This window comes from Salvelinus fontinalis, chromosome 13, assembly GCF_029448725.1.
Source record: "Salvelinus fontinalis isolate EN_2023a chromosome 13, ASM2944872v1, whole genome shotgun sequence".
NCBI classification, from domain to species: Eukaryota; Metazoa; Chordata; class Actinopteri; order Salmoniformes; family Salmonidae; genus Salvelinus; species Salvelinus fontinalis.
Genome location: NC_074677.1, coordinates 23099579 through 23170331, shown reverse-complemented (window position 1 = coordinate 23170331; position 70753 = coordinate 23099579). Strand labels below are relative to the sequence as shown.

At 42.7% G+C, this 70753-nt stretch overlaps 6 protein-coding genes across 13 annotated transcripts in view; 1 reads left to right on the top strand and 5 right to left on the bottom strand.

The window, feature by feature from the left end:
• Positions 1 to 10876, bottom strand: part of LOC129868276 (uncharacterized) — an 18732-nt gene extending 7856 nt beyond the window's left edge. The window contains exons 1-7 of one of the 4 annotated variants that reach the window (XM_055942099.1): positions 10549 to 10876; positions 5076 to 5196; positions 4341 to 4451; positions 3242 to 3290; positions 1173 to 2983; positions 932 to 965; positions 1 to 811 (exon numbers count right to left, since the gene is read on the bottom strand). The exon at positions 1 to 811 is cut by the window's left edge and continues 994 nt beyond it. In XM_055942099.1, the coding sequence (XP_055798074.1) occupies positions 1 to 811; positions 932 to 965; positions 1173 to 2983; positions 3242 to 3290; positions 4341 to 4451; positions 5076 to 5196; positions 10549 to 10649 (3038 nt within the window). In that variant the 5' untranslated portion in view covers positions 10650 to 10876. The remainder of the gene's footprint in view (positions 812 to 931; positions 966 to 1172; positions 2984 to 3241; positions 3291 to 4340; positions 4452 to 5075; positions 5197 to 10548) is intronic. The other 3 variants (XM_055942100.1, XM_055942101.1, XM_055942103.1) reach the window with 3 other exon arrangements.
• Positions 10877 to 21567: 10691 nt separating this feature from the next.
• LOC129868275 (52 kDa repressor of the inhibitor of the protein kinase-like) lies at positions 21568 to 26397 on the bottom strand. The gene is made up of 5 exons (XM_055942098.1): positions 26142 to 26397; positions 25338 to 25458; positions 24737 to 24844; positions 24583 to 24619; positions 21568 to 24373 (listed from the first exon to the last, which is right to left on the bottom strand). Exons 1-5 carry the CDS (start codon positions 26228 to 26230, stop codon positions 22482 to 22484), a joined length of 2247 nt encoding a protein of 748 aa, XP_055798073.1. The 5' UTR covers positions 26231 to 26397; the 3' UTR covers positions 21568 to 22481.
• A 9669-nt stretch (positions 26398 to 36066) lies between these two features.
• On the bottom strand, positions 36067 to 40194 carry LOC129868273 (cytoskeleton-associated protein 2-like). 4 transcript variants are annotated; one of them, XM_055942095.1, is made up of 7 exons: positions 40060 to 40194; positions 39686 to 39759; positions 38351 to 39165; positions 37885 to 38239; positions 37754 to 37805; positions 37309 to 37573; positions 36067 to 37128 (listed from the first exon to the last, which is right to left on the bottom strand). In XM_055942095.1, the coding sequence occupies exons 2-7, from the start codon at positions 39722 to 39724 to the stop codon at positions 36852 to 36854; spliced, it is 1803 nt and encodes a 600-aa protein (XP_055798070.1). In that variant the 5' UTR covers positions 39725 to 39759; positions 40060 to 40194; the 3' UTR covers positions 36067 to 36851. The 4 variants fall into 4 exon arrangements, with proteins under 4 accessions (XP_055798070.1, XP_055798069.1, XP_055798072.1 ...); XM_055942094.1 differs by having other exon boundaries at positions 37309 to 37576; positions 40060 to 40193; XM_055942097.1 differs by having other exon boundaries at positions 37900 to 38239; positions 40060 to 40193.
• A 6759-nt stretch (positions 40195 to 46953) lies between these two features.
• On the bottom strand, positions 46954 to 55184 carry LOC129868272 (dolichyl-diphosphooligosaccharide--protein glycosyltransferase subunit STT3A). Of its 2 annotated transcripts, XM_055942093.1 has the most exons (17): positions 55096 to 55183; positions 54030 to 54157; positions 53828 to 53888; positions 53582 to 53703; positions 53086 to 53231; positions 52879 to 52969; positions 52679 to 52785; positions 52272 to 52436; positions 51851 to 52031; positions 49961 to 50116; positions 49699 to 49790; positions 49283 to 49438; positions 48718 to 49023; positions 48482 to 48584; positions 47870 to 48058; positions 47666 to 47781; positions 46954 to 47302 (listed from the first exon to the last, which is right to left on the bottom strand). In XM_055942093.1, the coding sequence occupies exons 2-17, from the start codon at positions 54115 to 54117 to the stop codon at positions 47264 to 47266; spliced, it is 2118 nt and encodes a 705-aa protein (XP_055798068.1). In that variant the 5' UTR covers positions 54118 to 54157; positions 55096 to 55183; the 3' UTR covers positions 46954 to 47263. The 2 variants fall into 2 exon arrangements, with proteins under 2 accessions (XP_055798068.1, XP_055798067.1); XM_055942092.1 differs by lacking the exon at positions 46954 to 47302 and having other exon boundaries at positions 47591 to 47781; positions 55096 to 55184.
• A 496-nt stretch (positions 55185 to 55680) lies between these two features.
• Positions 55681 to 62666, bottom strand: LOC129868271 (etoposide-induced protein 2.4 homolog). The gene is made up of 11 exons (XM_055942091.1): positions 62534 to 62666; positions 61228 to 61375; positions 60400 to 60545; positions 59750 to 59810; positions 59545 to 59611; positions 59306 to 59430; positions 58289 to 58408; positions 57959 to 58070; positions 57738 to 57849; positions 57531 to 57605; positions 55681 to 57403 (listed from the first exon to the last, which is right to left on the bottom strand). Exons 2-11 carry the CDS (start codon positions 61267 to 61269, stop codon positions 57238 to 57240), a joined length of 1026 nt encoding a protein of 341 aa, XP_055798066.1. The 5' UTR covers positions 61270 to 61375; positions 62534 to 62666; the 3' UTR covers positions 55681 to 57237.
• A 7946-nt stretch (positions 62667 to 70612) lies between these two features.
• LOC129868270 (spectrin beta chain, non-erythrocytic 4-like) overlaps positions 70613 to 70753 on the top strand; it is a 34874-nt gene continuing 34733 nt past the window's right edge. The window contains exon 1 of the mRNA XM_055942090.1: positions 70613 to 70753. This exon is cut by the window's right edge and continues 806 nt beyond it. The gene's annotated coding sequence lies outside the window, so the exon portion shown is untranslated.

Below are 70753 nucleotides of genomic sequence, written 5' to 3'. Positions count from 1 at the left end.
TGAACCTTTTCATAACTTTCCCTAAGTCCAAATGCAATGACATGATCCAGCTGTTTCTCAAGCATAGGCATGCTCCCAAAAAACATCAACACCTCTTCAAAAACATCCAGGGCCCGTTTGACTGACGGCACAGGGGTGGATTTTGACCACCATGTGTTAAATGAGTAACAAGAGCTGTGTGTGCATATTGCAAGGGGGTACTTTTCCTGGATTTTGCAGGCAAAGGCTTTCAGCTTGTAGGAGACATCACCGGATCCTAGGTAGGCCTGACCTCTGCAGTAACACAAATCGAGACACCACTCTTTGGTGACAATTTCCAATATGCGCTCTGACATGGCATCGCAGTCAAGATCCACATCCAGAAAACCCATGAGCTCCAATCGCATGACATCAAAACTGTCCACAAACCTGAGGAAGAGGGGAAGATATTTTTTCTCCCCTAACTTCACAACGCGGTCGATGAACAGAGAGAAAAAGGAAGTGCCCACTTCCAAAAGTATTCCCTCCCTGACTGCATCCTCGCATACTCTGAGAACTTCTTTCATCTCAGACTTCGATACATATTTTAATGTGTCTTCAACCTCACCGTCCTGTTCAGCAGAGGCCTCACCAGGCTGTCTGCTCTGGCTGTTATATGCAGCTGTCACAGCAGCCTGCAGAGCAGATTTGAGCGCCTCCTTATTAGTCTCTGAGGCTACGCATTTCGGTTGCTCCACTCTCTCCATCTCCAAGGCCATTTCCTGTGGTTCTTTTTGTGTTTCATCAACATTCTCCTTTAGAGTGTGTTTTCCATCATTCTCAGAGACTGGTTCTGAAATAAAGCAGTCAAGAATGATGAATGAATAAACATGGGTATTAAGGCAAATATTTTTATATACACCATGGTGCAATAAGTACTACATAATATATATTAATAATATTATTTCCTTACCAGCCGCAGAGTGCATCTCCATCACCTCATCATCCTATGAACATAGAAAATAAAAGCATGAGCAAAATAAAGCTTTTGTTCAGTTACAGAGACCTACAAATGCAAATATTAGTAAAATAAGAAATATTCAACATCCACTTAGGGTAACTTCTAATTATTTGAAATCTTCAGTTTGTGTGATTGCTAGACAAATACTTAAATTAAAAACACATGAATAACTTTTATATTAAAATAAACTTACCATATGCAACAACTGCAATATGTCAGGATGCTTCTCCACATAGGACTCCACCATGTCTTCAACATTGAAGTGCACATCTTGATTGACATAGACAAATGCCATGTTGCACAGTCTCTGATCCTCCGGTGTGGCTTTCAGGTAGGACTGGTACCGCTCCAGCACCATGTTGTACTGCCCATACACGTCTGCCTCTGCGTTCACACAGGGGATGGTGCCCAGAACTCTCAGCAGGCTCTGCACATTTGGGTAAAATGCAATATCTGGGATTTTCAATGTTGCAAACACTGTTGTGGGTAGGATCCTCCGCTTGCTAGCATGTCTCCACTTCACCTCCCAGCAACCAAGCTCATCGTAAAACGTGTCGGGCCGAGCGAGGTTGTTCAAGTTCGCATCCGCCACTTTATCCCTGCGGATACTGAAATTGTGGTCAGCCATATAAGACGGCACCAACGAGAGCCATCTCAGAATCCGAACCATCTCAGTGCTAAACACCCTCTTTACCTCCGCAACAAGGTACTGTAAGATCTGCCTGCTCAGAGTCTCTCTGTAGAAATCCTCCAGAGAAGTTTCAGTTGCACCTGCCTCGCCAGTATCAGGTGAGCTCTCCTCCGGCCTAGCGACCTCCACTCCCAGCTTCTTAGCCCTGCCCACTGCGTCAGAAAACCACTTCCTGTGGAATATTGCGATCTCCTGCAGATGTTTGTTGACCAGCTTTAAGGCGTTGGAGATTGTGTACTGCAAGGTGCTGCTGATGCTGATGGCTCCCCTGAGACTCGGGTTGAGGATACTCACGCAACAGAGGGTATTCTTTAGGACAACCAGGGTGATGAGGAAATTGAAGTTCTTCAGGATCGGTTTGAGCTTGGCCATCTGCTCACAAGTAGCAGTGTCTGCGTTCGCAGCAGAGCACACCTCATTGATGCAGGCGAGGAATGGCTCAAGAATGTCCAACATGGTGTGGAAGGCATCAACACCATACTCCCAGGTGTTCTGGGAAGCCTCTATGATCCTGTCCACTTCACCTTTAAGGTGGCCGTAAGATGACTTGATCTTCCCTTCCAGTCTTTCCCAAAGATCTGGGGACCCTCTAAGCATTGTGGCGACCTCCTCCACGGTGTTCACAACCTTCTGGATGGAAGGCATGGGCATGGAGCGGATGAGCCACATGTTAAAAGCGTATGGGTCACTAGGTGCTAGCACTACCTGAGGAAACTCCAGCAGAATCCTGCTGGTGAGATCTTTCATTTTCTGACATAGAATGCCTGTGGTCAGGTAGGTGAGTCCTCGACAATGCTCCATCCGCAGCCCCCACTTATTCCGTATTTTTGAGAGCAGCATGTAAAACAGACCCTCAGCATCTGCATCACAGGGCAGGAACCCCATGAGGTGTTTCTGAGGGAAACCTGCTACAGTGACGGACCTGATGAAAACGGGGATCTGATCTTTTCCCTCTATGTTTGTGACATCTTGCAGCAGAATGGAGAAAAAGCGTGCCAACCTTAAACTGTTCCGGATCTCCTCCCGCATGAGGTTCTCACTGAACTGGAGGACTTCTTTCTGGTCAATTCTTTCAACACAGATGGGGTTGAGAGACTGTTGTCCCCTGTGGCCTCCCATCGGCTCATCGGTGTTGGGGTTTACATCGTTCCCTATGCTGAATCCAGTGAAGGCAAGAGTTTCCTTGAAGTAGACTTTAAGGATTTCCTTTGCTTTGGAGTTGGAGACATCCTCTCTCCTTTGGTCCTCTTGCTGTAGATCATATGTTGCACTATTCTCTCCTGGCTTATCTTTCACCTCAGTTGGAGCATCTTCTGAAGTAAAGGAGAAAACATGGACATGTGATTGAAACAAATTTATTGAATAAATATGTTGAGACATTTCTACAAATATCCTATTAAAAGGGTGTACTTTTCTTAGAGGGCTATCCTAATACAGACCACATGACTATGCACTGCCATGAAGTTGTGAACCAATTACTTAAATGTCATTTTTGGTAGGAAAATAGATTGCTAAATATGGGAATCTTAAATTGTTATGGGAAAACAAACGAGAAAAAGAAATTGATTTACCAAACCAATCACCTTTAGCTTTCTTCAAGGTTGCAAACTCCGCCTCACTCTAAAGGAATAAAATATACACTGATCAGGTTAGGATGACTATATACACACACTTACTGAGATCAGGTTAGGATGACTATATACACACACTTACTGAGATCAGGTTAGGATGACTATATATATACACACACACACTTACTGAGATCAGGTTAGGTTGACTATATACACACACACACACACTTACTGAGATCAGGTTAGGTTGACTATATACACACACACACACACACACACACTTACTGAGATCAGGTTAGGATGACTATATACACACACACACTTACTGAGATCAGGTTAGGATGACTATATACACACACACACACTTACTGAGATCAGGTTAGGATGACTATATACACACACACTTACTGAGATCAGGTTAGGATGACTATATACACACACACTTACTGAGATCAGGTTAGGATGACTATATACACACACACTTACTGAGATCAGGTTAGGATGACTATATACACACACACTTACTGAGATCAGGTTAGGATGACTATATACACACACACTTACTGAGATCAGGTTAGGATGACTATACACACACACACTTACTGAGATCAGGTTAGGATGACTATACACACACACACTTACTGAGATCAGGTTAGGATGACTATATACACACACACACACACTTACTGAGATCAGGTTAGGATGACTATATACACACACACTTACTGAGATCAGGTTAGGATGACTATATACACACACACTTACTGAGATCAGGTTAGGATGACTATATACACACACACTTACTGAGATCAGGTTAGGATGACTATATACACACACACTTACTGAGATCAGGTTAGGATGACTATATACACACACACTTACTGAGATCAGGTTAGGATGACTATATACACACACACTTACTGAGATCAGGTTAGGATGACTATATACACACACTTACTGAGATCAGGTTAGGATGACTATATACACACACTTACTGAGATCAGGTTAGGATGACTATATACACACACTTACTGAGATTAGGTTAGGATGACTATATGGGGTACAACATTGTGTGGTTTAAACATGACAGAATACTTACAGGTTCTCTTATTCTCTTATTCCCGTTGCGGCCTGATGGATTGTTCAAATGGCTTGTAAAATCAAATATGGTTGGCATAGCACCCTCTTTCAAGGATGTTCTTAAAGTGCTCTGAAAAGGAAACAAGCAAATCCTTATTATGGCTACTTTATTGCCACTGTTGCATGCCTGACAGTAATAACCTCCAGGGAGAAGCATGACCTTTTAATACTGATAAAACCTTATTTTCAATGACGACCTACCAGTGGCCTTCAGAAAAACCGAGTGCATTATGATTAAGCTAGTCCCAACAAAGGTATACATGACTTAAACCTCACACAGTACGTGGGAGACATATTCTTCTACAGTTTTTTATTATCCTAAGCACGTCAGAAGACGTTATTTGGGGTGTGCAAGAGTTTTTGTTCTGAAACCCATTAACATAAAACAATATGATATATTGCACAAGCTAGGTTAGCTAGCAAGCTCGGGAGGTGTTTCAATGGAGCAACTTAGCTAGCTTGCTAATGAGCAATAACATAACTTTAAAAGTACAGTTAATAAGGGATTGCACACTATTTAAGCCTACATCCCAAACACGCTCATTGGGTCTATTGGCTAATGCATAGATGAGTCAACTCTTGAATAGATAGTCTAACTCAAGTCCCCTCTATTACTGAACAATATAACAACTGAATGAGAGTATCAAATAAATCATTTTTGGAAATATAAATGGTTTCTTCAGTAGATACTTACATCACAACAGATCAAGGAAGGCTCAAAATGATTTGCACATATTTTGAAGGAATTGTGCAACTCCTCAGGGGTTTTTGGCTCCAAGTCAGTTCGATGACAATTATTCAACCATTGTTTACATCTGAAAGGAAGAATTAACAGGATAACATTTCAGAAGTGCAATATGGATAGGCCTGCCCCTAGCCCATGTTATACACTTCGATGAAGGAGGTCTATCTGCATATCACTAGCAAACCATGTACCTGTTTAGCGAAAATGGAAGGTATATCCGTAATCAGTAGAATATTGTGATTAAAAAAAAGGCATCACCGAGCAGTGCCCAAGAAAGAATTCAATCCAATTGTTAGATGCTACCACCCCTCCCCAAACCAAAATCAAATATTCTAGTTAATATATTTTTGTTGCCATGTAACGGTGGAGCTAACTACTGGAAACACACTACTTTTCCTTTATTTAATCAGCATCAGACCTGCCTAATTCTCTCTAGAAACAGTTTTTGTGTTCAACGAGCTAAATTACACATTCTGTTAACATCTGACACCAGACTGATTTGTTCTTGCAATGTAGTCTGACATTTCAGATTTACATTTTAGTAATTTAGCAGACGCTCTTATCCAGAAGATGTTCTCATTGCAAGTTAAAGCGTACTGTTTGCTAGCTTGATATGTGTAGTAATGTTATTCTAATCAGAAATCTATTTGCATTGGGTTCTGGATAAATTCCAGAGGTTTGATGGCACAAGCGGGGAGCCCAGCCAACAGAATTGCTGTAGTCCAAACGGGATATGACAAATGCCTGGATTAGAACCTGCACAGCTGCTTGTGTATATTTGTAAACAACAGCTGGTTCACGAAATCTAATATTAAGCAAGTCTCGAGGTTCTGCTCGCCTGAGGTAGAGTATCTCATGATAAGCTGTAGACCACACTATTTACCAAGAGAGTTTATCTATATATCTAGTTGGCAAATCTGACCATAACTCTATCCTCCTGATTCGCGCTCACAAGCAAAAACTAAAGTAGGAAGCACCAGTGACTCGGTTAATAAAGTGGTCAGATGACACAGATGCTAAGCTAAGGGACTGTTTTGCTAGCACAAGCTGGAATATGTTCCGGGATTCTTCGGGTGGCATTGAGGAGTAAACCACAGTTACTGGCTTCATCAATAAGTGCATCGATGACGTTGTCCCCAGTGACTGTACGTACATACCCCAACCAAAAGCCATGGATTACAGGCAACATCCACACTAAGCTAAAGGGTAGAGCTGCCGCTTTCAAGGAGCGGGACTCTAACCCAGACGCTTATAAGAGATGCCGCTATGACCTCCGACGAACAATCAAACAGGCAAAGCGTCAATACAGGACTAAGATTGAATCCTACTACACTGGCTCCGACGCTTGTCGGATGTGGCAGGGCTTGCAAACTATTACAGACTACAAAGGGAGGCTAAATTACTTCTATGCTCCCTTCGAGGCAAGCAACACTGAAGCATGCCTAAGAGCATCAGCTGTTCCGGATGACTGTGATCATGCTCTCCGTAGCTGATGTGATTAAGACCTTTAAAACAGGTCAACATTCACAAGGCCGCAGGGCCAGACGGATTACCAGAACTTGTACTCTGAGAATGCACTAACCAACTGGCAAGTGTCCTCACTGACATTTTTCAACATGTTCCTGGCTGAGTCTGTAATACCAACATGTTTCAGGCAGACCACCATGGTGTTCTTGGGCACAGGGACTAAGGTAACCTGCTTAAATGAATGAAAATAAATGAAATTAAAATGAACCGACCCTTATCACTCACGTCTGTAGCCATGAAGTGCTTTGAAAGGCTGGTCGTGGCTCACAACAACACTACTACCCCAGAAACCCTAGACCCACTCCAATTTGCATACCGCCCAAACAGATCCACAGATGATGCAATCTCTATTGCACTCCACACTGCCCTTTCCCACCTGGACAAAAGGAACACCTACGTGAGAATGCTATTCATTAACTACAGCTCAGCGTTCAACAGCATAGTGTCCTCAAAGCTCATCACTAAGCTAAGGACCCTGGGACTAAATACCTCCCTCTGCAACTGGATCCTGGACTTGTGCCACATCTGCCATGCTGATCAACACAGGGCCCCTCAGTGGTGCGTGCCTAGTCCCCTCCTGTACTCCATCTTCACCCATGACTGCATGGCCAGGCATGACTCCAACACCATCATTAAGTTTGGCAATGACACAACTGTGGTAGGTCTGAGACAGCCTATTTGGAGGTCAGAGAACTGGTAGTGTGGTGCCAGGATAACAACTCCCTCAACGTGATCAAGACAAAAGGAGATAATTGTGGACTACAGGAAAAGGAGGACTGAGCACACCCCCATTCTCAGCGACGGGCTGCAGTGGAGCAGGTTGAGAGCTTCAAGTTCCTTGTTGTCCACATCACAAACAACCTATCATGGTCCAAACACACCAAGACAGTCGTACAGAGGGTACGACAAAGTCTATTCCCCCTCAGGAGACTGAAAAGATTTGGCATGGGTCCTCAGATCCTCAAAAAGCTCAACCATTGAGAGCATCCTGACTGGTTTCATCAATGCCTTGTATGTCAACTGCTCGGCCTCCGACCGCAAGGCCCTACAGAGGGTAGTGCGTACGGCCCAGTACATCACTGGGGCCAAGGTTCCTGCCATCCAGGACCTCGATACCAGGCGGTGTCAGAGGAAGGCCCTAAAAATGGTTAAAGACCCCAACCAGACTGTTCTCTCTGCTATCGCACAGCAAATGGTTACGGAGCGCTCACAAGGTCCAAAAGGCTTCTTAACAGCTTCCAACCCCAAGCCTCCTGAGCAGCTAATCAAATGGCTACCCAGACTATTTGCATGGAATTGGGACGTTAAAAAAATCTGTTCCCAACAATCTGGAATTGTATGCTGCATACTTGTCAAACATCTCAACTTTAAGTGAAACTGATACATTTGACTAGTCATTTTAGGCCATGCAAGATTTTCATTGGAGCTTGACAAAACAATGAATTCCTTTCTCTTGAGCAATTGTCTTGTCCATTTTTGTGGCAGAGCTGCAGTGAGTTGATTATACTTTTGTATTGGCAACACACCTCCTTACACCTTGCTCGTGTGACAATTTTACCATCCTTATTTACAATGCCATTCATAAACATGATAACTTCCTTATAGTTTTCCCCCTCTATCAGTACATTGGAGTTCAGCAATATTATTTTATGTAATATTTGTTCTGTCTGGAGGATGAAATTGTAATTGTAACCAACTCTGTATGGCTTCAATTAAAACAGTGATCCATTATAAATCCATCAGAAATTGTTGGCTTTAATCTGTATAACAGAAAATGGATACATTTTGAACATTGATGTGCCTCTCTTAGTAGCCTGCTGGAAAACCAGTTTGGATTTAGATATACAGTGCCTTCATAAAGTATTAACACCCCTTTACTGTTAATTTGTATTGTGTAAGACAGAATTTAAAATGTATTAAAAAGTAGATGTCACTGGCCTACACAATAGCCCATAATGTCAAACATGGATTTTAAAAATGCATTATATAGATTTTTCTTTTTTACTATTAAAAAATGAAAAGCTGAAATGTCTTGGGTCACTAAGTATTCAACCCCTTTTATGGCAAGCCTAAGTAAGTTCAGAAGTAAACATTTACTTAAGTCACATAATACGATGCATGGCCTCATCCAGTGTTCAATACTAGTGGTTAACATGATTTCTGAACGACTACCAGGTTCAACCACAAAAACCAGGGAGGTTTTCCAATGCCCCCATTGGTTGATGGGTAAAACAAAAATGAAAAAGAGATTGAATATACCTTTGAGCATGGTGAAGTTATTAATTACACTTTGGATGGTGTATCAATATACCCAGTCACTAAAGATAAAGGTGTCCTTCCTAAAACCGTTCCCGGGGAGGAAGGAAACCGCTCAGGGATTTCACTATGAAGCCAATGGTGACTTTAATACAGTTACAGAGTTCGTCTGTGATAGAAAACGGAGGTTTTCCCCAACTCCTAAAAAAAACAACAAAAAAAACTATAGTAAGCACCTATTAAGTAACAGGTTTCATCTTAAAATCACCCATAAATCCCTTTTGAGATGGGGAATGGAAGCGTTTTGTGTGCAACAGTGAGTTGCAATTGAAAGCATGCTTCACATTTTTTTTTTTTTTACATTTGTCATCTGACTTTCTATGGGTAAAACTAACAGGGTTAGTTATCCACCACAAAACCTAAAATTGACAAAAAAAAGAGTAGAACTCACCTACTTTTATGCTATGATTTGACAATTAGATGTTCAATGTTTCTTTTGAAAAATATATTTTAAAAGGAATAGTTTCAACATATTAAAACGAGAGTTCCATTCACATAACAGGGTTGACCTTAAATTGAGGGACAGACGTAAATGCATCACTAATCACAGTAGATTAATAATCATCTTGAGAAATGACTGTCAAATCAACAAAATAACTACGGCTTTACAATGATGGATAAATGCTGGGGTTAAGTGGGTTAAAATCGAAGTCAGAGGGTGCACCGAGGGACAAAAAAAAAAAAAAGGTTTTACAGATAATTTCCTGCAATCCTACACATTTTGCCATAGGGTGGAGAGAAACGTTTGCAGTTTTCAATATTATATCTGAGTGAGACTAACAAAATCAAATTTCGACCATGATTACAAAGATTACAAAGCCGGTATTTCGACCATGATTACAAAGTCCCGGTAGCTGGCTGCTAGACTAATTTACCAATCTCAAAAATGTTAGCTGACATGGTCTAATCGAGTGACCATCAGTGAACGTAACAAGAATAAAACAGATGACGTACAACCACATTTCAAAATTGCACCTTGTGTATACTAATATTCTAACTTCCTACTATTCTAAGTTGAGACCCCGACTGAATTGTTGAAAAACGAATAGAAAAAAATGACAACCTTGGCCCCACGAACTTCTGTAATATTCCATTTCTAATCACTATTTTCGGGGGACTTATATTCATGAACCTCACACTCATGGACTTCAAATGCATTGTCTCAACATCAGCATATTTGGACCATAATCAACATGGGGAGGTTATTACCTGCTAGCTACATCAAAGCCAGATAGTCTGCTAGCCAATTGTTATTTACACAACTACAAGAGGAAGTTGTCAGATTAAAGATAGTTTTCATAACTTTGTGGGCTCAGAGACTACCATCTCACTAAAACAGATTTTTCATGGATCCTTAGATAAATAATACTGCATCAGATTCCTCAACCAGAATGTAGCCTTTTAGCAAGCTAATTGGCTAGTACCATCTTTGACATTAACTATTACCATCAACGCTAGCACAAGCTAGGTTAGCTAGCTAGCTGACTCCGTACTGTTTCAATGCTAATGAGGAATACAAAGATAACTTTAAAAGTAGCTCGAGTTAATAAGGGATTGAAATCTATTTAACATAACTTACCCCTCCGGGTCCAAAGGGAATCTGAAAAAGGGGACATCTGATTTATCTGTGTAGATATTACAATTTGGTGCGGCACAGCGCTTGGGCATTTTGGGATCCATGCACTCACTGGTCGTTCAGAAGTCGTGCATCGTGAAATTAATCAGAAATCCACCCGTTTTGAATCTTTAGCTCAATATTAGCACAAAGTCTTGAAATTAACTTTATAGCTAAGTTCATTATTTAATTCCGGGAAAAGTTGATTTGTTGCGTGGTGTAGTAAGTTGCCTGTGTGTTCATAAATCAGGAAGAACATCAGTCTTGTCAGCCACACTAGAAAAGTACTTCCGGGTCACGGAATTTCGAAAAACGTTCCAAATCAAAGTTCCCTACGTAGTAGCAGAACATTTTCATTAAAATGTATTTAAGTTGAAAGAAAAATAATAATCTTAACATTAATGATTCTTATTTGTTCATATTTAAGTGACATTTATATTAAATGTGTTTTAAAACATGTTCCAAGGTCAAATATAGCCCCCAAAGCAAATTGTGCAGACATTACATATTGGCTATTAGAGAAGAAAAAATATATTTGTGCCTATGTAAAAGTGGGTTGGGGAATACTCAGTGGGGACTGTAAAATCTATATATGGGGATCTGAATAATATGGAGTGTTGCTGGATATGTACCACACAGTGCCCAAGAATACGAAGGTAACCTGCCTAAATGACTACTGCCCCGTAGCACTCTCGTCAGTAGCCATGAAGTGCTTTGAAAGGCTGGTCATGGCTTACAACACACCATCATCCCGGAAACCCTAGACCCACTCCAATTCGCATACCGCCCAAACAGATCCACAGATGACACCATATCAATAGCACTCCACACTGCCCTTTCCCACCTGGACAAAACGAACACCTATGTGAGAATGCTGTTCATCGACTACAGCTCAGCGTTCAACACCATAGTACCCACAAAGCTCATCACTAAGCTAGGGACCCTGGGACTAAATACCTCCCTCTGCAACTGGATCCTGGACTTCCTGAAGGGCCACCCTCAGCTGGTAAGGGTAGGCAACTCGCTGATCCTCAACACCCTTAGTGGTGCATGCTTAGTCCCCTCCTGTAGTCCCTGTTCACCCACGACTGCGTAGCCAAGCACGACTCCAACACCATCATTAAGTTCGCTGACGAAAACGGTGGTAGGCCTGATCAACGATGAGACACCCTAAAGGGAGAAGGCCTGAGAACTGACAGTGTGGTGCCAGGACAACAACCTCTCCCTCAATGTGAGCAAGACAAAGGAGATGATTGTGGACTACAGTAAAAGGAGGGCCGAACAGGCCCCCATTAACATCGACGGAGCTGTAGTGGAGCAGGTCGAGAGTTTCAAGTTCCTTGGTGTCCACATCCCCAACAAACTATCATGATCCAAACACACCAAGACAATCGTGAAGAGGGCACGACAACACCTTTTCCCCCCTCAGGAGACTGAAAAGATTTGGCATGGGTCACCAGATCCTCAAAACGTTCTACAGCTGCACCATTGAGAGCACCCTGACCGGTTGCATCACCGACTGGTATGGCAACTGCTCGGCATCCAATCGTAAGGCGCTACACTATAATCCAAGATGGCGCAGCAGTAAGACGTGTTTATTTTCGTCCCATGTAAATATTGTATTTTTCGGGTTTTTTGTAAACTCTTTTTTCCATTTTCAGAATAAATATACATTCCTGCAACCCACCTCACCCAATGTGATAGATCAGCTATTTTTTTTAGACCTTATAACTGGAACCTCCATCAGGAAGCTGGCCAGCTAATTAGCTACAAGCTATTTAGCCATTGTGACCCTCTGCTAGCGGTCTTTACCTTTAGCTCGGACTCCTGCCGCTTTAGCCTGGATAGCCCGGATAATACCTGACAGTCTGTACAGCGCGATACCAGCCATGAGTATATCGGACTGCTCTTTTCCACTACATCACCGGATTCCTGCTGCAAGCTCTGAACCATTACACCGGATCTTCATAGATAGCTACTTGCTACTGAGGAGCTGTTGTGGCTAACGCCCTTGTCCAGAAGCATGCACCAGTTAGCCCCGAGCTAGGCCCATCTCCCGGCTAGCAAATTAAGTACACCAACTACAACACTTCTCTTGCCTATTGGCCTGGACCCTTTGTCGACACGGAGCCCTGCCGATCCATCACGACTGGTCTGCTGACCTAACTCGGCCAATGTGCTCTCAACCGGCCTCTGCGTTGTGGATATTTGGTGATGATCCATCTGCTAGCCCCGGCCTGCTAGCTCCCTGAAGGCCCCGTCTCCCGCTCGCTCAACGTAGTGAACGACTACCGAACTGATCCCCGTTTCATCTAGTGCTGCTAGTGATCATTGGACCCTATGATCACTTGACTACACAGCCGATGCCTGCTGGACTGTTAATTAACACGAACTGGAACCCCCAACAGAAGCTAGCCAACTAGCTAGAAGTCAGTTAGCCACTGCTAGCGGTCATCAGCTAACCTTAGCCCGGTCAACTCCTGCCAGTCTGCACAGTGCGATTCAACCCAGAGCATAGGGGACTGCTATTTCTTCCCTAAATATCCATATCTCCAGATTCCTACCTCAAGCTCTGAACCTTTTCGCTAACCCAGCTGCTATCCGAGTGGCTACTCCTGGCTAATGTCTCTGTCCCGAAGCAAGTACCAGTTAGCCTGGAACTAGCCTTGTGCTAGGCCCATCTCCCGGCTAGCTGAAGAGGTCCATCAGCCACCCCTTGGGCTACAATACCTATTTTGCCAATTGGCCTGGACCCCTTTTACTGCCGACACGGAGCCCCGCCGATCCATCACGACTGGTCTACCCCGAAGTAATCCACCGAGGGGGTTTCAACAGGCTCCTCCGTCGCAGCGCCCCCTGAAAGCCCACCCCCAAGCCTGCTAGCCGCAGTCTGCTAGCTGTCGATAGCATATCAGACTGTTAGCTGAAGAGGTCCATCAGCCAATTTCTTGTACTACAATACCTATTTTGCCAATTGGCCTGGACCCTTTTACTGCCTACACAGAGCCCTGCCGATCCATCACGACTGGTCTGCCGATGTAACTGTCCGAGGGGGCTACAACAGACTAACGTCGCGACGTCACCCTAAGGCCTTTCTGCTATCCCCGGACTGCTATCTGTCTGAATCGCCGTGTCTCCAGCTCGCCTAGCTATTCACTGGTCTCTATGATCACTTGGCTATGCAGGCCTCTCCCTAATGTCAATATGCCTTGTCTATTGCTGTTTTGGTTATTGATTAGTGTCTTATTTCACTGTAGAGCCTCCAGCCCTACTCAATATTCCCTAGCTACTCCTTTTTTTCCCACCTCCCGCACATGCGGTGACCGCACCTGGCTTAAATGGTGCCTCTAGAGACAAAACCTCTCTCATCGTCACTCAATGCCTAGGTTTACCTCCACTGTATTCACATCCTACCATTCCCTTGTTTGTACACTATGCCTTGAATCCATTCTTCCGCGCCCAGAAACCTGCTCCTTTTACTCTCTGTTCCGAACGCACTAGACAGCCAGTTCTTATAGCCTTTAGCCGTACCCTTATCCTACTCCTCCTCTGCTCCTCTGGTGATGTAGAGGTTAATCCAGGCTCTGCAGCTCCACTCCCATTCACCAGGCGCTCTCATTTGCTGACTTCTGTAACCGTAAAAGCCTTGGTTTCATGCATGTTAACATTAAAAGCCTCCTCCCTAAGTTGGTTTTATTCACTGCTTTAGCACACTCTGCCAACACGGATGTCCTAGCCGTGTCTGAATCCTGGCTTAGGAAGGCCACCAAAAATCCTGAAATTTCCATCCCCAACTATAACATTTTCTGACAAGACAGAACTGCCAAAGGGGGTGGAATTGCAATCTATTGCAGAGATAGCCTGCAGTGTTCTGTCATACTATCCAGGTCTGTGCCCAAACAATTCGAACTTCTACTTCTAAAAATCCAACTTTCCAGAAACAAGTCTCTCACCGTTGTCACTTGTTATAGCTACCCCTACACAAATGGCGCCGGAAGAACTGGCAGCAGTTTTACGTGCGCCAAACCAATTGTGCTATTATGTGGGTTTCTTTTGCGTTATTTGTAACTTATTTTATACATAATGTTTCTGCAACCGTATCTTATGGCAAAAATGAGTTTCTGGATATCAGGACAGCGATCAATCACCTCGGAATAGACAAAGATTTTTTTCTACAGTAAGGAGGACATTCTCCAAACACCCGACAGGGCCGACATCCCCGTTATTTGCAAGAAGAAGCGACGCAGGTACAGAGGACAAAGAGCCGGATGCCTCGTCAGGACACAGAGAAGGCGAGTGAGAAAGCTGCCGTTACCGTCAATACTACTCGCCAACGTGCAATCGTTGGACAATAAATTAGACGAGGTACGATCACGAATATCCTACCAACAGGACATCCAAAAACTGTAATATCCTATGTTTCACGGAATCGTGGCTGAATGACGACATGGATAGTCAGCTAGTGGGATATACGCTGTACCGGCAAGATAGACAACAGCTGGTGCACAAAATCTAAGGAAATCTCTAGATTTGCTCGCCTGAAGTAAAGTATATTGTGATAAATTGCAGGCCACACTACTTGCCTAGAGAGTTTTCAGCTATACTTTTTGTGGCTGTTTATTTACCACCACAGACAGATTCTGGCACTAAGACCGCACTCAGTCAGCTGTATAAGGAAATAAGCAAACAAGCCTTTCTAAATCGACCTGGCCCGGGTATCCTGGAAGGATATTGACCTCATTCCGTCAGTAGAGGATGCCTGGTTATTATTTAAAAGTGCTTTCCTCACCATCTTTAATAAGCATGCCCCATTCAAAAAAATTAAGAACCAGGGACAGATATAGCCCTTGGTTCACTCCAGACCTGATTGCCCTTGACCAGCACAAAAACATCCTTTGGAGTACCGCATTAGCATCGAATAACCCCCGCGATATGCAACATTTCAGAGAAGTTAGGAACCAATATACACAGGCAGTAAGGAAAGCAAAGGCTAGCTTTTTCAAACAGAAATTTGCATCCTGTAGCACAACCTTCAAAAAGTTCATGGAGAAGTCCATGGAGAATAATAGCACCTCCTCCCTGCTGCCCACTGCACTGAGGCTAGGAAACACTGTCACCACCGATAAATCCACGATAACTGAGAATTTCAATAAGCATTTTTCTAGGGCTGGCCATGCTTTCCACCTGGCTACCCCTACCCCGGTCAACAGCCCTGCACCCCCGACAGCAACTTGCCCAAGCCTGATGTTTTGAAAGAGTTGCAAAATCTGGATCCCTACAAATCAGCTGGGCTAGACAATTTGGACCCTCTCTTTCTAAAATTATCCACCGCATGTTGCAACCCCTATTACTAGCCTGTTCAACCTCTCTATTGTATCGTCTGAGATCCCCAAAGACTGCCGCGGTCATCCCCCTCTTCAAAGGGGGAGACACTCTAGACCCAAACTGTTACAGACCTACATCTATCCTGCCCTGCCTTTCTGGGATCTTCGAAAGCCAAGTTAAATAACTGACCATTTTGAATCCCACCGTACCTTCTCCGCTATGCAATCTGGTTTCCGAGTTGGTCATGGGTGCACCTCAGCCACGAACAAACTCCGAAACAATATTATAACCGCCATCAATAAAAGACAATACTGTGCAGCCGTCTTCATCGACCTGGCCAAGGCTTTCGACTCTGTCAATCACCGCATTCTTAAAATCGGCAGACTCAACAGCCTTGGCTTCTCAAACGACTGCCTCACCTGGTCCAACTACTTCTCAGAGTTTAGTGTGTCAAATATGAGGGCCTGTTGTCTGGACCTCTGGCAGTCTATGGGGGTGCCACAGGGTTCAATTCTCGGGCCGACTCTCTTCTCTGTATACATCAATGACGTCGCTCTTGCTGCTGGTGATTCTCTGATCCACCTCTACGCAGACGACACCATTCTGTATACTTCTGGCCCTTCTTTGGACACTGTTAACTAACCTCCAGAAAAGCTTCAATGCCATACAACTCTCCTGCCGTGGCCTCCAACTGCTCTTAAATGCAAGAAAAGCTAAATGCATGCTCTTCAACCGATTGCTGCCCGCACCTGCCCGCCCATCCAGCATCACTACTCTGGATGGTTGTGACTTAGGTATTTGTAGTCGTCCACATATTCTAGGTGTCTGGTTAGACTGTAAACTCTCCTTCCAGACTCACATTAAGCATCTCCAATCCAAAATTAAATCTAGAATCGGCTTCCTATTTCGCAACAAAGCATCCTTCACTCCTGCTGCCAAACATACCCTTGTAAAACTGACTATCCTACCAATCCTTGACTTCGGCGATGTCATTTACAAAATAGCTTCCAACACTCTACTCAGCAAATTGGATGCAGTCTATCACAGTGCCATCCGCTTTGTCACCAAAGCCTCATATACTACCCACCACTGCGACCTGTATGCTCTCGTTGGTTGGATCTCGCTTCATATTCGTCGCCAAACCCACTGGCTCCAGGTCATCTATAACTCTTTGCTAGGTAAAGCCCCGCTTTATCTCAGCTCACTGGTCACCATAGCAGCACCCACCCGTAGCATGCGCTCCAGCAGGTATATTTCACTGGTCACCCCTAAAGCCAATTCCTACTTTGGCCGCCTTTCCTTCCAGTTTTCTGCTGCCAATGACTGGAACGAGTTGCAAAATTCACTGAAGTTGGGGACTCATATTTCCCTCACTAACCTTAAACATCAGCTGCCAGAGCAGCTCACAGATCATTGCACCTCTCTAAATAGCCCATCCAACTACCTTATCCCCATATTATAATTTTTGTTGTTGTTGCTCCTTTGCACCCCAGTATCTCTACTTGCACATTCATCTTCTGCACATCTATCACTCCAGTGTATAATTGCTCAATTGTAATTACTTTGCCACTACGGCCTATTTATTGCCTTACCTCCCTTATCTTACCTCATTTGCACACACTGTATATAGATTTTTTCTATTGTGTTATTGACTGTACGTTTGTTTATTCCGTGTGTAACTCTGTTGTTGTCCGTGTCGTACTGCTTTGCTATATCTTGGCCAGGTCGCAGTTGTAAATGAGAACTTGTTCTCAACTGGCCTACCTGGTTAAATAAAGGTTAAATAATAAAATACAGAGGGTAGTGTGTATGGCCCAATACATCACTGGGGCCATGCTTCCTGCCATCCAGGAACCTATTTACTAGGCAGTGTCAGAGGAAGGCCCAGAAAATTGTCAAAGACTCCAGTCACCCAAGTCTAAGACTCTTCTCTCTGCTACCTTACGGCAAGCTGTACCGGAGCACGAAGTCTAGTTCCAAAAGGCTCCTTAACAGCTTCTACCCCCGAGCCATAAGACTGCTGAACAATTAATCAAAATGGCCACCCGGACTATTTACATTTACCTTTGTTTTTACACTGCTACTACTCGCTGTTTATTATCCATGCATAGTCACTTTATCCCTACCTACATGTACAAATTACCTCGACTAACCTGTACCCCCACACATTGACTTGGTACCAGTACTCCCTGTACATAGCCTCGTTATTGTTATGTAATTGTGTGCTAATTTATAATTTTTTTAAAATTGAATAGTTTATTTAGCAAATATTTTCTTAACTATTTCTTGAACTGCATTGTTGGTTAAGGGCTTGTAAGTAAGCATTTCACGGTAAGGTCTACACCTGTTGTATTGGCGCATGTGACAATGAACAAGCATGAATGTTCATTCAAGAAAGCCCCTTTTTAAATGGGGGGAGGGGTGCTGTGTGATTATTAAATATACTCTAAAGAGGTAGGGTTTTGGATGTTTTCGGAAGATGGGTAGGGACTCTGCTGTCCTAACTTCAGGGGGAAGCTGGTTCCACCAATGGGGTGCCAAGACAGAGAAGAGCTTTGACCGAACTGAGCGAGAGCAGCCCTCCCATAGGGGTGGGAGGGCCAAATAAGATGACATTTTATTGGCCAATACACATATTTAGCAGATGTTATTGCAGGTGTCGCGAAATGCTTGCTCCAACAGTGCAGTAGTATCTAACAATACACACAAATCTAAAAGTAAAATAATGGAATTAAGAATCTAAATATGACAATGTCAGAGTATATATATATATATATATATACACACACTGCTCAAAAAAATAAAGGGAACACTTAAACAACTCAATGTAACTCCAAGTCAATCACACTTCTGTGAAATCAAACTGTCCACTTAGGAAGCAACACTAGATTGACAATACATTTCACATGCTGTTGTGCAAATGGAATAGACAAAAGGTGGAAATTATAGGCAATTAGCAAGACACCCCCAAAAAAGGAGTGATTCTGCAGGTGGTGACCACAGACCACTTCTCAGTTCCTATGCTTCCTGGGTGATGTTTTGGTCACTTTTGAATGCTGGCGGTGCTCTCACTCTAGTGGTAGCATGAGACGGAGTCTACAACCCACACAAGTGGCTCAGGTAGTGCAGCTCATCCAGGATGGCACATCAATGCGAGCTGTGGCAAAAAGGTTTGCTGTGTCTGTCAGCGTAGTGTCCAGAGCATGGAGGCGCTACCAGGAGACAGGCCAGTACATCAGGAGACGTGGAGGAGGCCGTAGGAGGGCAACAACCCAGCAGCAGGACCGCTACCTCCGCCTTTGTGCAAGGAGGTGCACTGCCAGCGCCCTGCAAAATGACCTCCAGCAGGCCACAAATGTGCATGGTTTTTAGACTGTTATTCGGCATATCTCCTTGCTTGCTAGCTAGCTAACTTACTCTGTTGACAGTTTGACAAGAACTTGTGGTAGCCAACTAGCTTGTTAATTGTTTCCAAACAAAATTATTGAATGAGCTACAAACCAAAACAGCTACCTAGCTAGAACTCGTTTTTAAAGTTGGATCATCTTATCCTTTGAGGCTTTAGAAAACTGTTACACTATGATTTTGAACATTCAAGGCAACTGGGAAATGACCATGGCAGGCATTGTTGTGATAGGGAACACCACCAATCAGCCTACACCACTGCACACACCCGTCATATTATGACAACTAGCATAGCAGTGTCAGCAAATGACTGCTGTCTTAACACACACAATAAATCAGATTTGGTCGCTTGTTACGTGCTGTCTGTAGTCCAGATTTGAAAAACAAAACTGATTTGAGCATTACGGCCTGCAGTGTGAACAAGGCTTTAGAGACTTACCCAGAAAGACGCACAGCTGTAATCAATACCAAAAGGTGCTTCTACAAAGTATTGACTCAGGAGTGTGAGTGAATTAGCGATGCACCGATATGACATTTTTGGCCGATTACAATACTTTCCTTGCAAAAAAAAACGATACCGATATTTACAATTTTAGCAGCCTTTTAAGCATTCTAGTAGTTAATTATTTAACACACACACACAGCGGTCTAAAGCACTGCATCTCAGTGCAAGAGGCATCACTACAGTTCCTGTTTCGAATCCAGGCTGTATCACATCCGGCTGTGATTCAGAGTCCCATAGTGCGGCGCAGAATTTACCCGTCGTCGTCTGTACCGTCATTGTAAATAAGAATTTGTTCTTAACTGACTTAAATAAAAGGTTACACACACGCACACCAAAAAGTTATTTTGTTGGCATTTACCTATGTCCCCATTACCAGTAAAACATAATCAAAACCTATTTCTTTCACTTACTTGCTGTGCTGTTTCGTTGTTCAAATCGTTCCATTCTCAAACAGGATTTCTATGGAACACCATTTGTCTTTGCGTGTCAAAAAAAGATATGTCAATTAACGACATCCGTTTCAGTAGCTATAGTTAGCTAGCTAACTATATAGTAGGTGTCATCTAAAAACCCTAATTATAAGACAGTTTTTATTTGATTCATGGTGGTCAGACCCATCTATGCAAAGCTAGCCACAATAGTAGACTTTGTGGTTAGCGTCCAAAATAAAAAAATATGGCATAATTCTATTTGTATTCATTTGCATTACTGTCAATGACAACCCAACAACCTTTTATTTTGAAGGCAAACTGCAAATCCACTATTGTGCCTAATCCTTATTGTGGCTAGCTTCACAACACAACCCTTTGCGGTCGAGCCTCACTAGCCAGATGAAGCTAGCTGGCTGCTTATAACGTTAGCTTTGGGCAACAGGGTTATGTTGCTGACTAGCTATTTATTTTCGTGAACTGAAGTTCAATTTCAGTAGCTGAACAAAAAGTGGCAACCTAGCTAATACTTACTCACAAGGATTCCTAAATCATTGCTAAGAATAATATAAATGATTGCAGGTTCTATTGGTCATTGTTTTCAGGCTGGTTGTATTGGTGTTAGCTAGGTGCCAAGCTAGCTACCCCAGAAGTTGCGGTCGAACAAATTATGCTTTATTACCAACGCGGTATTGTAAACATGTCGTTCGTGGCCTGTGTTTGCAGATTTTTTTGTACAGCTTTGACAGTGCTACTGTATCTTTTTTGACACGCAAAGACCCAAACGGCGTTCCATAGTATGCATGTCATGAAGCTAATAGCAGTGATGCCATTACTGTGCAACATCTGAAAAATAGCGCATTTGGTGGGGCTCGACCAGTCGCGAAAGCCAACATCACCCACAACAGAGAACGATTGATTGTCAAGGGCAAAGGATTCCATTAAATTGGCTTTAATGGATTTCGCCTTTGAGTTGTCTCGCTGACATTTTTTTTACTCTTTCAAATGACTGCTCGATCCACAGCAGACATTGTGAGATAGTTTAGAAATGCTGTGTTGCACGTATAGCGAAATTTCTACTTGGCATCATGTACCTACATTATATAGGTATGCACGTCAGCTTTAACATCGTACCGTTAAACTAGACATTTTTAGCTAATATCAGCCGATTCCAATATGTTCACCGATATATCGTGCATCCCTAGTGTGAATACTTATGCAAATTAGATATTAATGCATTTCATTTTCAATAAATGTGCTAACATATCTAAAAACATGTTTACACTGTCATTATGGGGTATTGTAGAAGGAATAAATGTGTATTTTTCACCAATTTTTTTTATTCAAAATGTGGAACAAGTCAAAGGGTATGAATACTTTTTGAAGGTGCTGTACACACAAATATGTGGACACCCCTTCAAATTAGTGGATTTGGCTATTTATGCAACACCCGTTGCTGACAGGTGTATAAAATCCGAACACACGGCCATGCAACCTCAATAGACAAACATTGGCAGTAGAATTGCCTTACTGAAGAGCTCAGTGACTTTCAATGTGGCAAAGTCATAGGATGCCACCTTTTCAACAAGCCAGTTTGTCAAATTTCTGCCCTGCTAGAGTTGCCCCGGTCAACTGTTAGTGCTGTTATTGTGAAGTGGAAACATCTAGGAGCAACAACAGCTCAGCCACGAAGTGGTAGTCCACACAAGCTCACAGAACGGAACCGGCGAGTGCTGAAGCGTGTAAAGATTGTCTGTTCTCAGTTGCAACACTCACTACCGAGTTCCAAACTGCCTCAAGAAGCAATGTCAGCACAATAACTTTTTGTAATGAGCTTAATGAAATGGGTTTCCATGGCCGAGCAGCCTAACACAAGTCTAAGATCACCATGCGCAATGCTAAGCGTCGGCTGGAGAGGTAAAGCTCACCGCCATTGGACTCTGGAGCAGTGGAAGTGCGTTCTCTGGAGTGATGAATTACGCGTCACCATCCATATTAATGCCCATGATTTTGGAATGAGATGTTCGACAAGCAGGTGTCCACATACTTTTTGCAGTTTAAAACTAACGATTGATTTTCCCCAACAACAAAAAATGCATATATTTGCATTGGTCATTGGTAAACATAGAGCCAAAATAAGTGGTTTCAACATATCAAACATCCAATAGGTGATAGATAAGCTCAGGTCAAAAATGCTAAGGACAGACTACTACTAACATAAAAGAACAAGTAATTTAGTCAACAGGCTGGCATACTTGCTCATGACTTTCATTTTCAGGGTACATCTTAATGTAACTATCAACCATGACATCCAGGTCATGTCTGGCATTATAATGTATGTTCAGAAACGCCAGACTCTTGGACCTGTGTTTGTCAGGTGTGTTCTCCAAGTACATCTGAAAGCGTTTACGTGAAGCATCGCCATCGACATCAAGGCTCAGGACTGGCAGGTTGCAGAGCACCCTCAAGAAGGCAAGTACGTTGGGGAAGAACTTCACTTCAGCCAGCTGCAGCGTCTCATGGACGGTGGAGGGCAGTGTCACCTTGCCCCTGTGCTTCCACTTCACCCTCCAGCAGTGCAGCTCAGTGGGGAGAGTGTCTGCATTGGGAAGGTCGTTCCTGTACATCTCCACGTTGTTCTCCTCAGAAGTGTTGAACTTCAGCTGCCCCATGACAGCAGGGACGAGCGTCAGACATCTCAGGGCGTTGAGGTGGTTTTCAGAGAAGAGGTCGTTCAGTTCATTGATGACGTGGCTCACCACCGGGGCAGTCAGGTGTTCTTTAAAGTAGCTCTCAGGCTGGATCTCTGTTCCAGATTCTGCGTGGTGCTTTCTCAAGTAGAGCCTGGGAACCTTGACCGGGATCTCCAGTGCAGCGGCTAGGTTAACAGCCTCTTCAAACCAGAACTCATGGTATACATCAATGTTATCCGAGACCTCGTTCAGCGAGTGCAACACAGCGGTCAAGCTGTTGGCAGCAAAGTAGACATCCATCGTTGGCCCTTGCAAGTTCTTGCCAAAAGCTCTTGTGAATGACAGGGTGTTTTTCAGCACAACCAACGTTGCAACAAACTCAAAATCAGCCAGAGCCTCTGATATCTCCAAGGCATCATTTGTGACTTGGTCACTCCACCTCAGATCTTCATTGTCGTGAACACTATCCATGCAGAGCAGAAGAGATTCCAGGACATCGACTGCCACCTCGAATGCATCATGTCTCACTGTCCAGTTGGTACGGCAGGCCTCTTTCAGATCATTGGCCTTCTCTTCATTACCCTGGTAGAAAATGGAGATGGCATTCTCCAACTCCAATTGCAGTGAAGAAGCCTCATTGAAAAAAGACTCAATCTTCTTGAAAGTAGACATGACAATCTGAACGCCTGTCAAGGCCACTCCACTTGCCAGTGAGGCATTTAAGGCACAGGTGGATCTTGGTGTGTATACTGCTGTGGGGTACATCTCTGTGAGTTTGGTTGCAATGGCTTTAATTTTGCTAGAATGCACACCGGAGCTGAAGTGGGCCTGCCCTCTACAGTAGTCCATATTTAAACCCCACTTCTTTGTCACCTCAGTCAGCAGCCTCTCCATCAGGGTCTCATCTTCTCCCTCAAATGGAAGGAATCCCACAAACTCCTCCCGCAAGCAGTTGGCCTGGTCCAAAAAACGCAAGAACATGGGGAGGTGGCTCTCGCCAGAGATCTCAACCACATCGTCGGTGACCAATGAGAAGAAGCGAACCTCTCTGACTTCCTGTAAGAGCTCCTCACGGATGCAACTCTCACAGACCTCCATCATCTGCATCTGCTGGGTGAAGGTACAGCACTCTTTGTTCATAGCACTCATCTCAAACCTTTTCCTAAGAGCTTCGTCACCACCAGCATTCATTCGGTACTCCAACAACGCCTTGAAGTTGCTCGGAGTAAGGCACTTGCTCTCCGGCACCTCCTTGGTATGTCTATTCAGAGGTATGTTTTGTTTGCCCAACACTACAATAACTTCAAATAGTGATTTGAGGTATTCTCTGTGCTCCTTCTCCTTAGAGGTCAGCTGAGTGGTGTCGTTTGTCTCAGGGTCAACTTGACCTTCCGCATAATTTTTGTCCGTCTTTGACTGGTCCACCGAGTCCTCTATAGACAAACAAATCAATATTGGGAAAAGAGGATTAACGTAACTTTTTGCTTGTGGGTCCTGTGATCGTGCATTGTCTTATGATGAAGAGAGAAAGACGTCCTTCATTACTGGTCATTAAATTTAAACCTTGATTATTATCATATTACATTGTAAAACAGCCTCAACAAAAACTGTTGTTCAATGTAAAATCGGATGCACAACTTACTTTTCCTCTCTTTCATTTGTCTTGCTTCTGCATTACTCTACAATAGAAAGAGATAAACAGTCAATACCAAACTGTTAGAAGAAGCCTTTAAAAATTGTAAAAAATACACTGAGTATTTGACTTGTGATTTGGTAAATGTAGAAGAAACCCATACCAGCTCTTTAATCCTCTTGCGTTGCCTACATTGTGGATTATTGAGGTGGCTTGTTAAGTCAAAGATGGTTGGTGTGGCATTATCCTTCAGCTTTGTCCTGTAAGGACTCTGAAAATATGAAAGATGATAAGAGATTAACCTAACCTATTTGATGGGTATGTAGCACTGAGGTGCACATCTCTGTTCAACTACATCCATTTCAAATGTTAAAGCTACATATTTAACTTTGTGGGTGACGACCAAATTCACATAGAAATGTTAGTCATCATTCTCATTGAACACAAGTCTAAGAAGTAGGTCAGTTCTATGTGATATATTTATATTTATATGCTTCCTGTTCTTAAGTTTCATTTTTGCATCTTATTTTCGGTTTTGTACACCAGCTTCAAACTGAAAATACAATATTTTGGTTATTGAAAATATATTTCACAGCGGTTTAGATGGTACAATGATCCTCTACACTTTCATTGTTTGTTTTGTCACAAACTGAAATTATACTATTAGAATTTGGCAAAATGGCAAAGCAATTTCTCCATGTTGCACCTTTATATGCTTCAGTTAGGCCAAAAAAACATTAAGCTCGAGCATCAACATCACTTACTGCTTTACATATCATGGATGGTTCAAAGTGGTTAACACAAAGTCTGTAGTGTCTGTTTAGCTGGTCAGGTGTTTTATCTTCAAGATCCTTGCAATGGCAGTTGTCCACCCACTGCTTGCATCTGTGCAAGACAGACAAAACAAAATTCAAATGTATACAATTAACTATCACTGAACATAGTGTAACGACCCTGGGTTTATAAGCGCGGAAATCGACTTTGCCGCTTGAGCATGCTTTTGCTGCACAGTCGATAGCGCGCCGGACCTTGGGCTCGAGACCTGCTCCCTACTGTTTCATTACAATAGATATGATTCAGTGGAGACTAGTGAGGGGAGGACGGCTCATAATAAAGGCTGGAACGAAGCAAATGGAATGGCATCAAATGTATGTATTTGATACCATTACACCAATTCCGCTCCAGTCATTACCACGAGCCCGTGCTCCCCAATTAAGGTGCCACCAACCTCCTGTGATGACTACCATAGACGACAATGGTATAATCACGTGTGCCACGTTGACAAGAACATGCAAACTAAAACATTGTGTCATTCCGAAAGCCATCTCTTGTAAGTTAGCTTTCTGGTATTAAAAATAAGACCTACTGATTTACAAAACCCAAAAGGCTAGCTATGCAGTTATCTCTGCAAGCATGCAGCAAAACTAACTAGTAGGCTAGATACTACTCGAAGCACATCTCTGGCTGACAGCTAACAGCTAACGTTAGGCTACCTTACCGTGCTATTAAGTCAGTAACGTACGTAATGTCAAGCAAAGAACCACAACTTAGTCAGATTGGTACTATACCTTTCAGTGTCCCTTGGAAACCTGAAGAATGGCGATGCTGACTCATTGCTTCTTATGGTGCAATTCGGAGCAGCGCAAAAGTTGGACATTGTTAGTTTTGCTAATATGCTACTTTTCAAAAGTAATTTTGAATATTCACTTTACCCTGAAATTACTAAAGAATAGACGAGCGCGCTGCGGTGCTACATGTGGCCTTGAATCCTGGTGGAAACAGCGGGACGCGCGAATAAACCATCTTCCCACAATGCTTTGCTAACGTCACATCCCAATGCGCATGTCTGTCATAATAATCAACGCTATTTGGAATCGTTGGGATGCCTTAACCGTTTTAAATGTCAACTTCAATTGGGTAGGGAGTCTCAACAACAGAGAAAAACGAGCCTTGTTTCAACTATACCTTATGTCATGCCTTATTGGAATGGTTTTATTGATAATGTCTTTTGGAAAAAAGTTTGGATGTTGCCACACACATAGGTACTTATTAACAAAATGAAGGAACTTTCTTTAAAAATTATTCATAAATATTATCCTGCCAACCAAAATATGAAGAAGTTAAAAAAAAACACACATTAAAATTGTACCTTTTGTAATGACCACCCAGAAACAGTGTTGCATCTTTTTTTAGCATTGTATTCATGTAAGGAATCTGTGGCAAGACATCAGGAGATTTATAATTTAACACATTTATGAAGATTTTACACTATTACAGGGAATGTGCTGCTTGGATTCTTTACTTATGGTAGAAATAAGTTGAAACAATTTTATGTAATTCATTTCATTATTATTTTGGCCAAATTGTATATTCACAAATGTAAATTGAAAAGCAAAACACCACATTTTATTACCTTGCAAAAATAAATGGAACTATATTTTAAGACAATAAAAAACTCTGGCAACAAAAAAGATGTTAGAATTATAAATGTGTTCCCCCATGTACTTTTTGTATTGATTAGTTATGAATAAAATAAAAAAGACAGCCAGTGTCAGCCAAAAAACGAAAATGTAAAACCTTTCAGAATTAAACGTGTTAGCGCCATCTACTGCATGGAGGAAGCATGTTAGACTACATAACATTTCTAGATGTGCGTGGTGCCAATTTTTTTATTTCACCTTTATTTAACCAGGTAGGCCAGCTGAGAAAAAGTTCTCATTTACGACTGCGACCTGGCCAAGATAAAGCAAAGCAGTGCAACAAAAACAACACAGAGCTACACATAAACAAAGGTACAGTCAATAACACAAAAGAAAAATTGAAAAATCTATGTACAGTGTGTGCAAATGTAGAAGAGTAAGGAAGTAGCCATAAATAGGCCATAGAGGCGAAAATAATTACAATTTAGCATTAATACTGGAGTGATACATGTGCAGATGATGATGTGCAATTTACAGATTGGCTGTGTACAGGTACAGTGATCAGTAAGCTGTTCTGACAGCTGATGCTTAACGTTAGAGAGGGAGATATTAGACTCCAGCTTCAGAGATTTTTGCAATTCGTTCCAGTCATTGGCAGCAGAGAACTGGAAGGAAAGGCGGCCAAAGTAAGTGTTGCCTTTGGGGATGACCAGTGCAATATACCTGCTGGAGTGTGTGCTACGGGTGGGTGTTGCTATGGTGACCAGTGAGCTGATATAAGGCGGGGCTTTACCTAGCAAAGACTTATAGATGACCTGGAGCCAGTGGGTTTGGCGACGGATAAGTAGTGAAGGCCAGCCAGAGCATACAGGTCGCAGTGGTGGGTAGTATATGGGGCTTTGGTGACAAAACAGATGGCACTGCGATATACTACATCCAGTTTGCTGAGTAGAGTGTTGGGGGGCTATTTTGTAAATGACATCACCGAAGTCCAGGATCGGTAGGATAGTCAGTTTTACAAGGGTATGTTTGACGGCATGAGTGAAAGAGGCTTTGTTGTGAAATAGGAAGTCGATTCTATATTTAATTTTGGATTGGAGATGCTTAATGTGAGTCTGGAAGGAGAGTTTACAGTCTAACCAGACACCTAGGTATTTGTAGTAGTCCACATATTGTAGGTCAGTACCGTCCAGAGTAGTGATGCTAGTCGGACAGGAGGGTGTGGGCAGGTATTGGTTGAAGAGCATGCATTTAGTTTTACTAGCACTTAAGAGCAGTTGGAGGCCACGGAAGGAGTGTTGTATGGCGTTGAAACTCGTTTGGAGGTTTATTAGCAGAGTGTACAAAGAAGGGCCAGATGTATACAGAATGGTGTCATCTGCGTAGAGGTGGATCAGAGAATCACCAGCAGGAAGAGTGACATCATTGATAAATACAGAGAAAAGAGTCAGCCAGAGAATTGAACCCTGTGGCACCCCCATAGAGACTGCCAGAGGTCCGGACAACAGGCGTTCCGATTTGACACACTGAGCTCTGTCTGAGAAGTAGTTGGTGAACCAGGCGAGGCAGTCGTTTGAGAAGCCAAGGCTATTGAGTCTGCCGATAAGAATGCTGTGATTGACAGAGTCGAAAGCCTTGGCCAGGTTGATGAAGATGGCTGCACAGTACTGTCTTTTATCGATGGTGGTTATGATATCGTTTAGGACCTTGAGCATGGCTGAGGTGCACCCATGACCAGCTCGGAAACCAGGTTGCATTGTGGAGAAGGTACAGTGGGATTCGAAATGGTCGGTGATCTGTTTATTAACTTGGCTTTCGAAGATTTTAGAATGGCAGGGCAGGATGGATATAGGTATATAACAGTTTGGGTTTCGAGTCTCTCCCCCTTTGAAGAGGGGGAAGACCGCGGCAGCTTTTGAATCTTTGGGGATCTCAAACGATACGAAAGAGAGGTTGAATAGGCTAGTAATAGGGGTTGCAACAATTTCAGAGGATAATTTTAGAAAGAGAGGGTCCAGATTGTCTAGCCCAGCTGATTTGTAGGGATCCAGATTTTGCAGCTCTTTCAGAACATCAGCTGTCTGGATTTGGGTGAAGGAGAAGCAGGGGGGGGGGGGGGGGGGCAAGTTGCTGCAGGGGGTGCTGAGATGTTGGCCGGGGTAGGGGTAGCCAGGTGGAAAGCATGGTGAGCCGTGGAAAAATGCTTATTGAAATGATCGATTATCGTAGATTTATTGGTGGTGACAGTGTTTCCTATCCTCATTGCAGTGGGCAGCTGTGAGGAGGTGTTCTTATTCTCCATGGATTTTACAGTGTCCCAAAACTTTTTGGAATTAGTGCTACAGGAAGCAAATTTCTGTTTGAAAAAGCTAGCCTTAGCTTTCATAACTGACTGAGTATATTGGTTCCTGACTTCCCTGAAAATATGCATATCGCAGGGGCTATTCGATGCTAATGCAGAACGCCACAGGATGTTTTTGTGCTGGTCAAGGGCAGTCAAGTCTGGGGTGAACCAAGGGCTATATCTGTTCTTAGTTCAACATTTTTTGAATGGGGCATTCTTATTTAAGATGGAGAGGAAAGCACTTTTTAAGAGCAACCAGGCATCCTCTACTAACAGGATGAGGTCAATATCTTTCCAGGATACCCGGGCCAGGTCGATTAGAAAGGCCTGCTTGCTGAAGTTTTTTAGGGAGCGTTTGACAGTGATGAGGGGTGGTCGTTTGGGTCCAGTGAGTAGCTAAGCAAGCTGGAGACACGGCGATTCAGACAGCTAGCAGGCCGGGGCTAGTAAGCTAGCAGATGGGCCACAGGGGGACGTCGCAACGAGAGTGCCTGTTGAAACTGCCTCGGACGGTTATGTCGGCAGACCAGTCGTGATGGACCGGCGGGGCTCTGTGTCGGCAGCAAAGGGTCCAGGCCAATGTGCAAAAGTGATATTGAAGCCCAGGAATTATCTGATGGATCTCTTTGGCTTGCCGGGAGATGGGCATAGCTCAAGGCTAGCTCCAGGCTAACTGGAGCTTGCTTCGGGACAGAGGCGTTAGCCAGAAGTCGCCACTCATATAGCAGCTAGCTAGCTGCGATGATCCAGAGTAAAGGTTCAGCACTTGCGGTAGGAATCCGGAGATGTGGTAGATTAAAGCAGTCCGATATGCTCTGGGTTGATATGCTATGGTCAAAACAAATTGTATTTGTTACATGCTTCATAAACTACAGGTGTGGACTAACAGTGAAATGCTTACTTACGTGCCGTTCCCAACAATGCAGAGAGAAAGAAAAAAATGATGATAATAGAAAAGTAAAACACGTAATAATAAAAGCAATAATAGATATACAATGAGTACAGAGTCTATGTCCAGGGGTACGAAGTAATTGAGGCACCTAGATATAAGTGGAATAAAGTACTTAAGTAAAGCAACTTTAAAGTACTACATAAGTAGTTTTGAGGTATCTGTACATTACTTTACTACTTATATTTTTGCCAACTTTTACTTTGACTTCACCACATTCCTAAAGAAAACAATGTACTTTTTACTCCATACATTTTCCCTGACACCCAACATTTTGACAGGAAAATGGTACAATTCACACACTTATCAAGAGAACATCCCTGGTCATCCCCTACTGCCTCTGATCTGGGAGACTCGTTAAACACAATGCTTTGTTTGTAAATTATGTCTGAGTGTTGGAGTGTGCCCCTTTCTATCTGTCCATTCACTCCTTGAAGGAGAGCACTACTTGACCCAAAATCGCCCAGAATGCACGCGCAGCCCATTGCCGTGGACATAGGCAACGTACCAGAAATGAGTTACCTCTGGTTCATTCAGACAAATAATTGTATAACTAAACCAATATAGACCACAGCATAGACCACAGCCTGTCGTTTCCAATGGGAACAAATTAGCCATAGTGGCATATTTCCGTTAGGGAACGCCTACTCTGTGAAGTGTGCATTTGCACTCTTTCTAAACAATGCAATTTTTAAAAACTTATGCAAAGGTTAAAGTTTACAAACCGTAGTCCACTCTGTTCATAACATATTATAGTTTTGGGAACAGAAAACTCTATTGAGATCAAATGTTTCTTCGATGAGAAAATTTGCAGAATGTCGGCCAAATTCTATCTCGTTCGAACTTCTCCCACTAGTGAGAGGAGAAAATATGGTGGTGAGAGGTGGGCTTCCTCTCACTACCATACTTGGTAGTGAGTGGAATCGCCAAGCGGATGCTTCACATTTAAACATCCAGTGAAATATGTCTCATTGTTCTACCTTATTGTTTTGTATTACGTTTCTTTTTTTAAAATTAAAACACTCACTCCCTGAGCTTGCTTCCTGACTCTCAGTGCACATCGTTACATAGTCCCACTAAGCCCAAACCAGATGAAATGGCGTATCGCTGCAGAATGCTGTGGTAGCCATGCTGGTTAAGTGTGCCTTGACTTCTAAATAAATCAGACAGTGTCACCAGCAAAGCACCCCACACAATCACACCTTGTCCTCCATGCTTCACGGTGGGAACCACACATGTGGAGATCATCCGTTCACCTACTCTGCATCTCACAAAGACACAGCGTTTGGAACCAAAAATCTCCAATTTGGACTCATCCGACCAAAGGACAGATTTCCACCGGTCTAATGTCCATTTGCTCCTGTCTCTTGGCCCAAGCAAGTCTCTTCTTCTTATTGGTGTCCTTTAGTGGTGGTTCCTTTCCAGCAATTCGACTATGAAGGCTTGATTCACGCAGTCTCTTCTGAACAGTTTATGTTGAGATGTGTCTGTTACTTGAACTCTATGAAGCATTTATTTGGATTGCAATTTCTTTTTTTTTGTAAGTTCTTGAAATTTTCCGGATTGACTGACCTTCACATCTTAAATGAATGATGGAATGTTGTCTCTTTGTGTATTTGAGCTGTTCTTGACATTGTATTTTACCAAATAGGGCTATCTTCTGTATACCCCCCCCCCCCCCCTGCCTTGTCACAACTGATTGGCTCAAACGCATTAAGGAAAGAAATTGTACAAATTAACTTTTAACAAGTCACACCTGTTAATTGAAATGCATTCCAGGTGACTGCCTCATGAAGCTGGTTGAGAGAATGCCAAGAGTGTGAAAAGATGTTATCAAGGCAAAGGGTGGCTACTTTGATAAATCTTCAATAAAAATATATTTTGATTTGTTTAACACTTTTTTGGTTACTACATAATTCCATATGTATAATTTCATAGTTCTGATGTCTTCACTACTATTCTACAATGTAGAAAATAGTAAAAATAGAGAAAAACCCTGGAATGAGTAGGTGTGTCCAAACTTTTGACAGGTACTGTATATCAGTACACTCTTAATTTAAGAATTACGAAACGTGTATTCGATCAAATAAACCTTACTTAGCAAGAAAGCCCGTAGTTTTTTTCTTGACCAAATTCGACTCATTGAACTCCATACAAAAACTCCTTGCTTGGTGGGCGAAACAACGTAAACATGCCGGCTGCGGGAGGGAGACAGATGGGCCTCTCTTCCTTTCTGGAGGTTCAAAACCGTATTATTAACTTGGGTGGTTCAAGCCTTGAATGTTGATTGGCTGAAAGCCATGGTATATCAGACTGTATACCAAGGATATGACAACATTTATTTTTACTGCTGCAATTACGTTGGTAACCAGATCATTATAGCAGTAAGGCTACCTCTGGGGTTTGTGGTATATTGCCAATATACCACGGCTAAGGGCTGTATCTAGGCACTCCGCGTTGCATCATGCATAAGAAAAGCCCTTAGCCGTGGTATATTGGCCATATACCACACCCCCTCGGGCCTTATTGCTTAAATGGATCATGGTTCAATTGTGACTGACTGACCTACAAATAATGACTAGCTATTTATGACGCAAGCTTTCACTGTTGGCTGCAATGTTGAACAAGCCCAGTGGCACTAAGAGAGGAGGACGTGGAGGTGTCCTGTGTGTAAGTATGTATTTGGTATTTTATTAGGATCCCCATTAGCTGTTGCAAAAGCAGCAGGTACTCTTCCTGGGGTCCACAACAAACACGAAACATAATACAGAAACAATAGACAAGAACAGCTAAAGGACAGAACTGCATATATTTTTAAAAAGGCACACATAGCCTACATATCAATTCATACACACAAACTATCTAGGTCAAATAGGGGAGATGTGCTGCAAGGTGTTGCTTTATCTGTTTTTTGAAACCAGGTTTGCTGTTTATTTTAGCAATATGAGATGGAAGGAAGTTCCATGCATGTGATGACCATTTCCTAACTGTTATGTCAATAAAGTTGTCTCCTCTTTGAATGAGTTAAAATAATGCCTCTCTCTGCCCCTCTCCCAGTTTTTTGATGAAATTCAAAACGTATCAGTTTTCCCTTTTACGAGGTTGGAGTAAAACCAAGTTCAACTACAACAGCGCCGGAGATGGCAAACGTTTTACGGGCTTCTAACCAATTGTGCTATTGTGAGTGTTTTTTCACGTTCTAACTTATTTTGTACATAATGTTTCTGCCACCGTCTCATATGACTGTAAAGAGCTTCTGGATATCAGAACAACAATTACTCACCTCGTACTGGACAAAGTTTTTTTCTTTAATGAGTGGACGCAAAGGATTTACTTCAGACACCGGACAAGGCCTAATCCCCGTCATTCGCATGAAGAAGAGAAAGAGATATAGGGGTCGTAGGTCAGGGTGCATTGTAAGAATACAACGGCGAGCTGTTAACCCGCCTCTACTGTCAGTTCTATTAGCCAACGTGCAATCATTGGATAATAAACTGGTTGCGCTCCGATCAAGACTATCCTACCAACGGGACATTAAAAGCTGTAATATCTTATGTTTCACCGAGTTGTGGCTGAACAACGACATGGGTAACATACAGCTGGCTAGGTTTTCCTTGCATCGGCAAGATAGAACAGCTGCCTCCAAAACAAGAAAATGCTCATCCAGAGACAGCGCTCCTAGTAGCCGGGGACTTAAATGCAGGGAAACTTAAATCCGTTTTCTACCAGCCTGTTACGTGTGTAACCAGAAAAAAAAAAACTCTAGACCACCTTTACTCCACACACAGAGACGTGTACAAAGCTCTCCCTCCATGATTCCTGCTTACAAGCAAAAACTAAAGCAGGAAGTACCAGTGACTCGCTAAATATGGAAGTGGTCAGATGACGCAGATCCTAAACTACAGGACTGTTTTGCAAGCAGACTGGAATATGTTCCGTGATTCTTCCGATGGGATTGAGTACACCACCTCGGTCACTGCCTTCATCAATACGTGCATTGATGACATCGCCCCAACAGTGACCGTACGTACATAACCCAACCAGAAGCAATGGATTACAAGCTAAATCCACACTGAGCTAAAGGGTAGAGCTGCCAGATTCAAGGAGCAGGAATCTAATCAAGCTATGCCCTCTGACGAAACATCAAACAGGCATTACAGGACTAGGATTGAATCTAACTAAACCGGTTCTGACACTAATCGGATGTGGCAGGGCTTGCAAACTATTATGGACTACAAAGGGAAAAACACAGCCGTGAGCTGCCCAGTGACACGAGGCTACCAGACAAGCTAAATTACTTCTATGCACGCTCCGAGGCAAGCAACACTGAAGCATGCATGAGAGCACCAGCTGTTCCAGACGACTGTGTGATCACGCTCTCCGGGACCAGACGGATTACCAGGACGCGTACTCCGAGCATGCGCTGATCAACTGGCAAGTGCCTTTACTGACATTTTCAACCTGTCCCTGACCGAGTCTGTAATACCAACATGTTTCAAGCAGACCACCATAGTCCCTGTGCCCAAGAAGAACAAGGTAACCTGCCTAAATAACTACTGACCCGTAGCACTCATGTCTGTAGTCATGAAGTGCTTTGAAAGGCTGATCATGGCTCACATCAACACCATTACCCCCAGAAACCCTAGACCCACACCAATTTGCATGCCGCAACTGGACTTCCTGACGGGCCACCCCCAGGTGGTAAGGTTTGGTAACATCTGCCACGGTGATCCTCAACACAGTAGCCCCTCAGGGGTGCGTGCTCAGCCCCCTCTTGTACTCCCTGTTCACCCATGACTGTATGGCCAAGCACGACTCCAACACCATCAAGTTTGCCGACGACACAACAGTGGTAGGCCTGATCACTGACAACAATGAAACAGCCTATAGGGAGATCGAAGACCTGGCAGTGTGGTGCCAGGATAATAACCTCTCCCTCAATGTGATTAGGGAGGAGATAATCGTGGACTTCAGGAAAAGAAGGGCCGAGCAAACACCCATATTCTCATTGACAGGGCTGCAGTGGAGCAGGTTGAGAGCTTCAAGTTCCTTAGTGTCCACATCACCAACGAACTGTCATGGTCCAAACACATCAAGACAATTTTAAAGAGGGCACAACAACGCCTATTCCCCGTCAGGAGACTGAAAAGATTTGGCATGGGTCCCCAGATCCTCAAAAAGGTCTACAGCTGCACCATCGAGAGCATCCTGACTGGCTGCATCACCGCCTGGTATGGCAACTGCTCGACCTACGACCGCAAGGTACTACAGAGAGTAGTACGTACGGCCCAATACATCACTGGAGCCAAGATTCCTGCCATCCAGGACCTTTATACCAGTGTCAGAGGAAGGCCCTAATATTTGCCAAAAACTCCAGGCGCCCTAGTCATAGACTGTTCTCATAGACTGCTTCTGCACAGCAAGCGGTACCGGAGGGCCAAGTCTAGGTCCAAAAGGTTTCTTAACAGCTTCTATCCCCAAGCCATACGACTCCTGAAAAGCTAACCAAATGGCTACTTGGACTATTTGCATTGATCCCCCCTCACTATGCATTATCTATGCAGTCAATTTACCTATACATTATGTCAAATACCCCAACTAACCTGTGCCCCCACACTTTGACACTGTACCCCTTTTATATGGCCTCTTTACTGTTATTTTGTTGCTCTTTTTCATTTACTTCAGTTAATATAGTAAATACTTTAACACTTATTTTTCTAAAAACTGCAGTGTTGGTTAAGGGCTTGTAAAGTAAGCATTTCACTGAAGGTCAACACCTGTTGTATTCAGAAATATTTGTCAAATACAGTTTTATTTAAGACAGCGTTAATCATGACAATTATCTAAGGAATAATTTTTCACTTCTCATTGACTTAGTGTAGAAACTCTGCTTACACCTGTTGTGTGGTGAAAGATATTCCTGCTCAATCTACACAACATTTTTAAAGAGTTCTGACATCGCTCATGTTTGGCCCTCTAAAACTTGTTAGGTAGCATTACTGTCTATCAAGAGGCAAGTTGCAGCCGGTGAGTTGTCAATTTATTGGAATTTCCCATTTAAAATTGCAACAGCAATAATTCTACCAGACACCTATTTTGCTAAAAAAATAGGTTATGTCACTTTTCCTTGATGTGCAACACAGATTTGCCGATAAAAGCTGTGTTGTACATTATTAAATATATGGTAACACTGTGTGGTAGATATTAACATATCAACTCTGCCATTAAAAGAACAATACATTCATAAAAACAGATAATATATACAATAACAAATAAAATAGGTGTAGCAGATCAAGGTATAGCAAACCAGTCTTCCTTATGAGAAGTGACAACACAAAGAAATAAGAAAAAGAAGAACAAAAAGGCATGCCTAATTGAGGCACCCAGTCTTAGTGGATCAGTAATATTAGTCTGCCACACAGTCCATATTATCACAATTTGGATTAACATTATGTAAAATAGCAAATCATCCATTTTCATTATTTTAATACCCCTTCTGTAACGTGCCGATCAACTCCACATTTTTTATCTTCCTTTTCAGGCCTCTTCACAATCATCCAAAGACTCAGAACCTCTCCAGGTCTTTGGGATGGTCAGGCAGGTCCTCCAGAAGGGCAGGGTTCCTCCTGTAGATGTAGGCGTTGGCATCGTCGTCCAGCTTCACCAGCTCAGCCAGCGAGGAAACACAGGTGTCATGGTCTGTCAGCATCCCAGGCAGGCGGGATGCTGTTCGCTGGATGCGACAGGAACGACGGACTGGTGTCAGGAACTTCAGATCCTTGATGGTGCTCTTTCGCCTGGAACCACTTGCACATGCCTCACAGTCGATTTTTCTCTTAACACTAGAGGGGGGAAAGAGACGGACAGCATTTTGTGATTAGTTGAAAGCCATGTCGGTTTAATATACATTTCAATATAGAGATGTAAATTAGTGCTGTTCTCCATGACCTCCAGAAGATGCTATAAATGGAAGTGATGTTAACAGGATTACAGCAGGTATTTTTAAAGACAAGAAATCTCACCTTTGCAGGTATGGAGTTGTCTTCACACTGTATTTCACCACTGATGTGCCGTCTGCCTCTGGTGTCGTCTCCATCAAACAGTCACCGTCGTCATGAACTTCATCAATATAACCCTTCCTTACTTTCTGCTCTGAAGCTCCCTCTCCTACGTCACATTTCACTTCAACATCCTTATTCACAGGAGACTCATTCCTTTCTTCAAATTCCTTATTTGTATGTCTCTCCACCATTTTCTCGTCAGATTCATCCCTTTTCTCATTCGGGTCTTCTAAAAAAGAAACACCAATGAATATAACACGTTACTACAGTTAACAAGTTCATCTCTTACACGATTTGAGCCTTTGTGTTGCATAATTTGAATTAGGCAGACAACGTCAAATGAGCAAGTAAATTCGTCTGTATTTCTGTTCGCTGTGAATGTAAATGCATTAACCACAAAATGTACCATCCACACATGCTGAGGGCTTCTCCAATGCATCACGAAGGTTGACCACAATCTGTGATAAGACATACGACAGAGGCAATGAGGTTATATTTAAGAGTTTTGATGAATAAAACAGTATATAGGTTTCTTACATCATTCATTCTGACCTCTGGATCAACAGGAAGAAAATCTGTATCAGAGTTGTCAAGCAGGTCCAATGTCGTGTTCATTGTCAGTGGAGTTGAGGCACAGGCTGCCTCCTGTTCAATGACCACCTGGTCGTTTTTAAGCCGAACAGTCGGTTCAGGCTCATCAACAGGTTGTTGTGGCTCCTGGTCAACGGGCTGAGGCGCAACATTGGTCTTTAGTTGAGAGACAGCTGTGGATTCTGGGTGCACTTCAGGCTCTGGCTGCACAAATGGTTTAGACTTTGGGGGTGCCACTGCTGATATGGGAGGCCTTTTCAGAGTCTTTCCCTTGGATGCCAGCCACGCTGCCAGCTTTGTCCTGGGAATCAAAAACATCAGTTAAAACAATTTTGAGCACTTGACCTAATTACCAACAGTTATTTGACCATTTTCAAGAATGTAATTTTAAAAAATTATAAAAATCGCAAACCTTCTCTCTTCAGCCGTCTCTGTGATAGCCCTGTACTGGCTTCGGGTGCTGGCAACTGGAATCGTGTGAACCTTCTTGTCAGTAGCCACTGTCATCTTAGGCTTGGTGCCATGCGGTAGCTCTTTCCCCTTAGATGTCATGGCAGACCTAGTGGAGCTTGGGCGAGCTGTGGTAAATGGAGCAGTTCTGAAAGGAGGGACTGCAGAGAGAACGCCCGTGGGACGGCGTATAGCTGGGACTGGACACTTGGAGACTGGAGGAGGCCCATTGGACACAGACTTGGATCTTGAGGGTTGACACGATTGGGGGGGCTTAAACATGTCACGCCCAGGCAAATCAGCAACAGATTTGGACTTTGTCAAATATCCAGGCTTTTGTCCCTTAGCTTTGGACACAGCGGTCTTCGCAGCTGCTTTGCTTTCTAGCCCTCCTTCCAGGCCACTAGGCTTCCTGAAGGAGCTTATTTTGGATTGGACAACCTTGCCTTTGTATGCGCCAGGGACAGGTTTGACTGGGACGGTAGCTGGAGGCTTTGGGGCATCTGCAACCAGCTTTCTCTGTCTGACAGCCTGTTTGGTGAGGAAGGCTTGGCTGAAGGTGTTGCGTCTCTTCGTATTGCCAGTGGTTGTTGCCATCACATCTTTCTGCTCCGTCTTGACCTTCTTTAGAGCATCCTCTCCCTTTCCCAAGTCCTCCTTTTTATTGCTCTTGGAATGCAGAGGGGCAAATTGAGCAGCCACTGTTTTAGTAGGAGCAGCTCTGGTAATTAAACACTTAGTGGATCCACTTGTTGGTTTGGCATTCTCTTTGTTGCCCTAATAATAGCAGACAGGACAAAGAAACAAGACAGATAAATTAGATGTAATACATAGATAGGCCAACCCCTAAGCACTTGGTGGGGGGGGGGGGGGTGTAAATTCAATCTGGAGTGCCAGAGTGTCCTCTGGGCGGTAGTAAATTCAGAGTATTTAGCCCTCGGAACGATCAGAGCGCACACTGAACGCTATGGCAAGTTGATCCAAGCGTTCTGACCTCAACCGCAGGCAAGCACCCAAGCTAACATTAGCTAGCTACTTCAAGACACAAAATGAGAGAACATCACACTGACCATTTTACTCGCCCTAGCAGAGCTGGTTAGGCCGTTTACATGTTATCCAGACAGTCGGTGATTGTGCTGTGCTGCTGGAAACAATTTAATTACGTTTTTTCACGACGTTTACTGACACCCGCCATATGCAACGGGTGTTGAGCGTTCGTAAATTCATCAGTAATTCTGCTCTGAAATCGGATTAGATAGCCAGAGAGAATTTACGAACGCACCCATATTTACCTTACCTTTTTTAAATTGGTGTTCTTTCTTGTAACTGTGGCCATTTTCTTCGGGCACAAAAGGCAGATCCCCTATTGCCCTAAAAAAAATATAAATATAGGTGATCAGTAACAGAGCTAGAATATTTGTGGGAAAAGTTTTTACAAGGAATTCTGATTCTAAAACGTACGTTTAGCTTCCTACCTAACTAGCAGTTTACTAACTAGTAATATTATGTTATATATTATGAACGTTTTTCGACGGCGTTGGCCTGCAACCCGTAGGTAGTTAACTGGAAACAGAGCGTAAGAGGTTGCTGGAAAACGATCAAGTCGGGTGTAAATTTCAATCCAGAAGGTTTAACTAGCGAACCTAGATAAAAATAAATAATCGCGCGTACCTTGTTATTGAATGTATTGTAGACAAAGAGGAAAACCGACGGGCAGAGACAAAAGCTAAAACGTCTCTCACAAAACAAACCCATTCAACTTTCGCGCTGTATAATGGTAAATAAGATTGGTCCGGATGTTGTCAGGGAAAACTCATTTTAGCCAATCGAATGTCTCGAGATGAGGTCATGGGACATTTTGGAGGAGGGTCTGGGCGGGTTCATCTGAGAAGGCATCCATCTGCACTTTTGAATGTTTGAACCATAATAGAATTCCTAAACTACTGGCTGCCTGCAACACCCCAGATGGGATAGGGAGGCATTTTATATAACTTATAAAATCACTTTCATGCTACTGTATTGACCTAGGTCATTTGTGTAAGCAAATCACCAAATTCACTATTCTAAAATAAGTTCCTCCATTTTTGAGAGAGAGAATTCGAAAACAAACCCGATTTTGACAAACTCCAATATCTAACGTTACTGGGTGAAATACCAGTGTGAAATCACAGCAGCAAGATTTGTGACCTGTTGCCACAGGAAAAGGTCAACCAGTGAAGGACAACCACCATTGTAAATATAACCCATATTTATTTTCTCTTTTGTACATCGTTACAACACTATATATACATAATTACATTTGTAATGGCTTTATTCTTTTGGAACTTCTGTGAGTGTAATTTTTACTGTTCACTTTTGTTTATTATCTACCTCACTTGCTTTGGCAATGTTAACATATGTTTCCCATGCCAATAAAGCCCCTTGAATGAGAGAGCGAGAGAGAGCTCTATTTGTATGTCATCTGATCATAGCACCACCTTGAGTTTGCTAAATGGCATTAGCACTTGGATTGGAACCGGTGCTTTGGTCAGATAACATTAAAATAGAGCTCTTTGGCCATGCACACCAGTGGTGGGTTTGGCTTTGAAAAACTTTAGGTTACGACCGTAACCCCAGTTCTCTGATAGTATGGGTCAGGTATTTCACTTATGGGATACGCCCCCAGCGTATTCGTCAGAAGCCTTTATTACACTACGCCAGCCATGATTGGCTGGACGTCGAGACGTGTGTGTCGGGGAAGGGTGTCCCTCCTACCCTATAAAAAACGTCCAACGCAGCATCTCTGAGTCTTTCAAAAATAATACAGGAGTCAGTATACCCAATAAGTGAAATACCTCACTCATACCATCAGAGAACCTGGGTTACAGTCATAACCTAAAGTCCTCTTACAAGCCCTGTGTTGCCAGACAAGCTTATCCTGACGACCGACTGCCCTGTGCGATGTATCACACAAATGGGCTTTGCCCCTCAGAAGATCCTACACGTATAACAGTATGCGCCAGGCTCAGTGCAGTGACATCGAGCCTATAAAACTTCGCAAATGTATGAGGCGAAGCCCAACGCGCTGCTGAGAGAAATATCTTGGATAAATATGCCCTTAAATAAATACCAGGACGTAGCCATTCCTCTAGTGGATTGAGCCCGTAGGCCAGCAGGAGAATGAAGACCCTTACTTGTGTAGGCCAAAGCAATAGCCTCCACTATCCAGTGAGAGAGGTATTGTTAAGTGAGCGCTTTACCTGTGTGAGGTTTCGCCCAGGAAACAAACAACTGATCACATTTTCTAAATCCCTTAGTCCTGCACAACATATAAAACCGTTGATGTTCCGGAGAGAAAAACAGTGGGGGATAAAAAGCTACCAGCTCAAGGGGAAGACATATCAAAGATGGGTTAATACTCTTCGGGATAAAGGCGGAGTTAGGCCGCAATGATACCTAATCACGTGTATGTGACCAATAAAATTTGATTTGATTTCTTACCGGGTGCAAATTGTGCGTGAATGTCACCTACACGCTTGGCAGAGGCCAATGCTAGTAATAGAGCAGTCTTTAATGAAAGCATCTATAGCTCCACCTGATTCAGGGGCTCAAAAGGCTGTTGGCATAGAGCATCCAAAACAATTGATAAATCCCATGACGGGGCAAGCTGTTTGGACACCGGACTCAAACGACATGCACCCTTCATAAAACAGGCGACAAGGGGGTGTTGCCCCACTGTCGTGCTCCCAAAACCCACAAGACAAGCCAAAATAGCTGCTAGATATACCTTAATAGTAGAAAAAGCATTTCCTTTTTCTAATAATTCCTGTACAAACGACAGGATTACCGGGACAGAGCACTGGAATTGCACTGTCTGTGATTTAGTGCACCATTCCTCAAACACTGAGACCTAGAGAAGAGACCCATTGTTGAAACCCTCATATTCAAACATCCAAATAACTACTAAAGCCGATGCCATCAAACCTAGTAGCCTTAGGCATGTTTTCAAAGAGACCAGGTTCCTTCTGCTACGCAATCTTGTAAAGTTATTATATGTTCCACTGAAAGGAAAGCTTTGAATGATACAGGATCTAGGATTACACCTAGGAAAGAGATTGTCGGCGTGGGAATCAGAACACTTTTTACTGTGTTTATTCTGAAACCTATAAATGTCAGGTGTTCCAAGAGAAGCTGACTGTGTTGTAAGACCTCTTATCTCGATTGCGCGTACAGCAACAAACATCTATGTACGTCATCGGCCGAATGCCCCTCTCTAAGTGGGGCTATGGCTGCCTCGGTACACTTCATAAAAACATGAGGTGACAGTGAGGCCGAAAGGGAGCACCAGAAATTCGGAGATTACGCCTTGAAAAGCAAATCTAAGAAATTTCATGTGAGGAGGGTATATTGAGATGCTAAAGTAAGCGTCCTTCAGGTTGACGGATAGGAACCAATCACCTGGGCACACAGAACGTAGCAGAGCAGTGTCAACATTTCTCATGTCCCTGTTCAGAGCACATAGGTCTAGGATCAGGTGTGTGCCACCCCCCTTTTTTGGAACCAGGAAATATTGAGTAAAAGCCGCAGTGGCTTTGCCTGCCAGTTCTCTGGGTGGGAAGGGAGGCTTCTTAGACCAGGGTCCCTTAATGTCCAAGGTTCTCTGCTGCCCTGGGCTCGCAGCCTGGGGGACTGGGCATCTGGGGATCTTAAAGGTCGAGGAGGGTCGACCTGCTGCAGCCTGGGCGAAGATGTGGCGAGGCACAGGGCTGTATCTTCGTGGGCTTCACCCTCCCTCTTTTTCTCCTCACACCGTTTCTGTATCATCTTGACGGTGGGACCGAAAAGGCCTTTAGGGTCTACTGTAGCTTCCAGGATCTACAGCTTCTCACTATCATACACCGTGGATAGGTTGAGTCATTGAGCCCTCTCCTGGGATATCATGAGCCCCATCGCTCTTCCTGACGCCTGGACAGCGGCTTTAAGCAGACGCAGGTTGAGGTCTGTTGCAATACAGATCTCATCCCATAGACCTGGCTCCAGTGTGACCGCTAGCTTTTCCTGTAGCTCAGCTTAGTATGCCGAGAGCATGGAGGCGGTGCTGAGATCCCTCACCGCTGTGGCGACCGACCTGTAGACCACCTCTGTCACAGAGGACTGGAAGCGCTCATACTTGGTTGGTAAGGTGGGGACAGTCAAGGTCATGGAGGACTTCTGGCTGGGGTGAAGATAGGAAGCAACCAGGGGTTCGATGGGGGGGCATGTGGGCAAACCTAATCCCCACCATGTCAACACAGTCCAACACCAACCCACCTTGGACAGGGTTCATGGAGGAGAAAGATGTACTCCAGGTACGAGTAATCCACATTTGTGGCCTGCTGGAGGTCATTTTGCAGGGCGCTGGCAGTGCACCTCCTTGCACAAAGGCGGAGGTAGCGGTCCTGCTGCTGGGTTGTTGCCCTCCTACGGCCTCCTCCACGTCTCCTGATGTACTGGCCTGTCTCCTGGTAGCGCCTGCATGCTCTGGACACTACGCTGACAGACACAGCAAACCTTTTTGCCACAGTTCGCATTGATGTGCCATCCTGGATGAACTGCACTACCTGAGCCACTTGTGTGGGTTGTAGACTCCATTTCATGCTACCACTAGAGTGAGAGCACCGCCAGCATTCAAAAGTGACCAAAACATCAGCCAGGAAGCATAGGAAGAGAAGTGGTCTGTGATCACCAGCTGCAGAATCACTCCTTTTTTGGGGGTGTCTTGCTAATTGCCTATAATTTCCACCTTTTGTCTATTCCATTTGCACAACAGCATGTGAAATTTATTGTCAATCAGTGTTGCTTCCTAAGTGGACAGTTTGATTTCACAGAAGTGTGATTGACTTGGAGTTACATTGTGTTGTTTAAGTGTTCCCTTTATTTTTTTGAGCAGTGTATATTAAAAATGTATTTAGCTAATTATCAAGGCTGACAATCATTTTGGATCTGACAGTATATCCAACTTCCCAGCCAAAACATTGAAAAACAAATTACTGTAAGATGCCCCCCTTCTACATCTCCTTCAGCCAATTTCTTCACCTGAAATTACAACGCAATTAAGGTGTATCATACATAATGAAAGCTCATACATTCTAAAGGCTATTTAAAAAGAAAAACCATTAAGGATTTGATGAGACAAACCTTGAAGTGATTGAACACTCCTACTCCAAAACAGCAAGCAGCAAAAGATCTTTCAGGATGGACCAGCAGTAAAAGTCCAGCACCTATTGCTCTTCAGTTGACATATTGGAAGCCCCTTTTTGCCTTTGGGACACATTTATTTTGGGATGGCAAGTCAGTTACATGGGTGTTTGACACACCTCAGGCTCTAAAAAGATGAATGCTTAATACAGCCAACCTTTAAACCAAGGCATCCTACCACCACATTTGATTGACAGAGCACTAGCCATAACTAGGCCAGGCTTCACTTTGTTTCAGAGAAATGATCGCAAACAAAAAGAACCGTACACTGTTTTGGGTAGAGGAAAAAATAAAGTTCTATTCCACATCAAGGGTCATTATTGGAAGATCATGTCAAACTTTCAGTTATACTTGCTAATTTATTTAATATATCCTTATTTTTTACCAGACATTTCTTCGACAGCCTCATGATGGAATTCTAACAAATAATATCCAGAAATTGTGTTTAGTGAAAAGTTCCGACAAGTCTTGGATCTTGAGGAACCTGGTGACCCATTTAGAAAAACTTGTTCCTTTTCTGTTAAACGTGACCACGAGTACCACTACCTACCGTTGAAATCAGAAGTTTACATAAACTAGTTTTAATGACTCCAACCTAAGTGTTTCAACCACTCCACAAATTTCTTGTTAACAAACTATAGTTTTGGCAAGTCGGTTAGGACATCTACTTTGTGCCTGACAAGTACTTTTTCCAACAATTGTTTAGAGATTATTTCACTATCACAATTCCAGTGGGTCAGAAGTTTACATACACTAAGTTGACTGTGCCTTTAAACAGCTTGGAAAATTCCAGAAAATTATGTCATGGCTTTAGAAGCTTCTGATAGGCTAATTGACAATTTGAGTCAAATTGAGGTGTACCTATGGATGTATTTCAAGGCCTACCTTCAAACTCAGTGCCTCTTTGCTTGACATCATGGGAAAATCAAAAGAAATCAGCCAAGACCTCCCCAAAAAATTGTGGACCTTCACAAGTCTGGTTCATCCTTGGGAGCAATTTCCAAACGCCTGAAGGTACCACATTCATCTGTACAAACAATAGTATGTAAGTATAAACACCATGGGACCACGCAGCCGTCATACCGCTCAGGAAGGAGACGCGTTCTGTCGCCTAGAGATGAATGTACTTTGGTGCGAAAAGTGCAAATCAATCCCAGAAGAGCAGCAAAGGACCTTGTGAAGATGCTGGAAGAAAAAAAACAGTAAAAAAATATCTATATACACAGTAAAACAAGTCCTATAAAATCGACATAACCTGAAAGGCCGCTCAGCAAGGAAGCCACTGCTCCAAAACCGCCATAAAAAGCCAGACTACGGTTTGTAACTGCACATGGGGACAAAGATCATACTTTTTGGAGAAATATCCTCTGGTCCGATGAAACAAAAATAGAACTGTTTGGCCATAATGACCATCGTAATGTTTGGAGGAAAAAGGGAGCGGCTTGCAAGCCGAAGAATACCATCCCAACCGCGAAGCACGGGGGTGGCAGCATCATGTTGTGGGGGTGCTTTGCTGCAGGAGGGACTGGTGCACTTCAAACTAGATGGCCTCATGAGGAACAAAAATGATGTGGATACATTGAAGCAACATCAAGACATCAGTCAGGAAGTTAAATCTTGGTCGCAAATGGGTCTAAATGGACAATGACCCCAAGCATATTTCCAAAGTTGTGGCAAAATGGCTTAAGGACAACAAAGTCAAGGTAATGGAGTGACCATCACAAAGCCCTGACCTCAATCCCACAGAAAATATGTGGGCAGAACTGAAAAAGCTTGTGCGAGCAAGGAGGCCTATAAACATGACTCAGTTACACCAGCCCAGGAATGGGCCAAAATTCACCCAACTTATTGCGGGAAGCTTGTGGAAGGCTACCCAAAACATTTGACCCAAGTTAAACAATTTAAAAGGCAATGCTACCAAATACTGAGTATGTAAACTTCTGAACCACTGGGAATGTGACGAAAGAAATAAAATCATTCTACTATTATGACATTTCACATTCTTAAAATAAAAGGTGTGATCCTAACTGACCTAAAACAGTGAATTGTTACTAGGATTAAGTGTCAGGAATTGTGAAAAACTTGGCTAAGGTGTATGTACATTTCTGACTTAAACTGTATATACACACAGTAGTACCCACCCTCTTTCCCCCCAGTTCAAATCATACCATCTCCCATTATTGCTTATTGTATGCATTTGGTATTCAGCAAGCAAAATCAAAAAAAAAAAAAAAAAGCATTCTGAGTTGCATGGTTGCCAAATCTTGACTCAGAGCTTTTGGGAAAAAGAAATCTGCCAAAGATGGCATGGTATTGTAAATACAACGCAAATTCAAAACCAGACAGACATTGTCACATTTATCCCGCTTTTATTGACCACATTGTAAAAGCTCACCGACTGACAATATTGTTAATTTGGCCATTGATTGCAGAAATAATTTGACATTTGATTGGACATTATGAAACACCACCTCCTGCCATTCCCAGACGAGAGAAACACCACATTGGTAAAATAAAAAAAATCTTTCTGCAAATCCCAACAAAAGTATATATAAAAACAATTTTTTTAAAAGTTGAATTTCACACTCATCTGCAGACCACAGGGGAAGGCTTTCTCAGTGCTAAAAGGGGTTTATGAACGCTGATGGGTCAGAGGGCTTTACGTCCGTGATAGTCCTCGGTTATCCAGGTCTTTCACCTGAAGGTAAAAAAGACCGTTAATAAATCGTAATAAATATTTTGACTCCTTGGCATCAAATAAGTAAATAGAATTTATACTCTCACATCTCAACTTTTTCATGTAGTCTACATGAATTTTTTTTTTTTTTTTTAAGCCTCTGGAATTATTTTTTATTTAACTAGGCAAGCCAGTTAAGAACATTCTTATTTACAATGATGGCCTACACCTGCCAAACCCGGATGACGCTGGGCTAATTGTGTGCCGCCCTATAGGACTCCCAATCACGTCCGGTAGCGATACAGTCTGGATTGGCCTGGTACTCTACGGGTGACTGAATAAATACAGATGAGAGTAGAAGACCATAGCAAGGAGGAGATATACCTTGTATATCCTGACCAGCCAGTGCTCTGTAGTGTAGGCCTCCTCCAGCACATCCAGCTCAAAGTCCTTGTTGCCGATCTCAGCATTTCTCACTCGATCATAGCCAGGGGGGCGCTCTGGAACAAGGGTTAGAACATCAGGACTAGAGCCAATATGAATAGAAGCTTGACACCCACAGTGTCATAATAAGGCAGGGTTACTCACTGGCCTCTGTGTAGACTTGTCCAAAGCGGTAGTAGCACATCTTGTACATAAGGCAGTTGAGCAGGACAGGGGAGCCCTCACGGTCCACACGGAACTCTCCAGTGGGGGTGTAGTAGTCGTGTTCCTTGATGTGCTTCCCTGTGTCTGTGCTGCCCCCAATGCGCACCATCCACAGGAACTTGTTAATGTCTGCAGAGAGAGAGATGTGTTGGCAGACCAAAAGCATGAGTTATATTTTTAAATTAAAGATTATCTAACGCAGAGTTATTCAAACTTTAACCACCAGAATTTCTGGGGACCCCATGTTTTCCTCAATAATTTATTGCGACCCCACCCCAAATCGAATGACAACCTTAAAAATAAGATGCATTTAAATTTTGATATCAACAAAACCTTCAATTCAATGCATTTTCATCTCATCAAAAATGAAACCAATAAATGCATTTACCACTGATCTGATTCATGAATGTGGCAATGACAACTTAATCTGAAACAGATATGTTAAGAACCTGTAATAATATGCATCATGTAATAATAAGAAGCTGTAATAATCCAAGAGTGATTGCATAGAGTGATGGGCATTGATAGTTTCCACTGGCTTTGTAGACTTACCGTCTGAGGAGTATCCCGTCAGTCCACCAAAAATGACCAGGACGTAGCTGACATCCAGCTCCCGCATGATCTCATAGGCCTTCTCCTCGGTGGATGCCATGGCCTACCGTTCAACAGAAACACAGTTCATATTTAGTTCAGAGGTATCAACCACACATTAAGATATGATAGGATTGCCACATGTCAGTCCCATGTAAAGGAATCAATACAGAGAAAAGAAAAAAGAAACACTTCACCTGGCCAACTCTGGAGATGTGCGTGTTGTTCCATGTGTTGTTGTCCACTAGAATTGTCCGATTGGCCATGGCTGTTATCTGATAGCCGTAATCCCACCATGACATCACTTTAGCATCCTCTGGGGTGTTGTGGCGGAGCCAGTAGTAGGCCTCTCTGAAGTCATCAAAGATAATGCGGCTACCGTCTCCGCCGCGGGCTGACAGGACGATGGAGGGGGAGGAGTAGGCCTCGCTGGTCACCCAGGTGGAGTGGAAGGTGTAGGTGATGAGGAAGAAGGTCATGACCAGAATCATCCCGCTGGCCACCTGGTAGACAAAATGGTACAGGATATCAGGGACCTAATACTACTTTCAGATCTACAGTGCCTACAGGGTTGTAACTGGACCAGGCCATGATGACCCTTATCAAATGCATGCCCTGACTTCATCAGTTTGAATGCCATCCAGTATCAAATGGCTACATGCCAAAGCTGCATTTAGGTGACATTAACAACCATTTATTGAACAGTGCCATCTGGGGGCCAATATTGCATCATGATGCCTTGATGTATCCTTCCTCTCTTACCTCGTTCTTGATGGGGTAGGTTGAGTCCTGCTGCTTCTTACTCTTCTTGTCTGGCCGACTGATATCCAGGTTCTTCATGTAGGTGGTGAGGACCTGGGACACACCAATGCCTGACAGGATGCACATGACTGGGGCCAGGACCAGCATCAGACGCACCTGAGAGAAGCAGCCAAATCAGTTGAACATAACTTGCAACGTAGTCTCTTTCTGGGAGCTCACCTGCTTGCACAACATACAATAGGGGAAAACTAATCAAGCGTTGCCAGACTGCATGAATATAATGGATGGATCGAGCCTAGGGGAGCACTGACAGGTACCATGTGCAATTCCTACTACAAAAGTAAATATTGGTATATTAGACACTACACATTTCAATTATTTCTCTCATTCAAGAGCTAATCTGCAGGCCGACTTACCATGACAGCTGAGAAGTACATGCTGGTGACTCCGTACATAATGATGAAGATCCTGGCATCAGACAAGTTGTTGAAGCAGTAATACAGACCCACTGTCAGTATGAAGAAAAGCAGGTTCATTAAATCACCACAATGTTTTCCTTTACATGTTATTTGTACCTTTGTCCCAACAGTATTCTGATCAATCCATTTACCTAAATATCACTCTGCTGTGTCATTTCACCAGCAAGACTACCATTTCAGACTGAGTGAGTGTGTTTACCTGGGAACATGAAGACAAGCAGCTGCAGGTCAAAGTAGTAGGAGGACCAGGTGGTGGGCTGGTGCTCAGACACAGAGGCGATGATGGGAATGTTGTTCTTGGCATAGGACGGGTCCAGCAGCGAGTAGAAACGACCCGTCCAGGGGGAGATCTTCCCTGAGAAACGCAACAATCACAACACAGTCAAGTCAAGACAAATGAACAAGGCACTACCAAATCACTTGGTTCTGATATTTATTGGGTATAGGGTTATGAGTTTTATCTTTAACCATATCTGTATGTTCCTAAAATACTTTTTAATCTGCAGGACCTCAAATTTAGAGAATGTGTTGATCTAGGAACAACAAATGTAAAGTCTTGGTCCCATGTTTCATGAGCTGAAATAAATGATCCCAGACATTTTCCATAAGCACAAAATGTATTTCTCAAATGTATTTACATCTCTGTTAGTGAGCATTTCTCCTTTGCCAAGATAATCCATCCACCTGACAGGTGTGGCATATCAAGAAGCTGACTAAACAGCATGATCATTACACAGGTGCACCTTGTGCTGGGGACAATAAAAGGCCACTAAAAAGGTGCAGTTGTGTCACAATTCAATGCCACAGATGTCTCAAGTTGAGGGAGCATGCAACTGGCATGCTGACTGCAGGAATGTCCACCAGAGCTGTTGCCAGATAATTACATTTTAATTTCTCTACCATAAGCCACTGCCGCATTTTAGAGAAATTGGCAGTAGGCCTCACAACCACGTGTAACCACACCAAGACCTCCACAGCCAGCTGCTTCAACTGCGGGATAGTTTGGGACCAGCTACCCGGACAGCTGATGAATTTGTGGGTTTGCACAACCAAAGAATTTCTGCACAAACTATCAGAAACAGTCTCAGGGAAGCTCATCTGTTTGCTCGCCGTCCTCACCAGGGTCTTGACTTGACTGCGGTTTGGCGTCGTAATCGACTTCAGTGGGCAAATGCTCACCTTCAATGGCATGCTGGAGAAGTGTGCTCTTCACAGATGAATCCCGATTTCAACTGTACTGGGCAGATCGCAGACAGCTTGTATGGCGTTGCGTAGGTGAGCAGTTTGCTGATGTCAACGTTGTAAACAGAGTGCTCCATGGTGGCGGTGGGGTTATGGTAGGGGCAGGCATAAGCGACAGACAATGAACACAATTGCATTTTATCTATGTCATTTTGAATGCACAGAGATACTGTGACAAGATCCTGAGGCCCATTGTGCCATTCATCCACCGCCATCACCTCATGTTTCAGCATGATGATGCATGGCCCCATGTCGCAAGGATCTGTACACAATTCCTGGAAGCTGAAAATGTCCCTGCATACTCAGATATTCCACCCATTGAGCATGTTATGGATGCTCTGGATCAACATTTCCAGCCAATATCCAGCAACTTCGCACAGGCATTGAAGAGAAGTGGACAACATTTCACAGGCCACAATCAACAGCCTGATCTACTCTATGCAAAGGAAACGTGTCTCGCTGCATGAGGTAAATGGAGGTCACACCAGAGACCCATTTTTTGATCCACGCCCCTACATTTCTTATTAAGGTGTCTGTGACCAACAGATGCATATTCTGTATTCCCAGTCATGTGAAATCCATGTTAAGGCCTAATTTATTTATTTCAATTGACTGATTTCCTTATATGAACTGTAACTCAATAAAATATTTTCAATTGTTGCATATATATTTTTGTTCAGTGTATATGTTAATCATCAAGAACAAACAGGCTTTGAACAACTATACAGGTCTGTAAATAGAAGCCTACATTACCGAGTAGAGACATTGCTCTGGCCCGGAGTTCAAATACTTAAGCTGTACTTGATTGAGAGTATTTTCCTGGGCAGATCCTTGGCGAGTTTCTTACCTGTCAGCATGAGCACGGTGCCCACAGAAAGCAGGACGAAGCCCACTAGGGAGATTACGCTCTTGAAGAGGACCTCAAACTGTTGAGTGTTCAGCTTGCTGCGCAGGTAGTCCACAAAGGCATGGATCTGACACAGGCCAAACACCCCGAATGCTGCCATGTGCTCAGACGACTGCACAGGCTTCAATGGAGACAAGGAGGTGAACGGAGTGAGTGTAATATCCTAAAATCCCTCCAATGGCAAACATTTGTGATAATAGGATATATAATCATAATTCTTTTTAAATCATACTGGGCCATCATATTTATGGACCCATGTTGTAGTCACAAGATAACATGCAGTCTAACTACATGTCCAGAGCAACATCTGGACAGCTGCTGTGTATGTATTGGAAGGGAGAGAATACAGGTAAGTGTTTACCTGAAAGCCGACGAAAGAGATCTGCATGGAGAGGATGGTTCCCAGGCAGTAGACAGTGCAGTAGGCCACGTAAATACGGTGGGAGAAGCGGCCGGTGAGCATGAGGACCAGCACGTGGAGGGGGATGAGGTTGATCAGGAACACATAGCCACCCCAGGAGGACACCTGCAGACAAAGACATAAGGGTTGTGTTCATTTGGTTGAACATTTTTGCTATATAGTGTAACAATGTAATTTGCTATTTTTCCTTTATCTTAAACGCAGACATGGTAAGCCTCCTTCAGATAAGCCTCATAAGAGTAGTGTCAACCTTTAGCAGGGATTGAGTTACTGTAATTTTCAGTTTCTAAGTTCCTTATTGTCAATGATCCTTATATTTTCCTTTATTTTAGAGGCATTAGTCTCACCATATAAAAGTAGGCCAGGGCACACATGGAGGACCAGTAGATGGAGCCTGTATTGACTGCCTTGATCCACATGTAGTATGTCAGCAGCATGCAAAATATAGCAATACCTGGAAAGAAAAACAAGAAAATATATTAAAGATCACAACAAGGGCCAAGTCTTTTAGAGGGGCATGTCTGTGGGGAAGAGGCATGTTCTGTACCTTCATTGTCATAGGAGCCGGCAACAGAACGGGAAATGTAGCCAGGTACCACTGCTATCATGGCAGCAGCCAAGAGCCCAGCACCTGCATCCTACAAGAAGTAGACAGTAGATATGAAAACAAGTACATCTCAGAGCGCTTGAGCATTTTCAGTTTGTAGGTTACCTTTGTTTCTTTACGCTTTCTACCTGATGTGCTGCAACCTACCTTGAGCTCCTTGGTAAAGTGGTAGGTGACAATGGCAGTGAAGGAGGAGAAAAGGGGAGCCAGGAAAACACAGACGTTACGGATGTCGATTGTGATGTGGAAGAAGTTCAGGACGTGATACAGGGCAGCAGATGTGATCATCAGGCCTGGGGGACAGGGCACAGAGTTAACACAGGACAAGTCCATACCTACGAAGCTGCCTACCTCAGTGGAGTACACAAAATGACCTGGGGGAACCCGGACAGAATAGAAAGAGTTAACAAAGGGCAAGTAGCTTCTATCAGTGTTAGCTTGCCATTGCCGAATAATGTGTGGACAAGGCCAACACAACCACAGAAAGGATCTTTATGACAGGGGGGAAAAAGGTGACACTAGAGTTGATGACCCAAAGCCACCTTAACACAGGACAGTCTCTTTTAGTGGAACATACTAATGTTTAGATAGTCACCCAATAACTTCAAGGACAGTCTTGTGTTGAACAGGTAATCCCACCTACCTGGGTAAATGGTGCCACCGATGATCCTCCCCAGAGGGTACCATGCCCGGTCATCAAACCAGTTATGAAAGTTGTAGAATCCCTCCTCTACCAAGAAACGGGTTGTCCGGTAGTTGAAGTACCTGACGATGAAGAAACGAAGCATGCAAGGGATTTGAACACCATTTGAATTATAAATAGCAAACTGGCATCAATCTGAACAATTGGGGGGGGGGGGACTATGATAAAATAAGGTAGTGGACTTACGGATCAAACTCATGGATGACACTCTCAAACCTCAACACAGAGAAAAGCCTGGTGGAAAAGGCTGAGGATAAGGGGGAAATAAAGAACATGTCTAAATCATCTCTACTCATGTCACAGAGTCAAGTGACAATGGCCCTCATTATTATTAAGGAATACTATAAGTGTAGAGTAACAGAAAAGGATGTAAAGTGTGTGTTCTTACAGAGGATTGCAGCCATAGACAGGATGAGCAGCTTCAGCAGCGTGTCCTGTTTTTCATAGGAAAGCCGCAGGAAGCCCAACTTCGTCATCTTCAAGCAGGGAGGGATAACTTAGCTTATCCCTTTGTACCTGTTGGGAAGAAAATCTAAATGAACCATGTAGGTGTGAGGCAGCAAGCACCATTCCACATTTGCATTGCTTGTGCATGAGTCAGAGCAGCAGTCATTCAGTTTTTTAGTAGCTTGATCAGTAGCTTGGTCATGAGGCAAATCTATTCAATAAAAATATTTTTTGTTGTATTTCTGGGTTTAAAAACATGGAGCTTCAGTCTACAAACTCAGGGCGAGTAAGTTCTACTACTAACCCCAAGTGTGTTTGTTGAAAAACTCACTTGACGGGTGTTAAATTCATCACACGATCTATTAACCAACTTCTATAATACTAACACTATTTGCCAAATGAAATCACTGACTGGGTTTAAAGACGTGCCCAACTCTGTTCCAACCAGATAAGGACACGCGCACCGCCAGGTTGGATGTGGCGAGGAATCAAACCAGGAAATGGATGCAACTCCGTCTAGGCTGCAAACTTTCCGTCTATTGACATTCATAGTTATTTTTCTGCCTTGACCAACCAAATTAATTAACCCAGGCTATTATTGTTTAAGACATGGCAACACCGGTAATTGAGAAATGCTGCTAAATAGCTGACATTAAGGAATTGTCAAGTTCAATGCAAGTAGCTAGCGAATGTCGTTAATGTAGCTAATTCTCTAGCAAATAATCTGCATGCATGCATGTATTGTCCTAAACGCAATAAATAGTTAACCATCTGGTGGGTTTTACGTTCCTGTAAAAAAGACGGCTCGAGTTGAATGGAATCTGGGCTGAGCCTTATTTTTTTACATGCTAGCTAACTTTAGCTGTATGAATGAACATAAGCTCTTCTTCCACTTACTCTCAAAGTTACACAATTTCAAAATATGCATACCAACAGAACCAAATAGCATTTCAATTATCTATCTCGTTGAATATGTTGATTTGCCAGCTATTTTGAGCGGCACTTACCCACTCCGTTCCTGTTACATACACTTTTCTCACACACAACCTTGTGTGCCGCTGAATCCCGCCCAACCAAGCTATGCAACGTGTTTATTGGTCTTGCGTCGGCCCTCAGGAAACGATCTCATTCCTGATTCGTTAATGAACTATCATTCAAACAGGCCGGATAAATCGCTGTTCCTTCCAGTGACGTGTCCTTAATGCTGAGAAAATAGCTTGAGGGAGTTCGATTAAGCTGAACTGGCTCTGGCCAATGACGTGAACAGGAAAACGCGGTGAGGGAGGAGCGATTTCTCAAAATCGAACAGTAATCTGCGAATCCCCTTCTTGATAAAATTGGTCTGGCAGTATAAAAAGCGACATCCATGTTTGTTTTTTTAACATTGTTAAATATCTCTAATAGTTTCCAGCCAGTTATGTAGTAAAGTATCACCTACATTGGGACATTAATATAACACCAACATTTTGTGAATTATTTTACAAATGTTGAGATGTTTTAAATAAAATATCCATGTTGGAAACATTTAGCAGTTTACAATAGAATATTTTAGACTAAAATAATTGTGTTAATCAAGATGACTTCCGATTAGATATAGTGTACACTGACCAATTTTATTGAAATTAGGCATAATACTTTTACAAAATCTCACACATATAGCAATCTGGATACATAAATACTATGCACTTACAATTATTACATACTGCCCCCCCCAACATATTAGATAAGATTAGGTAAAAGATTGATGGTAACCCCCATGGTGAGGTTTTGGTTGAACATTCAGAGCCAAGTGGCATTATGTCAAACAAAAATCCCTCACAGCCCGTTTGGATTTGCCACTGCTCAAAGGGGAACATAAACACAGAGGGCTTCTCCTGTCTGTTAAGGTATGCACTATACACCTTCCTTTCTTCCTTCAAGAGAAAATCAGTCAGAATGGAGTGACATCTTCCTAGTACCTACACTACAGCGTTCTGTGTACAATTGATCGAAGCAGAAGTGAGTCGAACAAAGTAGTAGATAAAGCAGTTTGGCAGTGTCATCTGATCTGACCAAGCAGCAGAGTCATACAGCTTCACCTGTCTGTCTAATACACAACTATAGAAAACAGCTAGCCTTACTTTACACACAACAACCAGTGATATATTTGGATGAATTAAGGATGCTCTTTTTTGTGGGATGTTTAGACCAATTCCCATGCTGAAAGTGTACAAATTACAATAGTCTAAAGAAAGCACTTACAGAAAAAAAAAAAGTATCCCTTTGTTTTCACCACAAGATTATTCCTGGGTTTCCGGCCAGAGGAGTATCAGTGACGCCCTGGCTTTACAGAGAAACAGCTATTTATTAACAAGACAACATCCCATCAGTGTGAAAGGAATGTCACTTGCAACACAGAAAAATGTACATGTCACAACTCTTGTGCTCCACTTTTGAACGTCGCAAACATGTCACCCCCTTCAATGGAGAAGGGGCTAATTTTAGTCACACACGCTTTGATGTACATCTAGTCACTGGCTGCATCCCTGTGCTGATTCCTCAAACAAAGGAATACCAAGAATCGTGTGACCAGTGTCTAAAGCTCTGTCTGTCATTCAAAACATAGAGTAACATGAGTCCTGGCAAAAATTTAACCCTTTTCCTTTTTCTCTTCCACATCAAGAGTTTTATACAAAGCAGTCTGGGATCAGCCACGGGGTGATAAACAGATTAAACAAGCAAAACATGGAAAACATTTGAGTAGCAATCAAACAGAGCAGATTTTTTGTTGTTGTTGATGAAAAACAATGTATATGACTGCTTGTGCTGAATTTAAAGCACTAAAATGGCACATCATACATAAAAAACAATTAAAACAAAACATTTGAATGAGAATAAGATAAGAATCCTGTGTGTTTGAGTGTGAGGCACACAGCAGTTAAATCTCCTTACACGTCATTCACATTAAAAACACACCTGACCTGTGCTCAAAAATAATATGAAAATGGCCATAGTAAAATCGTTAAAATCACAATAAAACCTAGCTTTAAACCAAACATCCTCCCCCTGTCCTGATAAGAGAGATCCTTCCACAGACAGAATCAACTGCTCCATTGGTTTACTGCGCAGCAGAGCTGCTCCCTTGTCGTTGTCGTCCACCCCGGTGGCCATCACTTGGAGAGCAGGTGTCTATGGCGGGCAGGAGAGGCGTGGGGAAAGGTAGGCAGCTTCTCGGCGGAGATGGACGAGTTCAGGGAGGACTGCAGGTGGACCGTCTTGTGGAACAACTTGTTGCTAATCAGCACAACCAGAGAGAAGAGGCGCAGCTGGAAGTGGCTATGTGTGGAAGACACGGGGGGAAGAAAAGATTGAGTGAGCAGGGAAGATTTTACTGGCTCTTTTCACACAAGTGAATCAGTTTGATCACAGGTCATTATTAGGGCGTGCAGTGCACTATACTCACTATAGCTTTGTTGGGGTTTTGGCCTCGTTAGCGCTGATAATGAACAGAGGGAAGAGGATGGAGAACAGACAGCCACTATAGCAGAAAAAAAATAGTATGATTTTAATCGATCACTAGAATGATTTGGGATATCAGTAGGACTAAAAGTCTGCATATTGGAAGTGTTTCGTGCATGGCTTGAAAGAGAGAAGATGTTAGTGGCATTACCTGATTATATATGAAGAGGGGAGGGCAGTCAACAGAGCCATGGGGAGACCAAAGCCAAAGTAGTAGGGCCAGTTCCTCTCAATGTTGGACAGCCGTTGGTGCATCTCAATGCCTTGTATGAAACGGTTACACATGGGTTGAGATTTTAATCAGTTCCTATTACCTAAAATGAGTATAATACTTTGACAAGAAATACATCTTTGAGTAGAAAGGAGGCTCACCATGGTTGAACCAGCGATACTCAAAGCAGTAGAGGGAGTAGAGCAGAGACATGTGGAGAAGGCTGACCATCTGTCCAATAGCGTCGATGGGGAAGAGACTCACAACCATACCCTAGAGGACCACAACAAAGACAAGATGAGGTAATATGTTGATTACTAACTCAAACCATTGAAGGTAATGGATCACAGCTCTGTGTTGAAACCGAAGACCCCTGTAGGTTTTAATTACAACATAACCTTAGAGAACCCTCTTGACAGATAGTGAGATCATGATTGATAGTGAGTCTTCATGAACTTGAAGACACATGGGAATGTCAACTGCTGTACTACCTGGATGAGGAAGAGAGCCTGGAGGAGGAGGTTGAAGATCATGTCAGCGATGATCTTACTGACGCTGGGGAAGGGCTGGGCTTTCCGACCAGACACCTCGAACGCCAGGTCAGCTATGTCCTACAGCAGACAACCAGAGGGCGCGTTAACATGTGTTACACAGTAAAATGGGAGGTTAACGTATCACAAGATCCTCAGGCAATAATATTCAAGACTGGAAGAGAATATAGATAGCAATAACACAAGGGAAATTCTTAACTACTGTGAGACATTCAACTGTATCAAAGCCACTACTCTATCCCGAGCATTGCTGGAAACTATATCGTCAACATGGACCGTAATCTGGTTGAATGCATTCAGTTCTGCAACTGACTAGGTATCCCCCTTTCCCATTAAATTGGCTTATGATAAAAGGTATGGTTAGTGCTATCCTGTAGGGATGCACAATTAATCAAATTGCAATATCGACATGTACAATATCCATATCGCAAGAGTCTCCAATCTTCCTTTAAAACACCATCAATTCAAATGTAATAAAGGTACCCTGGGAAACTCTGTCCAACACTTAGGTTTCTACCCCGTCACAACAACTTCGACTGTACCAGGCCTTTTCATTAGTTGTCATTCCAAACAACACCAACCATAGAATCCAAATAATAGTTTGATTTCTATGATTCCAACAGTTGGTCATTGGTAAAAAAAAAAAAAACGATTTGCCCATATCGTGCAGCCCTACTATCCGGGATCCTTGGGATGTCCCTACCCTAAAACTAAACCTAACCAATACCCTAACTCTTACCTAAACCTAACCCTTACCTAACAGTATTCAATTTCAAATCGGGCGACATCAGAGTTGGAACATCCCAAGGATTCCGTTTAGACTAAAAGTATACACAACTAGTGCTCTCCAGTGGCAACCGTGCATCAGTTCTCCTTGACCAGCTATATCCCACCCTTGTTACAACAACCACAAAACATGTCTATCATCATCTGTGTCCTAACTAACAGAGGTCTCACCTGGAACCAGATGGCGTTGACTATCTTGCTGAGCACAAACAGAGGGAGCACCCAGAGAGCACTGAATACGGAGGTCAATATGAACTCCAGCCAGGACCACACGTTGCCATGGAGAGAGGGGTCACCTGGCAGGAAATGGCTCTTTGAGTGACAGGTTTTACCACGGTTCTTAACAAATCACTATGAAGCATGTGATAATGGAGTAAACCCGCCCCACTGTTCCTGGCAGGCACACATACCGATGATTATTGCTGTCAGAGTCTGTAGCAGTGGAATAAACACACGGTAGAAGAGAAACAGACTGAGCTGCAAAGGGAATCGGAGGGGGGATTACTAACACAAACAATGTCTACGTAGTATTACATACAGTATTTGCCCATCATAAAAATACATGATATACATTTATCAAATGGTTTTAAAATATAGAAACGTGTTATTTTTTACCCAGAACACTCCCCCATTCCAGGCACAGCACTGAAAAATCCTACTGGCTAATTTGGGTTCACTGAAAGAAAGAATATGACACATTGTCACTAATAGGCACAAAAAGGTATAGGCCTTGGCCTATCGTGGACACTGGACACCATATAAGGATCCATATTAAAGGGCTTTACTCATAACTCGTAGGGCGCAACTCAATCTGTATCGCGAAAGTTCAGTGCTATAGAGCAATTAAAATAAAAGGCCATGTTCACACATTAGCGGAGACTGCATTCACAGAAAACACTGCATATGTCGGCTCAATTGGATATCAATCGCGCAATAGAGCTAAACTTCTGCGTTAAGGATTTAATTGAGCCCCTAATATGAACCGTTCACAACTAGAAATAGCATATCCGGTTAGAGAGGGAGAAATGTAAATAAAATTGCAAAATATCAGTGTCTATTAAGCAGTAGACTTTTATGATATGTAACATGTATACCCTTTCTTATACCCACAATATTGTGCCAACCTGAACAGAAGTGTGCTGGCTCTGACATTCTTTTTTCCCATCACCCTTTCACAGTTACAGAAACAGTGGTGGATACATGACCAGGACAGCCCAGCTTGGCAGTGTGAATAGGGTATTGCAGCCCTACGTGCCAGTGCCTACCTCTCCTGTTTGCGTTCCTCACTCTGGGCCCGTCTCTGAGCCAGGGCCCCGCTGGCTCTCCTCCTCCGCTGCTCCTCCCTTTTCTGCTGGATGCGGGCATCCAGCTTGGAGATAGTTCCAATCCCCAAAATGGAGTCCTTAATCCCCTGTAGGACACACAGAAAATATGCACAGACTGGGGTAAATTACTTAAAGGAAATTAACACAGCACATTATTCTAATGTTATACACAACACTATGTTAGACTTGGTGGGTTGAAAAGTTCAACAGTAGTGTTTTAAATACAAAATGCATTCTTATATCATTCAAGTCATGTAGCATGTGCTTTAGTGCACTTGGTTACATAGTAGCACAGTTGAAATAAAACGTAAATTAATTTTAAAAAACAAGGCTAATTTTTGTTCTGCTTTTGTGGAGGGGATCACTAGCCATCTGAAAGCAAGATGATAAGGTTCAAGGTAAACAACACAAAGGTAAACATTTGGTTAAGTCTCTAAATGTAGGCTACTATGATTTTGCCCCAAAGCAACGTTTGCTCTACTTCCTTTAGACTAGAGAAAACAAGACAAAAATAAAAAGCTTACATTTTCTCAAAACATTTCACTTGTCTTGTGTAAAAACAAACTAATTAACCAGGAAAAATGCTAAATGGGCCACGCGGATGGCTTCAATTGAACTAAAAACATAGTTCCTAATGGATCTAAACAGAGCTTGGTAGTTGGTACACATTCTCATGATTCAGTGTCATAGCTGTACAGTCCTTTAACCCTATGTGTCGGCCTATCACTTGTGTGTGGACAGACAGGGTGTGTTGTGTTGCTGTCTGACCGTCGCAACATTGCGGAGGAAGGCCCTGATGCTGTCTGTCATCTCCAGACCAGCTGCAGATCCATCAACTGCAGAAGGAGGGGTGGCTGTGGACCTGGTCAGCTCTCATGGCAGGGAGGGTCACACCCAGCAACACCACACAGGAAAGCTGTTAGAGAGTAGCAAAATCACTTTGCTCCAAGTCTCATTATATTAAAAGGCGCATGTCATGTTATACAGCCTATATTTATTCACATCAGACATTAGGGAGGCAAACCAACCGGGATGGGTATAATTTGTGGAACGTTCCAACAGGAATCTGTTCCAAAAACGTGAAGTACAAGGATGCCAAAAAACAACGCATACACAGTAGCATGATCAATTCACCTAACTAATTAGCTGCCGAATAAGCATCAACTCACTACGTAGCTTATTCTTAATGTTTGTCCATAGGCAACCAGAGTGAGACATTTTTCGGAATAAACGTGGACGGTGAGTGAAAAACTTAAAGAAATAGCACAATTCTACCCGGTATCTTATTCTGCCGCTATACAACTTTGTATGTGTTGTTTGTTGGCAACATTGTTATTTACGAAGTTTTTGGAATAGATTCCTGTTGGAACGTTCCACAAATTATATCCACCCAACCAAGCGACCTGGCTGTGTCGACATCAGTCACAATACGATTCACACAGGAAAATATTTAGAGCAACAGGTTCACTTTACTCAGCGGGTCTGTACACTGATTGTTCACTGGCTTTATTAGTGACATTATTATTGAATAGCCAGTTAGCTACTTTATCAGGTAATGTTATCAAATAAACATTTCTGAATTCAATTTCTCGCTAACTAGCCAGCCATCTGTTGTTAGCCAGTCATGGTTGAAACATCGCTTTGCCTCAGACTTGTGACCTTCTTGTGCAGACAATCCTGAAACGGTAACGCTAGCTAACACATACAAAACCAAACATGGTATAGTAACCACATCGTTAACGTTACTTAGAATAACTAACGGTAGATCGTTATTTAGCTAGTATATAGTATATACGTTCAGTTTTAAGAATAGTCCATATTTTAGGTGTCAAACAAACTTTACTAACTAAATTATTTTTTTAGCTAGCTAACATTACATCGTCCAAATTCAAACGGTGCAAGCTGACTTAGCCAACGTTAAATCTATCAAATTCAAACAGTGCAAGCTAGTTAGCACACAAGCTAACTTGCCTCACTGGCTCGTTAGCTAAGCTAACAACGAAAATTATTTACTTGAATCAAGCGGACATTAAAGACAGGTCAGATAATCGAGCATTTAGTCCCCATGACCTACCTCATGCGACACTTTCACTGAAATATTATCTTCACTTTTTTTTATTACTGTTTCTTTAGCTCTTTCTTCTGCAACAACAAACCAACCCCTGGCCCGTAATTTGTGTATTGGGCAACCTCCAACCAAGGGGATTGTGGGAGGTGTAGTGTGGTGTGGAATGATGGCTAAAAGTTGTGTCCACTGAAATTGAACTTCATCAGAGTAACTTCCCTTCACTCACACGATATGAAGGCAAAGACCCCCTTAGGTCTCTTTCTTGCCCTGCCACAGTGCTTCTGCTTCAATAAAGTATATAAACCCTGGATTGCTGATGTATTGGTCATTGAGAGGCTTTGCCTCCTGCTGGCCATATTGACACTCCCCATTAGGAGCAGAATGGAATTCTACAGTATTTCAATGAAATGTTTCATGAGCATTGTTGTAGTGGGGACAGTAACATTAGTAATCTCAAAAAATTATACTTTAAGGAGTTTTTCTAAATAATGTATTTTTATGTTTAGCTCACATAATATAATTTAAAAGTATGCATTAAGGTGTCTGTAATATAATAAATGTGGCAAAAATGAACGTAGACATTCAATACATTTGAATTTTTATAGCTTCCAAAATAGTTTTTACGACGGTGGAGTCATGGTGGCTTCAACACAGCACCCCTATCAGTCATCTAGTGTATATAAATCATTGTTATGCTTGCACTTTTGGGATTTAGGCCAGGTGATGCCACTGAGGTATAATATTAACTGGGGACTGTTAATTTGTCCGTCCGTTGTTTTCAAGGTAATCTACTCATGTTCGCCGATTCATGGACTGTCTATATCCGGGTTGCATCAGTTTATATGGGCCAACAGGGAGCAGCGCGAGCAGTGACTATCTTCGGCTGTGAGGGATGGAAAAAATTGTCCTCAGCGACAATTATTGGAATAATTCAATGGATATTCTGTGCACAAAGGTGATGACTAAAGTGTCTTATTAGGAATTTTCAAATCTGACTTGTGGCCATCTATGGAATTTTCTTTCTGGGCCGGGAGTCAGTTAAACTGTAGTACCGAAGCAAAACTGTAGGAGCAGTCTAAACCATGCTTCTAGACCAGGGGGCACTTCAATCCGGTCCGCAAGACATTTACAAAAAATGTCTCCCCAATTTCATGGTATCCAATTGGTAGTTTTAGTCTTGTCCCATCGCTGCAACTCCCGTACGGACTCGGGAGAGGTGAAGGTTGAGTGCCGTGCGTCCTCCGAAACACGACCCAGCCAAGCCGCACTGCTTCTTGACAATGCCGCTTAACCCAGAAGCCAGCCGCACCAATGTGTCGGAAGAAACACCGTACACCTGGCAACCGTGTCAGCGTGCATGCGCCTGGCCCACCACAGGAGTCGCTAGAAGCGCAATCGGACAAGGAAATCTTGGCCTGCCAAACCCTCTCCTACCCCGGATGATGCTGGGCCAATTGTGCGCTGCCTCGTGAGTCTTCCCAGTCACTGCCAGCTGTGACACAGCCTGGGATCGAACCCAGGTCTGTAGTGATACCTCAGTGGTGCCTTAGACCGCTGCACCACTCGGGAGGCCCCTGCAAATTTAACAAACAGTTGGTCCCCCCAAAAATGCATCCCTCCGTTGAATTTCAAAATCCCGATGTGGCCCTCGAGCCAAAACGTTTGCCGACCCCTGTTCTAGAACGAAACCCTGGACCCTTGGGTGAATCACTCGTGACAACTATTGATGTAGACCTAAAGGTTTTTGTTTTGTAAATGAAATGTTCCAAGGAATCATCACTCATGGATTTCATACAATTTAACACTGTAGTAGGCCTACATAATTTTTCCATTCCCATTACTAAAATACTTTGAATGACAGGCTTATTGACACTTTAATAATTCTCATGCTGGGAACTAATGGGACCAACAAAGTGTGAAGTCAATGGAGAGACAACCACTTTTCCAGGATATGAATAAATAACAATATGAACAAAGTCAATGTCTATCTTTTCCTCTGTGCCAAAACCCACATGAAAACATTGAGAGAAAAGTTGAGACCTGATAGTTAGGGCAGCATATAAGGAGGAAGAAGGTGAATTTAAAAAAAGATAACATTTAAATGTCCCTGATATACCATATTTTTAAAATAGGTTAAAAGAGTTCCTCAGTCGCAGAGCAGTCCACTGTAGACTCAACACTGTCACCACACATACTTCATCAAATCAAATTTTATAGGTCAACCTATTTAGCATATTTTATTGCGGGTGTAGCGAAATGCTTGTCGTCACAACCATGCACAACTCTAGCACAGCAGAAATTTTATGAAAGGACTTGTTGGAAAGGTGGCATCCTATGACGATGCCACGTTGAAAGTCACTGAGCTCTTCAGTAAGGCCAATAAATCATCCCCAACTTCCAATTGGCTCATTCATCGCCCCTTCTTTCCCCTGTAACTATTCCCAGGTCATTGCTGTAAATGAGAATGTGTTCTCAGTCACCTGGTAAAATAAGGGTAAAAAAATATTATGATCACAGGCCACACAGAACACATTAGAAAGGAGTGTGATAAAAACTTGGCCTCCATAAGAATATAGAATAACCCTGTCATAGCCTTTCTAAGGATAGCCTTTCCACTCCCTATGTAATCTTGCTTTTGTGACCTACTGGGTTCGAACTGGGTCTTCTGCATGTCACAAGACTGTGTTAGTCAACTTAGCTGAAGCCTATAGGGATAACTTAAGGAAGTTAATGTAAAGGAGGATACACTGCTTGCTTAACACGTACCACTTCCCCGTGATTCAACTCATACCGAGACTCAAACTCAGGACCTCTGCCTCGCAAACATACGTGACCACCCTCCTAAAGCGTTCCAACCCACCACACTATTGAAAAAGGCCTTATTGATGAGAACCTTGCCTGAAAACCGGAAGACTTGTTAGTTTGACATGTTTGTTTGTGTTAGAAATGTGTTACTGTTAGTATAGTGACTGACTGTGTTAAGAAATCGTTAGCCTCTTGAGCTAAAGCCTAGGGATTGGTCCTGTGACTTGGATGGGTCTCTTTTAGGAAGTGGTCAAAGGGGACTGAAGTGTAACACAGGTGGTTCAATGACCACGCTCACGTGATGAGTAACTCGTCCAAAACCTTTGCATTCTCTGGCGCACAGGAGACCTGGGTTAGAATCTCATCAGTCAAACTAACACATTTCTTGAGATCTTAGGCAAAGTTGCTCATCACATGCATGGATCACCAAACCACCTCTATCGCATTCTCATTAAATAGGGTGCACAGATCCTTCTGCTTCTGTTTGCCACAATACATTTTATTGTTGTGCAGTAGGCCTGATTTTGAACCCAGTCAGTTATATTGGTTCTGGGATCTGAGTTTGAGGTGAAAGGGGGTGAAATGTAATTGAGGTGGTTTGATGAACCACACTCTTTGGATGAGTAACCTTGCTGTAGACTTTAAGACTTGTGTTAACTTCCTGAACTAATCCCTATGGGCTTTAGCTAAGTGGGCTAACACAGTCTTGTGACAGGCAGGAGACCCAGTACAAACCCAGTAGGTCACAAGAGCAAGATTAAATAGGGAGTGGAAAGGCTATCCTTAGAAGTGCAATGACAGGGCAATTCAACTATGTTCTTACGGGGGCCAAATTTAGGTTTTTATCACACTCCTTTTTAACGTGTCCTGTGCAGCCTGTAATCATCATAGAGGGGAATTGAAGGGAAGTCCATGTTACAGTATTAGCTTTTAGGAATGGGTCATAAACGGTCATAATAGCTTCTAGCCCAAACGATTCAAACGCTAGAGTCAAATTCATAGATAGAAAATGTATTCAACATGCCACATCGGCTTCAGAAACCGCCAGAAGCTGCTGTTGACCACAGATAGTGTTTGATTCTATCAGGATGTTGTCTCTGGTTTTCGATCTTAATTTAGAGACTGAATCTGAGAAGTTGAATATATGAAACTTTGATAAACTTATGAAATTATAGTTTGTAAACTTGATACACAGACAACGAATGCAATATCTACCATATTGAAACTGAACATATAAATATTGAATTTGAATATTTAATTCAATTGGAAATAGAATTGTAAAAATTAATGCAATATTTATTCAATTCAGTTTCAAATCATGAAATACAAGTTCAATTTCTGAATTCAAGTATTCAATTTGTGCATTACAAATTCTAAAATATAAAATTCTAATTCTATATCCTAATACAAATAAAAAATGATGGAATTCCAAAACATTTCTGTTGGCACTGAAATCGCTCAATACTTGTCACACTCAACAGAAGAAGGATTAGGAACATGTTTGTATATCTTTAGCAAAACAAATCAAGTATTTAGCCGACTAACCAAGGCCGTTGTTGACAGTTATTGATAATTGCAGCTTTACTTTCCAGGTCACTCCTGTGTAGGCCATGACCTTTTGTTGCCTTTGGCTGTTACTGTCGGGAAAACATGACTTAGAATTGTTGAAGTTCCCATTCTAGCGAAAACTATTACGATTTTGAGATAAGAAAGTGACTCTTTATTTCTGTTTTTCAGTTATAAGGAAAAAACAAGACTAAACATGACTTTGGCCCAGTGGTAAATACTTTTGAGTTCAGTAAGTAGAAACCAAGGTTATTTGATTTAGTGAACCTAATGTTCTACTCAGCTTGAGTCTTTGTTTAGAGTTCACCTTCAACTTTTTATTTAACCTAAAGAAATTGACAATGGACAAATTGTTATTATTTTTCACAAATGATAACATAATATGTATTGTGTACTAGTCATTTGAAAACATTACTGAAACTCATAGAAAGAATGCACCAGGATTGCAAAATGCTATGGTGCTGAAGGCCTGTTTCTGAGAATTTAATCATATAAAACTTACTGTATTGTATGCCTTGAATAAAAAATATGCACATTCATTCTAGGCTATATTACAGATCATACAGTGCCTTCGGAAAGTATTGACCCCTTGACTTTTTCCACATTTTGTTACGTTACAGCCTTATTCTAAAATGGATTAAATAACAAGAAATCCTCAGCAATCTACACACAATACCCCATAATGACAAAATGAAAACAGGTTTTTCGAAATTGTTTCAAATGTATTAAAAATAAATAACAGTAATACCTTATTTACACTATTCAGACCCTTTGCTATGAGACTCGAAATTGAGCTCAGGTGCATCCTCTTTCCATCGATCATCCTTGAGATGTTTCTACAACTACATTGGAGTCCACCTATGGTAAATTCAATTGATTGGACATGATTTGGAAAGGCACACACCTGTCTATATAAGGTCCCACAGTTGACAGTGCATGTCAGAGCAAAAACCAAGCCATGGGGTTGAAGGAATTGTCCGTAGACATCCGAAACAGGATTGTATCGAGGCACAGATCTGGGGAAGCGTACCAAAACATTTCTGCAGCATTGAAGGTTCCTAAGAACACAGTGGCCTCCATCATTCTTAAATGGAAGAAGTTTGAAACCACGAAGACTCTTCCTAGAGCTGGCAGCCCAGCCAAACTGACCAATCTGCTGAGAAGGGCCTTGGTCAGGGAGGTGACCAAGAACCCAATGGTCACTCTGACAGAGCTCTAGAGTTCGTCTGTGGAGATGGGAGAACCTTCCAGAAGGACAACCATCCAATCTACCTACCTCATCTCCATATTGTTTTTATTCACTTTGCTGCTCTTTTGCACACCAGTATCACTACTTACACAACATCATCTGATCATCATCATCTGCTCATCTATCACTCCAGTGTTAATCTGCTAAATTGTAATTACTTTGCTACTATGGCCTATTTATTGCCTTACCACCTCATGCCATTTGCACACACTGTATATAGACTTTCTTTTTTTTCTATTGTGTACGCTTGTTTATTCCATGTGTAACTCTGTGTTGTTGTTTCTGTCGCACTGCTTTGCTTTATCTTGGCCAGGTCGCAGTTGTAAATGAGAACTTGTTCTCAACTAGCCTACCTGGTTAAATAAAGGTGAAATAAAAACATTTTTAAATCTCTGCAGCACTCCACCAATCAGGCCTTTATGGTAGAGTGGCCAGACGGATGCCAATCCTCCATAAAAGGCACATGACAGCCCGCTTGGAGTTTGCCAAAAGCCACCTAAAGACTCTCAGACCATGAGAAACAAGATTGTCTGGTCTGATGAAACCAAGATTGAACTCTTTGGCCTGAATGCCAAGTGTCACGTCTGGACAAAACCTAGCACCATCTCTAAGCATGGTGGTGGCAGCATAATGCTGTGGGGATGTTTTTCAGCGGCAGGGACAGGGATACTAGTCAGGATCGAGGGAAAGATGAACGGAGCAAAGTACAGAGAGATCCTTGATGAAAACCTGCTCAGGACCTCAGACTGGGGCGAAGGTTCACCTTCCAACAGGACAACGACCCTAAGCACACAGTCAAGACAACACAGGAGTGGCTTTGGGTCTCTGAATGTCCTTGAGTGGCCCAGCCAGACCCCGGACTTTAACCCGATCGAACATCTCTGGAGAAAGCTGAAAATAGCTGTGTAGCAACGCTCCCAATCCAATCTGATAGAGCTTGAGAGTATCTGCAGAGAAGAATGGGAGAAACTTCCCAAATACAGGTATGCCAAACTTGTATCATCATACCCAAGAAGACTCAAGGCGGTTATCGCTGCCAAAGGTGCTTCAGCAAAGTACTGAGTAAAGGGTCTGAATACTTATGTAAATATAATATTTACGTTTTTTATTTTTTATAAATTAGCACAAAAAAAACTTCTGTTTTTGCTTTGTCATTATGGGGTATTGTGTAGATTGTTGAGGGAAAATATTTTTTTTAATACATTTTTGAATAAGGCTGTAATGTAACAAAATGTGGAAAAGTCAAAGGGTCTGAATACTTTCCGAAGCTTGTATAGGTTACATTGGTAGGTTAGGTAGGTTACATTGCATATCTATAAACATAAAAAACATGGCAACATGGCATCATAGCTACATAGACCGTTATTAAAGATTAACGTATGTATATATTGGAGCTAACTGGCCTTGTTAATTTAAAATGTCGTTGTTGATATTATGGCATCACCTTATCAAGCCCAGCTAACTCCTCCACTCTGCTCACTCTCCAATCAGAACATTCACAGTGTTTTTGGAACAGAACATACACGCTACTACTACAAAAATATTAATTACATTTTCATAATGCTCTATGTAGCTATAATGCAATGTTTATGATGTGTGTATAGATGTGTAATGTATGCTTAATGGTACACATTCACTGTAAATCGTTAACATAGATTCATAGCACATGATACTGTAGATGCTGTCAGCATTAGGGAACTTTATAATAAAGCAGTAAGGTGATCTGTGATTTATTCATAATATATCATAGCATCTTGTGCCTTGTTACTTTACTATACAGCTCCATAATGTTCTATAGACTGCATCTTAATTCATAGGTGCTATAAATATGTTTATATGGCAATATGAAACAATTCTACCCTAAAGTACCCGGGGGAAAGTGTTACCCTGAATTGCTTATCTGTTTCTAATGTACTCTACAAGAGTAATATTTGATCATTCCTTGTGTATAGTCTTTATCTTACTGTACATTCAGCAGCATGTTCAATTGTTATTCAAGTATATTTACTGATACCTAATCCATATACATGACAGAAACTGTCATTGAACGTTCATTGTCAATATCACTGTTTCTGATTCATGTGGAACAAATATTCATGGATTAAAACATTTATTTCAGAGGTCTAGAATTGCTTACAGGTTACGTCTGTGCTGTAAAGTCCTCCACTTCTAACCCCTGAAATTGTGTTACTGTAGCTACCCAATGAGGTAGCCCTATTTGCTGCTGGTGAACCAAATGCATGCTGGTCCCTTTAAATGGGTGAGAGTGAACGGTGATCCGAAGCAGCCAGCTGCACTGTGGGCCATGTGTTCCTGCATCCTCCTCCCCTCTCATTCAGCTGTTTCCAAATGACAACACCTCCCCCTCCCCCTCCCTCTTAAACCTCCTGCTCCCGCTCTGCTCTGAGTGCAGTCATTTCTAGTGCAGAAAAATGTCCCTGGTGACACTAAAGGATGACGCAGGCTCTCTCTCGTTTTCTCTCTTTCCTTCTCCTCTCTCCCTCTCTTTCTCTTTTCCAATAGCTCTATATATCTCACTTTGTTCTATCTCTCCCTCTCCCGCTATATCTCTCTCACTCTCCATTTCTCCTTGCTTTCTCTCTCTC

Coding starts and splice junctions, on each gene's coding strand:
- LOC129868275 (XM_055942098.1), bottom strand. CDS start 26,230: ATGTCCAACTTTTGCGCTGCTCCGAATTGCACCATAAGAAGCAATGAG. Junction 24,620..24,736: donor GCAAGAGGATTAAAGAGCTG/GTATGGGTTTCT, acceptor TTTCTATTGTAG/AGTAATGCAGAAGCAAGACA. Junction 24,374..24,582: donor ACAAATGAAAGAGAGGAAAA/GTAAGTTGTGCA, acceptor GTTTGTCTATAG/AGGACTCGGTGGACCAGTCA.
- LOC129868271 (XM_055942091.1), bottom strand. CDS start 61,269: ATGACAGACAGCATCAGGGCCTTCCTCCGCAATGTTGCGACG. Junction 57,850..57,958: donor GTATCGCTGGTTCAACCATG/GTGAGCCTCCTT, acceptor GTTTCATACAAG/GCATTGAGATGCACCAACGG. Junction 57,404..57,530: donor AAAACCCCAACAAAGCTATA/GTGAGTATAGTG, acceptor TTCCACACATAG/CCACTTCCAGCTGCGCCTCT.
- LOC129868273 (XM_055942094.1), bottom strand. CDS start 39,724: ATGGCCACAGTTACAAGAAAGAACACCAATTTAAAAAAG. Junction 38,240..38,350: donor GAGACGGCTGAAGAGAGAAG/GTTTGCGATTTT, acceptor TTTGATTCCCAG/GACAAAGCTGGCAGCGTGGC. Junction 37,806..37,884: donor CAGAGGTCAGAATGAATGAT/GTAAGAAACCTA, acceptor GTCTTATCACAG/ATTGTGGTCAACCTTCGTGA.
- LOC129868272 (XM_055942092.1), bottom strand. CDS start 54,117: ATGACGAAGTTGGGCTTCCTGCGGCTTTCCTATGAAAAACAGGACACG. Junction 53,232..53,581: donor CGGTGGCACCATTTACCCAG/GTAGGTGGGATT, acceptor CCTGTCCCCCAG/GCCTGATGATCACATCTGCT. Junction 49,439..49,698: donor TGTACTTCTCAGCTGTCATG/GTAAGTCGGCCT, acceptor TGCTTCTCTCAG/GTGCGTCTGATGCTGGTCCT.